Source organism: Protopterus annectens, chromosome 1.part0 (assembly GCF_019279795.1).
Source record: "Protopterus annectens isolate FY-2018-M chromosome 1.part0, PAN1.0, whole genome shotgun sequence".
NCBI lineage: Eukaryota > Metazoa > Chordata > Ceratodontiformes > Protopteridae > Protopterus > Protopterus annectens.
This window is the reverse complement of record NC_056725.1, coordinates 1572211290-1572283378: the sequence shown is the minus strand read 5'-3', so window position 1 is coordinate 1572283378 and position 72089 is coordinate 1572211290.

The window sequence follows — 72089 nt, the reverse complement described above, 5'->3', positions numbered from 1 at the left end:
ATTAACTTCTATGAATAATTATGTTTCTTTTAGCAGTAGTGTTTTTAAATACGAGTTTTAATTATATTTCAGTATTTAGTATAATGAGTTCCTATTAATTATGTTAATGAATGGGTCAGATGACTCATTAATACCTATTTATTGACTTCACTGCACTTAGGTTTTCATCTTGAGAAAGCTCGGTATCAACCGAGTGAAAGCGCTTGATTTTATTGTGGATTTATTGTGGATTTTGTTTCGTGGTGGTGAAATAAAGACTTGACAATTTACTATTCATCGTTTACCATTCATCATTACTGCTTTTTGGTTTCCATCGCTTGTGGACATTTTCAAGTTATTTTGGTCTTGTTGTTTTCTTGTGGTTCTGAGTTACACATGTCCATGGCGGAGGAAGCCGAGCAAGTCAATTTTGCGGACACCCCTCAACTTTTAAGAGACAGTGGTGCTGAGGGTCTGGTAACCTGTACTGAATTCAAGCAGGTTTTGGCTTTGCTAACCCAAATAACTAGTAACTTGAAAATGAGCAAGGGTAATTCTTGTCCAACGTTGCCAGGTAACCAGCAACAAGGCGTGGAGCAAAGGAGGAAGTATGTGTTTAATGTGACGCCAGGTTTGACTAACAGCATACAGAGTGAGCCTTTGGAAGAAATGCCATTGGGTAGTACTGCTAATCATGAGCAAACTGTTAGAACACAGTCGCGACAAACTAATAGGTTAGATGATCGACACAAGGATTTTAATTTTAATGCTTGGACAGGACAGCAATTTTGTTTCAAGCAAGGTACTGTGTTTTCTAATGAAAATGTTGACATTGAGCAGGATTTTAATGATTTAATTGACAAGCTTTATGCATATAAGAGTAATCAATTAGAAATTGATTACCTTAAAGAATGTGTATGTGTTAAACGGGTCCCGAAGGGTCTCCGTTGTTATAGGTTCCTGAACAGCGTGCAACCGGGAACCTCCTATTATAACAAGCTTTGTGACATTTTTGATAGAGCTGGTGTGGAGATTTTGGAAGTTCTGATAGAATATGAGGTGAAGGCCAATATTCTGCTAAAGGAATTGAATGTTTTAAATGAAACTTTGGTTAATGACAGCAACTTTGTGAGTGTAAAGAAAAACTATGATAATGTGTTTTATGAAGTTGATCAATATTGTGTGAAAATTCTTAATCATAAGATTAGTAAATTGGAAAGGGATCTCATTGAATATAGAGAGAATAGCTTATCTCTCCCCTGGTAGAGGTAGATGGAACAACAAGCAGGTCCTTGATAGAACCAACCAGGTGAACACTTCTAATAATTATTCCAGACCACCCGTAGAACCACATAGAAGGAGTGAGAGATTGGCCGAGAAGGGGAGAAAGAATTCCCATCAGGATTTTCACCACCCCCCCAGAAGACTGGGGGGGTGTGAGATTTCAGCAACAGGGATGGAACAATTGGCACACGTAGAGCAGGGCAATGAATTGGTTAACAATGTTTCCCTAGAAGCCTTTACACAAGTTTTTGACAACAAATATATGGTCAGCAAGAAGAACAATTTTGTTATTTACAACTTTACGGACATTGAGCTCAATCAAGACCTTTTTGACTTGTTTACAAGAGGTTCCCATTTTGTACCACTGCGCTCCTTCAATTTGGCCAATGCCCTGGTAGACTTGAAATTGTTTGTTAGACATCTTAATCTCGCACTTTATTTTAAGGGTCAGCCATATAACAGAGATGGACTTTTGTGAACCAGCATCTTTAATCCCCCCACACACCCCTCACTTAAAGTATTTGAGGAACTTGTAGAGAAGGATATTAGGATGTTAAATTCCAAGAAATTACCTTCACCTCCTTCCAATTTAAGAGCAGATGAGTTTCTGTTAATTGATTATCTTAAAAAGGAGGGTTGTAGGGTTATGAAACCTGATAAGGGGGTGGGGTGGTTCTAATGTATACCACTGACTATGACACCCACCTCTTTAATATGTTGCAAGACACTGAACAATATGATTTAGTTTCTAAGAATGAGATGAATCTTGCTTATTCCAAGATTCTTTTTTTATTGACTGATCACTTGCTACAAGGGGCCATCAATGAGCGGCTATTCAACTATTTACATGTGGACAAACCCAGGACCCCAGTTATTTTTAGGATCCCCAAAACACACAAACGTTTAGCTCCACTTAAGTTTAGGCCTATTGTTTCCAGTGCGGGGGGTATAACTGAACCCCTAGGCAAATTTTTTGATTATGTTGTGAAGAAATTTGTTTCTTCTTTGCATTATATATGTAAGGATTCATGGGACTTCCTTAAAGGTATTGAGCCCCGTTTTTTTCAACCTGATCTTTTGATGATTACCATTGACATAGAGGAGTTGTTTCCTAGTATTCCTCACTCCACAGGCCTAGAATGGTTTAATGAAGTATTAGTTACAGAGGCTGGTCTTGGTAATAGGGTCACTAATTTGTTAGTGGAGTTCATGGAAATTGTGTTGGAAAACAATTTCATTTATTTTAATGGAGAACTTTATAGACAGAAGAAAGGGGTGGCAATGGGTGCCTCCTGTGCCTCTCTTTATGCAAATGTTGTACTGCACAGATGGGAGCAGACCTTTATTTTTTCAACTAGTTGGGTTCAACACATAACACACTACAGTAGGTACCTTGATGACATTTGTCTGCTATGGAATGGAACAGTGGAGAATTTTTATGATTTTATTAATTATATTAATTCCACCACCCATTTTTTGTCTTTTACTTACAATGCTAGTCATGATTAATTGAATTACCTTGATGTTACCCTTTCTAAAGACTATACTAATCAGAAGTTTCTGTCTAAACTTTACAGGAAATCCACATTTTCCAATTTATATTTACACTTCGAAAGTGGGCATCCTTTCCATCAAAAGAAAGGTATTGTCAAAGGGCAATTTATTCGGGCATCTAGGATGTCCAGTACCCTTGATTATTTTTTGGAGGAAGTAAACTTGTTGAAGAAGTTGTTCTCTGAAAAGGGCTATCCTACTTCATTAGTGAACACCTTGGCCCAAGAAGTTATAGAGAACAGGGAATTTAAATATTCCCCTCTGTAAGGAAGTGGTGTTACTTTGGTCAAAGGAGATAGAAAGGATGACCAAGTTGAGATTCATAATAATTTTATTTACACTTATTCTAACAGTTCTTCTGAAATTGAAGATGTGGTTTTGAGGCATTGGTTAGTCCTCACTCTTCATGATGAACTGAAAAATTTAGTTCAAGGACATCCTAGATTTGTTAGAGGAGGGATGTTAATTTAAAGGAATTGTTTGAGAGGAAACAATTTTCTAAGACATCAACATCAAGAAATTCTAGATTGGGTACTTTTAAATGTGAGGCATGTAAGCAATGAACTGCCATTATTAATGAAAGCACACTTTATATTCCATCTAGAAAGTTTCTTTTTCATGCTGATTGTTATTCGAATTGCGGAATGAAAGGTGTAATCTATTTAGGTGTATGTACATATTGTTTTAGTTTTTATATAGGGAAAACAGAAAGGCCCCTGAGAAGGAGGATTTATGAGCACTTATATTATGTCTCTAAAAGTAAAGAGACCAGTGCTTTTTATAAACATTCTAACCTTTGTCCCAACATTGAACTTAAATTCATGGTTTTGGAGCAGGTGGTACCAGATGCTAGGGGTGGCGACTGGGAGACCAGGTTGGAGTACAAAGAGCTTCTTGGGCAGCTCAGATTAGATGCTGGTAAACCTCCAGGTCTTAATGAAAATATCAATATCAGTAGTGTTTTGAAGCTGAGGCTGGCCCGACTATGAGTAACCTTTAGGTATTTGTTTACAAAGCTTACACAGTTTACTCTTTGCCTTTTACTGCCATTACTGAATTTACAATTGTTTTGATAGGAGGTGGTAAACTACACATCTTTTACATAACTATTCATTTTTTCAATAACATTTTAATGTTTTTTATCATGGTACCTTGATTAGTAAGATTTGTCCAATTTGTATAGATATATTTTTATTTTTATTTTTATACACTTTAAAGTGTTTTAATAGATTTAAAATGTCTTGAGGGGTTTGAAATGTTGTTAGGTATTTCTAGCCCAGAAAATGGTTATTTATGTACTTGAGTTTATGTTTTATAAAAGGCTTTTATTAGTGTCATGCAATAAGGATTGTAAGCTGTGTTGATGTTCATAAATATACAACCATATTTTCTATGAATAATTATTATGTTTCTTTTAGCAGTAGTGTTTTTAAATACAAGTTTTAATTACATTTCAGTATTTAGTATAAAGAGTTCCTATTATGTTAATGAATTGGTCAGATGACTCATTAATACCTATTTATTGATGGCACCGCACTCAGGTTTTCATCTTGAGAAAGCTCGGTATCAACCAAGCGAAAGCGCTTGATTTTATTGTGGATGTATTGTGGATTTTGTTTCGTGGTGGTGAAATAAAGACTTGACAATTTACTATTCATCGTTTACTGTTCATCATTACTGCTTTTTGGTTTCCATCGCTTGTGGACATTTTCAAGTTATTTTGGTCTTGTTGTTGTTTTCTTGTGATTAATGATGCAATGCCATTGACATAAAGGGATTGCCTTGGTTAGTATTTGTTAAGGGATTCCCACTCTGTAGAGAAACAGTACTGGCAATAGCATTAGCATTAAGTTTGCATATTGGCACTGCTGCTGGAAATTTTGGAGTGTAGTCCATTATTACTAGTATGTACTGACATTTATTGCTAGAGTTTACTAGGGGCTCTGCAATGTCCTTAGCATGATATTTAAAAGTTACTACTATAAAAGGCATGGAATTAAGGGAGTCTTATATTCAGGATGGTGGGCGGATTTCTGTCATTCTGGAAAAGAAGCACAGAAGTTTCTTTTATTATATCTGGACAGTAGTGCCTGGTCAGCACTTTTCCCTTAGTTTTGTCCATTCCCATGTGATCTACTGAAGTGTGATTTATGGATTAGGTTCATTCCTTATGTTCTATAAGGTTTTGTCACTAGCAATGTATGCAACATGTATTTTCCTTCTTTACTTATGTTATATAAAAGATTATATTTTATGCAAAATACAATTAAGAAGTAATGGGAACATCTTGTTCACTATCTACCCCTCCAAATTTCTTTATGCTCTGTCTTGCTCTACTTAAAGTATTGCCTTCACATTCTGCTTTTCAAAATTTTGTGTAGCTTATCTGAAAGAGCACTAACTTGTGGTCACTTTATTCAGTAGATTTCCTCAATGTAGAAAGTGTAGCATCTTTATTCAAAACACTAGTACTGTCATTCTTCTTTGCCTTCCCTTGATAAGAATAGTTCTAGATAAAACTCACTGCCCACTTTATTGTCACTACTCTCTGTACAAACCTCTTAAATTGTCTCTTTTCCTTTTGGTTGCTCTCCTCCTATCCTAATATAAATGAATACCATCATCTTATTTTCTTTACCTTCTCCATGCTGCCCTTCATCTGCAAATGGTACCTCAGAACAAAAGATGACTTTTGCTTTGGGTCCATTTCACTTGATCTTTCAGCTTTATACTAGAAGAAGTGGGTTCTTTATTTACTGTTTATTTCCTTATCTTTGGCATTTTTATGTTTAGTACCATTTCCTTGCTCTGAAAGTCCTCACTCAAATAGCAGAGACTTATATATGTTTCAGTGCTTAGAGTCCTTATAAGTCTCTGAGCAGTCTCCTGTTTTAAGTTGTTTTTTTACTTCAGTGTCCTATCAGTTCACCTCCAGTTCCCATAATAAGAATTCTGTAAATATTATTACTTTACCAGAGTTTTTGGGATCACTTTGCATTGTCCTTATATTACTAGGCAGAACTGCATTAAACCTGTCTCTTATTAAATTTTCTAACATTATCCCTTGACTATTGGTGTCAGGTTCCATACATAATTATGAAATATGTTTGAAATGATTCATCTGGATTCTCACCAGTTTGTCAGTAGAAGAATATTTGTCTTCTGAAATAAATGTGAGATTGTGTTGAGATTAAACTACACAGTTCTTAAAAGTTCCATGCATCTTTATTGATGTGAGTTCATGTTTAGTCTGAACAGGGATGGAACATCATAATGTAATCTTTTAGGAATCATCTTGGCTTATTATGTGAAAAGTGGATGCCATTTATAAAGATATGATGAAGCAGAATGTGCGAATCTGAACACAAAACTGAAGATTGTCACGCAAAGATTTAATCACAGCAAAGCAAAGTACACAACTGTTTTGAATTGTTAATGTCCAACTTATATACAAACCTACAAATCAGACCAACTAGCAATGAAATGAAGGAACAGCTGTAGATAAAATTGTTCCCTGTCCCCCTATTTGTACCACACTCAGAAAAGCAGCTGTCAAGAAAAATCTTGTTGCTGCATGTTGCTTCCCCATAAATACTAAAGGAAGAGGTATTTGCAAAAACATATAATAAAGTGACACATTCCTCTTGCTATCCTTGGTTATAACTATTTAGTATTAAGGCAAGTAACACGATAACACTGTGCATTCTCATAGTGACCTTATGACTCAAACTCAGTATTCATAAAGGCTAAATAAGACTGAATAAGATTTGTTTTATTGAATTTGTATAAAGATGTTACAATTAACAGATTCATTGTTAAATATTAATGCAATTCTGGAAAGGTCAATTATCTACTTTAAGTGCTATCATGCGTGGAAAAATATTTAGTTGTTACCTATATTAAAGCTTCTAGCACAAGAAATTTTTATTAGAAAAAAATGCAGAAAGAGGTGGTATACAGTTCTTGCAACAGTTCAATTTTAAGAGGTGATGTTATGCTGATACCGATCAATAAATGACTACACCCTTCTAAACATACTGGAAAATATTAATATACAACCAAACACCCTAATACTGGGTGATTTCAACTACCCTGCCATTAACTGGGAAAACTACTCGTGTACCAATAACTTTTCCCAACGGTTCTTGGAATTCATAACTTCCAATGCCCTGGATCAACTAATCCATAGTTCCACCAGGGGCTCCAATATCCTAGACCTGGTCATTACCAACATGGGAAATCTATGCTCTACACCTATGGTCACCCCCTTGTTGGTCAGGTCAGACCATAATCTAATCACCCTTAACATCCACATCACCCCCCCCCCCCAGTAAGGAAACCTCCATAAAAATCTTCTCCAAAGCCAACTTCATGCTACTCAAGTCAGAAGTTACAAACTTCATGACACCCATGCAGACTGGAACTGAAAGTTCGACTGCTGAGTCGTACACTAAGGCACTGTACAAGCACATCCACTCATGCATGAATCATGCCATCCCAAATAGAACCAAGATGCTCTCCTCCAAAAAAAGGAAGCCAATCTGGTGGTCCCCTGCCAAAAACAAACTTTACAACAAAATGAAGAAACTGTTGCAGAAAAGAGGAAAATCCCAGGATGCAAAACCTCCCTTACCAGTCTCAGTAAGATGCTGAGATCCCTCATAAAATCCTCCAAAGCTAGTTACAAATATAAAATTGCCAAATATTCCAAAGACAACCACAAGGCATTCTATAACTATGTCAAGAATCTGCATGGCAATGCTCAGATCTGCTCTGAGCTACAACAGAATGGCATTAAATATACTGATCCCAAGGATATTGCCAGTATCCTGGCAGATCAAGTCAGTGCCAACATCACCCCCCTCTCACCACCTAAATAGCCCATCTCAATACCAGAAGATTGCCAAATTCCAGTAATAATGGCCACACAGGTAAAAAACAAACTCTCCAATGCTAGGAATACAGCATCCATGGGACCAGATGACATCCCAGGCTGTGTAATACATGAACTACAAAATTAACTGGCACCTCACCTAAGTGTCATGTTTAATCATACCCTTACCTCAGGCTTCATGCTCACTGAGTGGTGCACAGCTACAGTTATCCCACTCCACAAGGGGGGATCCACCTTGGATCCCGGGAACTACCGCCACATCAGTCTGATGAGCCTGATCTGCAAGGCCATGGAACGTATTATCATGGAACCTATAAACAAAGACATTGGCAACCTTAAAACACTGGACCCCACCCAGTTTGAGTTTGTGAATGGCCGATCTTGTCTCCTGAACCTGATTGACTTTTTCGAATCAGTCTCCAGAGCCATGGACACAGGTAAGGCAGTCCACACGGCCTATCTTGACCTCACCAAGGCCTTTGACACCATCTCCCACTCTGGAATCATAGATAAACTTACTAAGCTGGGCATTAATCCCTATGTCACTTGATGGGTTGCCAACTGGCTTACTGACAGAACCCACACTGTAAAAGTAGCTGACTCCAAATCCAGCTTCAGACAAGTGATAAGTGGAGTACCTCAGGGTTAAGTCCTGGGACCTGTCTTGTGTGGCATTTACTTCTCTGAGGTACAGGCCAACACTAAGGGACTCTGGCTAACAAAGTTCACAGATGACTGCAAACTGGGAGCCATTACTGAATCCCCAAATGATGTGGATACTCTACAAAAGGGCCTTACAGAAACAGATGCTTGGTGCCAGAGCCATGGGCTCAAGCTCAATGCCAAGAAATGTATAGTTATCCCCTTTGGGAAAAAAACATGTACCCGTGAATTACCACATAGGTGGCAGTACACTGAACACCAAAAGTGTGATAAGAGACTTAGGGACATAGGTGGACAGTGGTCTCACCTTCAATAACCACATCACCACAACATAATAAAAGATTCAAAAATTTTCTTCCTCGTGGTGGTTTCAAGCAATATTTAAGTCACATCACCACAACAGTCAGGAAATCCTTCTATGTGGCACACCTCATCACTAAGGGTTTTTCATTCAGAAAAAAGGAGGTCATTGTCCCACTGTACTCATCCCTCATTAGACCCATTATAGAATACAATGCCCCATTTGGTATGTACCTCTCAAGACATCTGCAATAACTGGAAAGGCTGCAGAAATACCTCACTAAAAGAATCACATGCCTAAAGCAGATGCCCTATGCTGACCGCCTTAAAAAACTCCAGCAATACTGTGTCGCATATCGTCTACTCCGAGGCGATTTCTGCGTAACATACAAGGCCATGTCAAACCCAGAGCTGTTGGACATGCTACACTTAAATAAATACCAATGCCTCAGAGCAACATGCTCCAGGGATCTAAACCTTGTTATCACAATAAACAAAACATGCTGGAGGGATAGGTTCTTGACCCAGAGACTCCCCAGACTCTGGAATAGACTGCCCATACATGTCAAGCAGAGCACCTCTTTGGCCCTCTTCAAAAGGAACCTTGATGTTTGGATGGGAGAAAGGAAATTCACCCTAGGGATCATGACAGTCACCCTGCTAGACAGGGGTCCAGGGAAGTAAATAGTGTGGGAAAAATATCCAGGAAATTGTTATGGCTAGGCTTGTATAGGCCCTAGGGCCGATAGCCTAGTACCAACCTATGAACCTATGAACACTTTTGTCCATGGATTCTTAATAATGGTTTTAGGATATATCCTGCTTTGTTTTATTTGGATGTCTTTGATGACTGTTTCTTTTAATAAAGACAAGAATTCTTTCAATGTAGGTGATGAAGGCTATTTCCATTTCTTTGTTACATTTTTTTGCCACGGCTAAAATTGTCCATAGTAGATAATGACTTTCATTGTTCATTTTGTAGTTTTCAGTTATAGTAAATAAAACTAGTACCTTTGTTAGAAAGAGAGAATCAAAACATAAGGCTTTCAAGAATTTTTCTATTTTGTTCCAAAAAGATTGTATAGAAGGACAATCATAAAATAAGTATGTCCAATCTGCATTACAAACTTGGGTACATCTCCAACATTTACCATTCTTGTTTTTGTTAAATTTTGCTATTCTGTTGGGAGGTAAAACAGATCTATATAAGAATTTCCATGTAAAAATATACCATTAATGACCGAAGATGTATTTCTTATAGATTTCAATAATTGAGTTTTAGGACTTTATTCATAGTTTGGGGCTTTGCAAAGGAGTTGTGGTTATCTACAAATAGTGGCTCTGCATGGATATGCAAATAAGGCCAGCGAAAAGCATTTGGGATGAATATGGAAAAGAGAAATATATTTTAAAACATGGCCAGTTTTTGCAAAAGAGTAAGTTGTATAGAATTTGGCATTATGAACAAGTAAATTACTTTGCAAATCATGAGTGTTCATGTTACTTTTTTTTTTCTCAGACTGCAGGTGAGTGTGGCTTAATGTGTCAGGCTTAAAACATTTTTGGAAAGCTACAAACTGCACAGCAGTTAAAAGGGATTTTTCTTAAAGGAAAAGGGGTTTATAGTTTTATTTATATAGGGGTATCTTTTTGTGGACAACCTAATGGTTTCATTAAAGAACAGAAAGGGGATGATAAGAAAGACTGAAAAAAAGGGGAGGCAAATCAAAGAAGGGAACAAACAAGGTAAACATCAGTAGGGTTTGTGCTGATGGAGGTGGGAGAGGATGAGTGCTATATTTTTGCCAGGGAATTACCCCCAAATTTTTCAGTTTTTTATGTGATGTTACTGTAGATGAGAAATAAAGAAGAGGGTAAAGGTGAAACTGTAAAGGAAGAAGGGCTGATGAAGTGCCAGCTGGAATCCCAGTCCACAGAGCCTCAAACATATCCACTGCCAGATGGTGTTGTAGTGGAGGACCCCTGTGGTGAAAAGGTAAGGGCCCGTGTTGGTGCAGTGGCCTGCTCCAACTGGGAAAGCTAAATTCTCCTGTCTGCTACCTCTACCAGTACATCTTCAGTCAAGCTCTGAAGCCCCCTTTTTTGTGAGACTTGCCAGACTGCCACCTGCCTGAGTGTCTGCAGGGCTGGTGCGTCTGCTTTACTTTGTGAGGACATCCCCAGATGAGCAGAGGGTGATCTGTTCTTAGCCTGGGAGGTACATGCCTGTTCTGTTCCTGAAGGATTTGAACCTGTAAATAAAGGAAATTAAGTGGGAGAGAAACAAAACAGAAATTAGAAAGAAATGCATAAGCAAAATAAGAAAAACAGTAAAAAAGGACTGGGGAGAGACAAAACAGGGAAAGCACAATAAATCCACACAATACTATTTGCATGCCATTACATGCACTATTAAAATACTGCATTAAAATCTTTATTGTAGTAAAACGTGTGCACATGAAGTGCTTATGCATACAACGGGGGGTAGTGATTTGGGAAGTGCATTTTTACTTGGGAAGAATGAAATGAATAGTGCTTATGCATACTTATAATATTCACACGGCAAAGGCTTTTGAATTTTTGAAGGGGTGTGTGTATCTGTCAAGTTATTTACTTGCAATACATTGAATATAGTACTAAAATAGTCTTTGTAATTACTCAAAGTAATCAGGTTAAAAAACATTAGCTTAACTATAAAGTCTTCAGTTGCATTTCTTTCACCTGCAAAGCTATAACAGTATTTTCTTACGCGTGATGCAGAAAACAGTTTTAAAAAGAGTACTCGCTTCTCCTTTAGTTTTACATTAGTATATTGGTTTCAATCCTTTGTTGTATGCTTCTTGTACATGCTATGACTAGTAAGACAAAATATCCTCTTGGACACATGTTATACTTATCAGAAGACTCCACCAGCCCTTCGATTCTTCACTGTTGCTGCTGGCAATTATAGATAATTTCATCCTCAATTATGATTGAAAAAGAAAAGACAGTTCTTGTTTACCTGTATTTACATTATTTGTGCACATATAAATATAAATATGTCTTAATTCCTGTCTAAGCAATAACTATTTTTTGTATTCGTTTTTTATTTTCTCTTACATATGCATAGCTGTATGAATTAGTACAATGCTATGTCAATATTCCCTTTCATTCAAGAGGAAAATAAATATGAAATGCGTGTGGAATGTTGTTTTCAAAATACATACAACACTATGCTGTGGTGTATAATTAATGTACAAATACAGAAATGTAGCAATTCATCAACGTTCGTATTTCCTTTTCTGCACAAATGTGTCTGATTTAATAAGCAATGTTAAAGTAAAACTGCATTTTCTTACTGAAGTTTTGGCTGGTCATTCACTTAACACAGCACCCCCCCCCGCCAATATGCACTTTAACTAGGGTGTGGTGTGTAAGATTTCAGACATATTGTATCTGCAGTTAGTAATACTTTTGAACAAAGAACTGTGTTATGCAACTGCTTTGTTACATTTCTATGGCCCACGCAAAACTGGCTTTATTTAAAGAAACTATTATAACACTTTTCTTGCAATGATAATGACTTTTAAATGTGTAATTGCAATTTTTATTTCATACATTTAGAAACAGTCAGCACTATTGGTACCTGTAACCTAAAACGTTATTTACAGAGTTACATATACAGATTAGATTTTTAATACAGTTATGTGACATTTGTACTTATTCTTATAATCTATCACATTACTGATATTCCTCTTTACTCAGAAGATGCATATATGATTACAAACATGCCCACGTTTTCCTATGTATTTCATAATAGCTAGACAAGTAATATTTTCAGGTAGACAGATCTGTCTTTGCAAATGCCTGTATTTATGCAAATTTTAAATTTTTTTTTTTCAATATGACTCAGGAAACCAAATGTCTTATATAAAATTCTGGCGTTCTTGTCACAACATAGTCTACCAGGGTATATATTAGTTCATTGAAAACTAGCTTCAGTGAACAGCTGTTCATCGAACATAAATCAGTGAATGGCCATTCATTGAATGTTTACATCAGTGAACTTTTTTCACATGGCAGTGAGTTACTTGGCCAACATACTGACTGTCACACACACCACAGTATATCAAACCCACCAAGGTGGGGGGCTATGCCCCTACTCTCTCCTATATATATATATATATATATATATATATATATATATATATATATATATATATATATATATACCAACTTTGAGATCATACCACAGTGGGGAAAAGGGAAAATGCTGGTCAAGTAACTCACTGCCTTATGAAAAACGTACACTGATGTGAATCTTCGATGAGTGGCCTTTCACTAATTTATGTTTAATGAACGGACATTTGCTGAAGTTAGTTTTTGACAGACTAAATTAGACCCCTCTACCCACTTGGCCATCTGTTCAGACCTATGCTTTTGCAAGTCTTCATATCTCTGATGGCAGTGCTGGCTGGAACTGGTTATACTTAGGGAAAAAAATTAATTGATCCAAAACATATACACACAACACAAGCACACCAAGCAAACAGAAATCCACACACATGCACCTAAAATCTGACACCTAACCCTACACTAAACTATGCACACACCACTAACAATCCATTTACCTTATCCCAAACCCTAACCCTAAAGTCCGTCACTATCGCACACTCACCTCACCCGCTCCCTAACCCTAACTCACCTAAACCCGCCCTAACCCTCACGTCCACAAAATCGCACACATACCTAACCCGAGCCCTAACCCCAACTCACCTAACCCACCCTAACACTCACATCCACACAATCGCACACTTACCTGAATCCGACCCGTAACTTTCCACCACAGCACTGAAAATACTGAAGCAACAGAAACGGACAACCAAATTCTTTCCCTAGGAAAAAAATCAAGTTTCTGTTGCTTCGATATTTTTAACTTTTGCTAAAATAAGGTCGATCAATCAGCATTCGCTTGTTTAAGCATTCACTGATCTAATATAGACCCCTATTCACGCATTCCTGTGGAAAGATTGGGATGGCCATGGAGTGCTATGGATTTTGGAACCATCTGCAGTGCATCCATGTAACTTGGAAATAAGTTCATGTAAGTAGGACACCACACACAAACTTCAGTAAAAAATATTTTTAAAATTGTTATTATTTAATAAGAAGCACTCAGTTTTGATTTAAGAATGCTATGATAACATGTGGTGCTGCGGTAGCGTTGTCGCCTCACAGTAAGACGTTGTCCTGTTCGATTCTCAGCTAAAGCGTCTTCTGTGTGGAGACATGCGTGAATGGGTGTACCTTCGTTGAAGGTTGTGCATCAGGCCTGGTAAGCCGGTATGTAAAAATCCACTGTGGCGACCCTTAACCGGGAAAAGCCAAAAGATACAACAACAACATGATAACATTGACTGACCGGTATATTTCTATCATTTTGAAGCTGCACAACTTGCGTTTCATGACAGCAGCAGTGGAATTGGTTACTGATGACAGAAAATGATCATTGCATACCTGTAATTTACTGATTGTGCATACATGGGTATAAATGCAGTGATTTACTACAGAGCTTTTACTGTACTATGGACATGAACAGGCATGTGTGGTGAATCTAATGTTTTGTTATGGACAGTGAGGGAAAAAATGGCAGAATTAGCAGTACATGACAATGGCAGAGGATGGCAAGAATGCTTTTTTGGTGACAAAAATGATTAAATGAACTGTAGTATCACACTTTGGCATGGATATAAATGTGATTACATCCAAAATTACTGCCTCACTTTTTGACTGTGGCCCCCTTTTTGTTTTTTAGGTGTAGTACTGATGGAGAATAAGGGGTCAAAGCACAGAAAGGATAACTTCAGCCTTGAGGGAAATTGTGTCCTATAGCAGCACTTAGAACATATGGGGAAACTTCTATTTGGCAAAAGGAGGAAAGAAAAGCCAAGAGGGACAAAGCCTGGAGTCAAGTAGTTGTTGAAATCAATGTAGTTGGAGGCAGAAACCAAGCAGTGGCACAGTGCAAGAAAAGGGAACATGATATAGTAGCACATACTAGAAGCAAGGCCAGGCAGAATGCAATTTCCCATGCCACTACAGGGAGAGGGCCTCTGAATCTTATTCAGTTAACGCCAGATGATGAACTTCTGTCCATCCATGGGGATGACTATGACACAGAACATGGTGCAAAAGGAATAATTAGAGGTGGTGTGGATACTGCTGTGCAGCAACAACACTCATGTGATCATGAAGGTTGGTTTGAAATCAGTAACACATGAGAGAATTGAATGCTTACAAGGAATTATGTAATTAAACAAGCCACAATTCATTATTATTAGATGAGCCTTGGACATGAGCCAATAATGGGAATAAAGGCAGTGTGCATGGTAAGCATCCCACTCACCCCCTTGTAAGCATACTTTACTGTATGCTGTTGTATTATTATTATTATTATTAATAATAATGTTTCCTAATATTTTTACAGAGTCTGCATCAGAAACAAACAGTTCAACTATACCCAGAAATTTGGATGATGTCAGGAGCAGAATGGGTATTGCTGCTGCTGATGTGGTTGCCACTGCTGAAAACATAGTTATATTTATGAGGTAGCCTGAAGGAAGTGTCAGGTGTCCCCAAGTTTAATGGCAGGTCTTCTCACCACATAACATGTTAGTAACTTTGCAGAAAGTGACATTGCAACTCAAAGTTAAGCGCAATTTGACATAGCATTCACTGCTATGCAGGAGGAAGACCTCTACATCTCTACACCAGTATCTTCAAACCCAGAGGAACACTTTAAGGATGATGGCAGACATTCAGAGGCCATAATGTCCATAGTGACACCTTTACAAAGGGGAGCCAGGTGCAAAAATGCCTTACAGCTACACCGAGAAATGCATAAAGCATTGGCTGTTCAGCAGGAAATGTACAGTGACATTGTTAGGGCTCAGAGCACTGCCACAGAGAGTATGGTGGAATTGTCAGAGTACTCCAGGGTATGCATGATGATTTCCAGCACTACTTTGAAATATAGTCCAAAATCAAGTTGGAGTGCAGGTAAACGGACCCTCCAACAATGCAGACAAAATATAAAGTAAAAAGAGAAGGAGGCTCCAGAACATGACAAGTAAAATCATATATTTTTAATACACAAAAGTAAAATGTGAGTGCTTTTGCAGCAACCAGATGCTTCATCAAACAACAACACTAAACAGTCACCCACTATTTAAATTCAAGTCAACCAATGAAAAATCACTATAATTAGACATGTAAAGGATTTCTTAAAGTGCTATGACAGCCTAATAATACATTGTAATCTATTAAAAAACACATATAAGAAATGTATATAAATATTACATATAAAAATATATATTAAATAAAAACATAGCAGCACATATTATCTGGGGAAGGGTCTGTTTTGCAGAACAGGTTTAATGGACACTTTGTCATTGAGCCCCTTGCCCATACTGGCATGCATTCTGATAATCTAGTCCAGCTCTTTCATTTCAATTCTATTCTTATTATCTCCCCCTCTGTACTCCATGGCAATAGTCTCTATAAGTTTAAATTCATGTAAACTACCATTTTTTTAAAATAAGACTTCCCAGGACATTTGTTTCTGCCTGTCTAGATAGGTCATATATGCGTTCTCTGATACGATCGCTTAGCCTACGTGTGGTCACGCCCACATAAAAAAGAGTAGCATGTCACACAGTAGGCTAAATATACCAGATTGGTAGTATTACAGACAGCTGCTAATCTGAAAAACAAATGCCTTTTTGGTATCAGGATGTATAAATCTACCACTAGTGTCCAAACATCTACAGAAATTACATCTATTGCATGGGAAGGTACCATTATCATGATTAGATGAGTTGACAACATCCTCATGATCCTGCTGAGGGCTACATAAGAGTCTCTTCAATTATATTTTATTCTTATAGGCATATTGGGGACAGTAGCATTTGTTTTTCAGATTGATGCATAGTAGGTGGCACACCAAGCATCATTGGACTGCTCCATTTGTACTTTACTTAAGACATACCAGAGTCAAGCTGGAATCAGTCTTGCAAGCAACAGAGGATGGGTTACTGTCTGGACACGTGGGTAGAGATCACATAATACTACTGTTGCTGCTTAAGACAGTGATGTCAGTATTAAAAATGAACAATCTCAACATATTTCACACAGGCTATGTCAACGGTCATTGACACTTAGCAGAACCTCACATTCAAGGTCATGATCATGGTCACTCATTACTGTCAGGTCAGTGACAACAGGATCACTGTGTCAAGTAGGTCATGCAATCGGACTAACTCACCTTACAATTCTCATGGTAGCCCCTCCTCCAAACCAGTTGCACCATCACCTAGGTCTATGTTTGGCTACTGAAAGCAATAAAATGTGAACAGATAAATTGTGAGTGGAAAAGAGCGAAACCAAAAAGCAGAGAATAAGGACATCATTGAAAAGAAATGCATCAAAAGGCCATAATCAGCTAACATCGCAAACAAATCCAACCAAGGTGGGGGCTACACCTCCCACACCCCACTAACTATATATACCAACTCTGAGATTACAATACAGTGGAGAATACAGCAAATTTTAAAGGTTTCCCTTCATTTACTGTATGCATTGTGTTACTTCCTGGTTGTTGGCCAACTATGGCCATTCTATGAATTTATTGTGATTGATGTCCTTGTTTGCTGCTTTTTTTTGTTTCTCTGTTTTCAGTTCGAGATTTAGCTGTTTGTGTTTTATTCTTTTTGGTAGCCGAACATGGACTCCCATCACTTAGCTTATGAAGAGGAAGTGTGTATGACTCATTTGATCTTGAACTACTGCGAATTAGCTTCATTGACACATCTTTCTGTTTAGTTGAAATGGGGTTTGGGGGGAGGAGGTTGCATATATATGTATTTCATCCTTGTAAAACTAGCATGTGCACCATCAATGAAAATTTGACACAAACAAAGCTACACAGATTACCATTCATACAGGTGCCAGGTACCTAAAACATCAAAGTATAGTTAAGTGATCATTAAAGCTGACATTAGCCATTAAAAGGAAACAAAAATGTGAATTACTTTCTATATGATGCCTTTTAACACCACTGAACATGAGTCAATGAGCACTCAGGCATATGAACAAAATGAATATTATCAGATAATAAAAAATATTTTAGATGACAGAGAATATCAGCTCAACAGTGATAACAGACCATGCACCATACAACATAGCACCCATATTACTGTGTGATTTTTACATGAAAGGAAACACTAACCTGAGTGCCCTGGTCCATAGTCCTATACTAGATGCCACCTCTTTACTTGCACAGCTACATGCTGTGCACATACATACTGCATGGAGTCCTTTACTTTTGCTGCTGGCTGGTCATCATTAGTCATAGTGGGACTAGATCTGGGAACTACTGTGACAAAATGGGTCACCTCATCAGCAGACTGGCTCATTATCATGGTATGCAGAATGTAATATGTAGTAAACATCCTGCATGTAGTGGCTGGGTCATACTGAAGGACACCCCAGACTCATCCAGATACCTGAAATGGCACGTCAGGAGGCCAAAGACCCTCTCAATGATAATATGAGTCTGGGACAGGGATGCATTATATGTCTCTTCTGCAGCTCCACTTGGATTTCTCACTTGAGCCATGAGTCATGACTCCAGTAGATATCTAGCATCATCTGAAAAAAAGGGAGAAGTTGGGACAAAACAGAAAAAAAACATTACTATTCAACAATAATCTTTAACATGAATAACCACTTCAATACAATATATTAAAAAAACAATTTTTGTACTTACCAGCAAGATGACCACTGGGCATCTACCATGCAGGGAGAGGTGACAGAGTGAGCTAGTGTGCCACATGTGAGAATCATGTGCACTGCCACAATGCTGGGCAAAGACATTGGTGATGCACACCCATGCATCACACACTACCAGGCATTTGATGGATTAGTAGCCCTTCCTATTGTGCCAACCCATAAAATACTCTCATAGTCTTGGCTTGGTTATTAGGTGACACTGGGGAATAGATGTTCTGATCCACAAGTGCCAAAAGTACTTCCAAGAAATGCTGCAGTATCCTCAAGGCAGACACCTGTGAGTTCCCAAAAGTGGCACCAGTCTATATCTGGAAGGTCCCCATAGCAAGTATACTGAGGGCTATACATACATTGGTGTTTACAGGAATAGAAAGCCCATGCATTCCTCAAATGCCATTATAGGGGTCAAACATGTCCACAAAGACCCTTATAATTTTCCTGTCAACTCTGAACCAATCAAGGATATTCTGATTATCAAAGTTATAACGAGTAATCCTTTGCTTATATTTTTGCCATCTTCACCAGTGAGCACCATTGGGTGCAGGCAGTTTTGGCCCAGCAAAGTTCACAACAGTTGATAGTATTTTTAATGATTGCAACTCTGATACATTTGGCAAAGCTTCCCTTTATATAGTGCATCTGCAAACAGCGAGGAAAAGTGGGGAAATCTGATTATGAATTGCGAATAGTGAAAAACATATTTCGTTAGCATATAAAGATTTACATCACTCCTCATGTCCATCTCATTATTTGCACATTTCCATACTCACATTTGAGGATGTTGCACAATAGCATAAATGACCTCTATGGATTGAAGCACAGCTCTGCTCATTCACACATGTCTCAGGAAGCCTAAGTGCATTTACATAAATGCCTTATTCTCTGTGGTTGGAGATGGGCTGAGGTGTAATGTAATGTGATTCCAAAATGTATCATTTAAATTACTATTATATGTATCTGGAATTTAATAAAGTTTAGAGATTATATTCTCTCCTTTGTGATTGTTATATATAATTTCATGGAAAAGATTAATTGATTTTTGGCATTCTTTATATTGAGAATGTGCAAGAATTAAGAAATTTATCCGGTGCATATGTTCTTACATTTTTGCAAATATATCCAGTTTTGGGGCTCTATATTATATTAATTTATGAGATGTTGTTTCTCTTTAACTTTCATAGCATTAAAGCAGTGAAGCCAGAAAATTTAGTTTTCAGTTTCCCAATAATTAATTTTAACTATATAAGCTTTACCAAAATTGTTTTGTTATTCTAAAAGGAATGATTATCTAAAACCAGAGTTTCCAGCCTATATTACCCAAGACTTTATTTCTTCATGTTTTAGAACAAGATTAATATAGGTAGTTTGTGTGGGAGTAAAGATATTAAACTGAATATAGTTACATAAATAATACAAAAAGGAATTATTTGTGCAGATATTATTAATATTGTCAGTTTTCATTTGTTTTTATTTACTGAAGAGTGAGAAGTGCAACTTTTTCTAACGTGAACTTTAATTAGGATCTACCAATTTACTACAGTTTTGAAACTTACTGCTTTAACATAAGTGTCCGAGAAGCTTATTCCTCCTGAATCTCATGGTTTGATGTAGTATTCAAAAGATACAGAAAGTTTTATTTAGAAAACAAATGAATTTTAGTAGCTGTTTATTAATTTCCATCATTTGTCTTTTATCTGTAGACAGGGCAAGGGCTTGAATTAAATATAATGTTTTGTAAGTAGAACCATTTTTATTAATTGTATTAATAGGTATGTAGGTAAGGGCAAAGCTAGCTGTCCTTGAGGGCTATGTTACACCTAGACAATTTCCATTTTTGTGCTCAAAAATAACTCATCCCATTTTGTTATAGATTAGCTTTACACATCCCATGGTCGATAATTATATATGACCTCTAATAAAAATAACTGGGATCATGCTGAAGATAATTTGAGGGGACCCAGGCATGTGATGAAGCATATAGGAACTGCCTCTGTCCATTAATAGTACAAGGGACAGTTCCGGGGTAAGTTTTCTGTTTCCCATCCATAGATTTAAGTTGCACTTGATCTGTCTGTGAAAGATATTATCATTTTATTTAAGTGAAAGATTTGTAATGATATCCAAACTTTTCTTTTAGTGTATGATTCTTCTTTTCATTATAGCGATACCTAGATATTCAGGGATGAAGTTTGTTTGTCAATGACATTATTGTTATCCATTTGTAATTTTCTTTTTTATTTATAAATAGATTTTCTGACTTTGCATTATTAAAATGAAGATGTAAGTAGAACTGAAACTCATTGATAGTGAAATCTAGTTCTTTTAATGTTATTTGTGAATTTGAAAGGGTTAATAATATGTCATCAGCAAAAAATATGATTTTAGAGTTATAATTATTAGACATGTTTATACCCTTTATATTAAAATTAACTGTACCTGAAATCACTTCAGTTTCAACAGCTATAGCAAACAAGTCAGGAGTTAGAGGGTGACCCTCTTTTCTAGCTCTAGTCAGGGGAATAAACTCAGAAGTGAATGGTCCTAGTTGAATTTATGTTTTATAATTTTTATATATATTATTACAAGAGTAATGAATTGTGAAGGACAGTTAAATAGCTCTAAAGTTTTAAATAGGTAGTCTCAAATTAAGGAATCAAAGGCTTTCTCAATATCTAAAAAGTTTCTTCTTTTTGTTGTTTATAATGCCTATAATGTTTAATATTCTTTTTATATTATCATGTGTTTGTCTTTGGTTTATAAAGCCAGTCTAGTTCATGTTAATTATCGGGGATAAATGTTCCTTTAATCTATCTATAAAAATGAACATGAAGATTTGATATTCACTATCTAGGAGTGAAATTGTGCTGTAGGAAGAACACAATGCAGGATTCTTTTTTTCTTTTAATATATGATCAGTTAGGGAGCATTTGCAAGATGGGGAAATTGTTTCATTGTTTTAAATTTCTGTAAGAGTATTATTAAAGAAAGTGAATGAGTTATTTTTGAGCACTAATTTATATATTTCAGATATTATTCCATCAATAATAGAAGCTTTGTAAGATTTAGGTTATTTGATTTTATTCAAGTCCTCTTTGTAAGTGATTTAACTAGATTATCTTTTATTTCAGGCTGGATCTTTTTAGGAGAGATTCATTAAAATTTAATAACATTTGATAAATAATAACTTTATGCTAGAGTCCATATATTTTGCTTCTTAATTTAAAGATATATAATAGAGTCTGAATAATTCTAGGATATCTCCAATACTTGTATGTATTTTGATGTTTGTTATATTCTTTATTTCTGAAATGTTATTACTTTTTGATTGTATTTTGAGTATTTTGGATAAGTTGTGTATATGTTTCATTGACATGGTGATTGAGCCTGTTTTTAGCTTTTCCAACAATAAAGCTGCCTTTTGCAATAGAAGATCAAAGTATTTTTTTATTTAAGTTTTCTATTGCATTTATTAAGGATTTACCATTACTTCTTTATTTGGCTTTAGCTTTTCAAATTTCTGATTGAATATTTACTAGCTCTGATTCCCATACTTTAAATTTGTTTGTAGTAGAAAAATAATTTACCAAAAATATAAGCCTTTAGTGAATCCCAGACCATAATTATGCTAGCTTTATCTGTATTATTTATTTTTATATAAAAATATCAACTTCAAAAAGTGTCCAGGGTTTGAATTCTTTTAATTTGTTTATGTAAGCAGGAATTTTAATTATTAATGTTTGTTTTTTGAAGACAGTTTCAAAATTTTGAAATGATATCATTATGAACAGAATAGGACAGGGGACAATGTTAAATCCTAATATTTTTGAAATTATATCTTGCAAGATTAATACCACATCAATTCTAGTTTGAGTGCAAAAGTTTATTTTTTTATTTATTTGTCCTTCATTGACCACATTAGTCCAACTAGGCTAGTAGCCTCTTTTCAGGAGAGACCCAAGATGGTAATTATAGTGTTGTGGAATTTTTCCTGGGTCTCGGAGAAAGTACAGTTCTGTACACTTGCCATAAATGTAGATGTTTGAGTATATTCACTGTTGCAGTCATCACATTTGGTTTATCCCTGTCAGGGTAGCCCTCAGTCAGCCTAAATACCAGAGGCTTAGTATTTCTGTGTTAGTTGCCTTCACTCCGGGACTGATGTCAGGTTGTCAGTGGTATAAAATAAGGGAGCCAATACCATTACATCAGGTTTTCTTGCCCTAACTGTCAGGTGTCCCACGAGGGAGCTAGGTTATGGTGGAAGAACACCACCAGTATAAAGTAAATACCAAAAATTCCTTATAAGGAGAGAGAGAGAAAGAGAGAGAGAGAGAGAGAGATAGAGAGGGAGAGAGAGACAAGGAGGATGGAGGGAGGGAAACCAGGACTGCAACAGTGAATACTCGAACATCTACATTTATGGTAAGTGTACACAACTGTACTATGTTCTTCGTGTTTCACTGTTGCAGTCATCACATTTGGGTTGATTCCCAAAGCTGAAGAAAAGGGTGGAGGCAGTCAAGAAGACTGGGGGCCGGCTAAGATGCCCTGCAAGACTGCAGTAGCAAAGCCTGCCCTGGATTTGGAGAAGATAGGCAGGTGGTAATGCTTGATGAAGGTATGAACAGATGTCCATGTTGCAGCCTCCAGGGTGTCCCTGGTGTGGAACCCTCTGAGGAAAGTGCAGAAGGGGAGGTTGCTCTGGTAGAATGTGCCCTGACCCCTTGGGGGGAGGTTTCCCATGTTGCTTGTAGCAGAAATGGATGCAGTGTGTTATCCATTTGGAAATGGTTTGTTTGGATATGACCTTGCCCTCTGCTCCTGCAGCAAAGCTGACTAACAATTGATCAATCTTTCTAAATGATTTAGTCCTGTCTAGGTAGAATCTGAGCTGTCTGTGCACATCTAGAGTGTGCAGAATCATTTCCCCCTTGTTTTGTGGGTTAGGGAAAAAGGTGGGTAAATGAATAGATTGGTTGAAAGCCACACTGGACATCACTTTTGGCAAGAAGGATGGGTTAGTCCTGAGGGAGATCCTGTCAGCATGGAAAATGATGAAGGGCTCTACAGCCATTGCTAGTTGTAGCCATTCTTGCTGAAGTCTGATGGTGCCGGAGGTGCTCTTCTGGGTGGCCTCAAGTTGTTAGCCCCTCTTAGGAACTGTTTGATGAGAGGATGAGAGAAAAGAGCTGGCTCTTTGCTGAAATGAGCAGAGATGGCAGAGGCATGAAGTTTAATAGAGAAAAGGAATAATCCCTGTGTGTAGGGTCAACAAGGTAATCCAGGATGGAGGAGAGGTAGGGGGGTACCATCCCCCCAGCTCCCTTATCCAGGTGCAAAAAAAAAAACTTTCACTTGTTAGCATAAGACTTTCTAGTGCTAGGGCATCCTGACACATATAACATTAGAACTTGCTGAGATTGGCATTGCAGTTTGTGCAGTGGTCAGGAATAAGCAGGCTGCCCCAGTGAGGGCTGCAACTGAGAGATACATTCAATCCCTCTGGGATGGGTCAGGAGGTTGGGATCCTTGTTGATATACCACATCACAGTGGTGTTGTCTGTTTTGGTCAGTAGAGCCCCTAGGGAGAGTAGGGGTCTGAAAGCTTTCACTGCATGCTGGACAGATAACATCTCTTTTTTTTTGTTTGATGTATGATGTGTGGGCTGTGGGGCTCATTGGCCATGCACCTGCCTGCCAGGCAGGTGTGCACCCCAGGCATAGTGTGGTGAGGGGTGAGGTGAGGGGGGGTTGTGAGGAGAGGTGTTGTATGTTGTGGTTGCATGCTGCTGCCCACTGCTGAAAATCTTTCAAAAAACAAGGTATAAGAGGTATCAAGTTTAATCTGGGATGCTGTGTCCAGGCTTGCTCCCAGGGATATAATATTTTTGGGTGGGTAGTTAGTTTGGATTTTTTTTTGCTGATGTATACCCCAGGGAAGTGGTATGTCCTTTTACAACGGTCATGTGCTTTAGCAGCTTTTTTGACTGTCTGCCCTGCCTGAATCAGTCGCCTAAGTAAAAATAAATTGAATATTTTGCCTGCAAAAGCAAAAGCAATGAGCCCAGCAGGCATTTTGTGAAAACTCTGGGAGCAGTTGGCCAAAAGTTGCTGGAGGGTAAGCATTTAAATTTTTTGTATCACCAGAAAGGTATTTAGAATGGATATTGAGGATTATTTGTTTACAAGTGGTGTGCTAATCCATTCAGCTGAAAGCTTATTGTGTACAATCAACTGTGTTATTATAGTAAAACACTTTGAGGTCACATTTATTTTTCTTTTTCTTTTCCAGCCCCTTCGAAAAGCCTTTCAATATGTTTAAACATTATGCATATTAAGTAGTCTCAAATAATATTTTAGATATATATATATATATATATATATATATATATATATATATATATATATATATATATATATATATATATATATATATATATATATATATATATAGAATCACAGAAAAAAAAAAAAAAAAAAAACCTGAGAGAAAAGTCCTGAAAAAAAAAAAAAATAGAAAAAAAAAAAAAAAAAAAAACACCCAGGATACAACACTTAGTATATTTCCAGCACACAGACACACATAAAAAACAAAACACAAACCATTTTACTTTTTCTCCAGGGCAAGCAGGGCAAGCAGCTGCTGGGGGCTGTGCCTGTGGGGCTGTGTGCGCACCTTTCTCCTTAAATATATTATATCAACTCTGACTGCTGCTGTGGCTGCTAGAAGTGAAATATAGTTGAAGATAAGTATTTAAGTGTTGGGGTTAAGCCCCCATGCATATAGTTATAGGATAATATATATGTTGCTGATATATATATATATATATATATATATATATATATATAGATATAGGTCCCAAAGTATACCAGTGCAGTCACCACAGCTGTTGTCATAAAATGATTTTATTGAAGAATATAAAAGAAGAATGAGCACTTTTGGGAGGCTTCCACCCTTCTTCAGATTCAAAAATATCTTAACAAGCAAGAAATATTTATATAAATCCTGTCCAATCACATTTGTCTGTTGTAATTATCAATCAATAAAAACATATTAAAATTCTAACCAATAAAAGCGCTAGAATGAAGTACTTAACCAATTGAAAGTAGTCATTTAACCTGTAGTATTATGCATACAGATAAACTGCTCCAACTAAGAGCTTATCAATGTTGCTTAGAAAAACGTGTGTCCAAAACATATGTAGAATGAATAAATAATTGTATGTTTCCTATAATAACCTCTAAGTCACAAAATAATGGATAAAAATAATCTCTAAGAGTAACACATCTGAAGAACTTTCACGGACCAATCATCAGGCTAATACCAGTCAAAAGCCAATAAGATAACAGCATTGTAACAAACAATGAACAATGGTAAAAACTCGGTCTAGTCTGAAAAAGTATAGCATGGAATGGAAACAACCAATCAAGCTGTTTAAATCTAAGAACAGACCAATGGGGTAGACAGCCAATGTCATAACTCAAATTGAGATGTCGACCAATAAAGGACTAGGAGGCACAGAGCCAATCAAATTGTTTTAAAATGTGATTGAACCAATGGAACAGCCAGCCAATGTCATAACTCAAATCAGAATCTCAGCCAGTGAAGGACTGGAGAACAAACAGCCAATCAAATTGTTTAAATGTAAATATAGACCAATAGGATAAATAACAAATGAAAAACAACAAAGTACCAAGCTTTGTAAAAGTTAATCACAGCTAAACAGCCAATGCTCCTGGTATTCCCAGGCGGTCTCCCATATACATACACACACATACATATACATACACAGGTCTATATTAAAAGCACAAAACTGCTTTTGAGTGAACACGTAAAGAGTGACACATATTCATTGAACCACATTTAAGCGATTTGATGAATATGTCACAGGCCAAAGAGGTAGTTGGCCAATTACACACAGTTGCCATTTCCTTCGCAATAGTGCGATCTCGGAGTTGGTATATTTAGTTGGGGGGTGGGGGGCAAAGTCACCCACCTGATAATGGTTTTTAGTTTTTAGTTTTTTCCGAATGGCCACGTAAATTTTTTCACTAAGAAAAATTTGATTATGTGGCCATTTGCTATTTACAGGTTTTGCATATTATGTATCAGCTTTAATGTAGTCGCACATATCCGCTTTCATTGTTTTGATATACACCTACACACACACACACACACACACACACACACACACACACACACACATATATATATATATATATATATATATATATATATATATATATATATATAAATATGTATATATATAAACTTCACATTACCAGAATGTCGAATTGTACATCACTGAGAACAGGAAAATTAAAAGATCACAACACTGAAACTTTACATGATCGAGTATTACTTTATCAAATACTGAAGTAAATGGTAACTCTTTAAATAGGGTTCTATCCCTTTAAATATTCCTACAATTTAGGTAACCAACATGGAGCATGTTTCCTTCAACATTACAGGAGCTGTAGTAAATTAGAATGGGATTATGTTATATGTTCCCTAAAAACCTAAGTAAATGCTCCATGTCAAAACTTTTATCTGTAACAAAAAGAAACATAAAATTAAAGAAAGACTGCTACAGTAATGACACATCTAGTGGTGGCATGAATTTGAATTGCAATTCAGCAAATTAGCTGAAACATTTTTTTTTATTTTACATTTTTTTACAGTCCATGTGGGGGGCTGCTCCCTCACACCCCCTGCAAATTAAATATGCCAACTCTGAGATCACACTACATTAAGGAAATGGGCATATTTACCATTCCGCCCTGCTTAATTTTCAATGTTATGAGATTTGGTAATGTATAAGTCGATCGTGTAAAGTTTCACTGTTGTAATCTTTCAATTTTCTGGTCTTGATGATGTGCAAGTCAACGTTCTGGTAATGCAACATTTTGCAGTTGATCCGTTTATTTTATCTTTTCTAATTAAATGTGACTTTTAGTTATTGCTGTTACACAACAGTGAGATAAAGTGATTATATTCAGTTTATCTTGATTGGGAATTGAGAATTCTTCACATGTTTTGAAGTGATATTTGTTAGTTCAATTTTTATATTTATTTTTCTTCATACCAGTCTTGGATGTCTTTTCTGAGGATCTCTTCAGGGTGGTTGATGTCCACTCAATGTCTTCCATTAGTAGATGTTACATTGTTTTTTTTTTATAAAGGAGGTTGTTTCTTCACTGTTTTTGAATGCTTTAATACCATTGTGTAGATGAATTTTTATTATTGCTGGGAAGATTATCTGAGTTTTGAGTCAATTTTGCTTAAGTATTTTTTAATAATGGCCAGCATTTTTCCTCATTTCAATAGTTTTAGGTGAATAGTTATTGTCATATCTTTCACTATGCAGTCCAAAAGGTGCCTTTTACCATTCTGGTTTAAGAACCATTTCTTTGTTTATAAATGAAAGAAACTTTATTACTATGGACCTTGAAAGGGATGTCAAAGTATTAGGTATTGATTTGCCTATAGCTCTATGAGCTCTTTTGATAGCATGAGAAAACTCTTTTTGTAAATTTAGGAACTTTGGAATCCAGGTAGATAAAAAGGATACCATATCTTCTCCCTATGTTTTTCTCAGGTAAGTCAAAGATTCTTACATTACATTTTATATTGCATCTCCTTTCACAGTTTTCTAGATCATAATTTTATTTACTAGCCTAGTGCTTTGTTTTAATTAAAAATTCTGATTTTGTCTCTTCTTTCTTTAATCTTACCTCTACATCAGTTATGGCAACTTCTATGTCTGTAATTTTGATTTGATGTTGCTGGATCATTTTTTGAAAATGTCTGTTCATTTTAGGCTGCGCTTTTTCAAATTGTCTTGGTACTCATGGAATCCATCCATTTCAAAGTTATTTCCTGAAGTGTATAGACTATCTATTGTAAGTTTTTTTGTTTTAATGAAGAGTCTGCGTAGACATTTTTGAATTACTCATCTCTTCAGGCAGCTGGTAAGTCTCCAGAACATTTTGACAGGAAAATGTTGCACACATTTCACAACTTTTAAGAGTAAGTATGACTGACTATATATGAAGTAGTCTGTGAAGTTGTTTTTCTTAATTTTTTTTCCCTTAACAAATGAAAGAAAACTGCAGCTCTCTTAAAAGATGTTGCTTTCATTTAGCCATGTAGGCTCCCCCTCCCAGAATAAGATTTATAAAGGTAAATTATTTAAAAGTTTGGAAATGCAAAAAGTAAGAGTAAAGTATATTGGCAACACATACTGCAAAGTGAGCGTCCTTAACACCCTGCATAAAACTAACAAGCTAATGTTAAAGGAAAAATGGGAGACCGAGATTCAGAGAGAGTGAAACAGAACATGAGAGAGAGAAAATAATTCAGGCTGAAAAAAACTAGCATTGTGAATGCTGGTTTAGGATCAGAACCTTGTCAAATTGATGTTATCAACAGGCCTTTAAATATACATCTTAAAAGATGATTCCTTCAAAAGATAAAATAAATTCTACAACTTTGAGTGAATCATTGATACAGTTGATAATGCCAATCTAGTGGCAAGGAAAACAGCATGATTGTATATATTCACTGTGTAAGCAAGTTTGCTGTTGAGTACCATTAGATTATAACTGGATGTAGACTTAAACATTAGCTATAACTCTTCGATAGCTGAGGTGAAAAATCCATTGTATGCCATTTAGAAATGGATACTGGAATGGGATACAAGTCTGTTAGTAATGACTATGCAACAGGAATCAGTTTTACTTTTAGAATGTTAATACTGAAGAGGAAGAAGATATGATTTACTACAGTACCTGTGCTTTTTGGTATCCCCAAAATGTGTGATACACATCTGCTAGTTTACATAAGCAATCCACAGTTTCTGCTTATTCCTTGCAGCCCACTCAGATGCAGTAAACCAATAACATTCAGAAATGAGGACAAGCTGGTTTCCTTCATCTTTTGCTAGCTTATTGAGAACCTGCTGGGTTTCTATGCTGTGTGATGCTGCTGTAAGATGTTAGCTCTCTGAGTACATCTATTGAGCATGCTATGTTCAATAGGAAAGTTATTATCAATCAGTACAATAGCAAAGATTTTAATTGTATACTAGGCTTGCTTCAATTTAGGAAAAGCATGTGATCAGAATATCTGTGGCAGGGATAGCCACCTGGCAGTGTAAACCTTGATCTAGATGATTGTCACTGTTGAGGTGACACCCCAACCTCATGTGCAAAAATGAAAAAAGCAGTTGTGGATGGATAGATGGATGTGACCAGAATATATGCCACTAATCATGCCCACAAAATCAGTGTTTCTGCAGTAGATCTGAACAAATTGTGAAGTATAAACACATGTTAAAAGGTATTAGTCAGGAAAATGTAGTCCATCATCTGGAGTATGGGAGGCCATGGCCCGCATATCTGTTTTCACCCTTTTGCCTTCCCAGGTAAACTTTAACGAAAGTTAGTCAATTTTTTTTTTCAACTTCATTGGTTATAAGTTAAAGGACTAGGCATACCTGCAAAAACTGCAGACACTGAAAATAGAAGCAAAGGCTCTAGAAAAGAAGAGGCAGCCAGCCAAAAATCTAGGTATCTAATCAGCATAAAATTTGAATACTGTGAAGCACATAACTGTTCCTGCTTCCAGTACAAATGTGGGATATGACTCAGAAACACGTTTGAAAATAGAGAATAACAAAATTCATGGAAAATTATAAGCATATTATCAAGGAGACAGTAAAGAATTGGTAGACTTTAATGAACTATAATGAAAAACTCTACTACACAAGGTCATTTACTTTTACTTCTGAAAAAAAGAGATGCAAGATGTGGGCCTTTTTTTTCTTTAAATTATCAGTGCCACTAGTATGTTGGTCATGTAGTGTGTTTTTTTGCATACTAGACAGATTAAAAAATCACATGTGATGAATGGGATTCAAAACTTGTGTGAGGGAGCATATCAAGTCTAAAACTAGGGACATATCTTCAAAAATAGGAAGATTATGTATAGGAGTAGATCCAGCCTTACAATAGGAGACATTTGAGTGGTGTGGGACTAGTTCAGGCCACATAGTGTAAAGTGGAGATGCAAAACACAATGATTGCACTAATACTTCCCAAGAGGAAAAAGTATCACTTGTTCCATTTTGTACCTGAATAAACAGTGTTTCCCTAAAAACAAATACAGACTTGCAAAATAAAAACTTTTTCCGCTGCTCATTTCTCCCGGCACTTCACAGAACACTAACTTAACTTCCATGAAAGCAACAAATCCATCACTTAACAAGACCAATATTTACCTGTTACCTTATAAGCTTTCAATACACAACATTAAACAAACTACAAAGCTGCAAAACGTACAATTCACCATGTTAGTTCACAGCAAACTACAACATCTTGCAGTAATACCACAACATTAACAAAGTAAACTATATACATTTGCATGTTCGACGATACAAAACTCGATGTTATACTTTTTCAATATTATATTTTTATTTTTTTTATTTATTTATTTAACATTTGTTGACCGGGAATGTCCGACTAGGTTCCACAGAGCCTTTTTTTTCAGGTATATACTTATGATGTTGTAATTTTTCAGTGTTCTGAGTTTTGATGTTATGGTCTCAGTGTTTTGTGGTTCAATGTTATGGTAATTCAATGTTTTAAAGTAGAACCGAGTTTGGGCAGTCATGGGGAGGGAGCAAGAAGGGTATTTTAGATTTTGGGAGCTAGAGGAGGATTTTATGGTTAGAGAGTAATTTAGGAGTGGGATTTTAGGGTTAGGGTGTAGAAGGGGAATTTTTGGGGTAAGGTGTAGGAAGGGAATTTTAGTGCTAGAGAGAGCAGCAAGGGAGTTTTAGGTTTAGGGAGCAATTGGAAACTTTAAGATTTGGGACAGCGAGTGCAGTTTTAAGGTAAGAAAGTGTGGATTTGTGTTGGGAAATGGGTGGGAGTTTAGGTTTCAGTAGAGGTATACTGGTTTATAGTATTAGGTGTCTGGGGAGACAAGATACAAATGGGAGATGGAGCTAGAGGGAGTCTGAGCACTTGCTTTTTTGACCAAGTGGCAGTGAGGAGGTGTCCTTTATATAGACCATGGCGGCATATACCAACATAAAAACCTGAATAACTTTGAACATAACTTACTGCCCTTGCAAATCGTGTTTGGAGAGGATTATTTCTGTTAATGGCCCAGTCACAGAATGGAACAGGAAGGGCATCAGTGACTACATTTGTCTACTGCTTTTAACTGAAGGAAATATATCTGAGATATCAGGGTTAATCATAACGCTGGCAGTCCAATCATTATACAGAGCTTGGATAGCCTTTTGAGTGGAAACAGGAAAAGCCAAAGCTTTTTGTAACTTTCCTGCTCACCTTCTCTCACTATACACAATACATACAATGCAGCTACAAGCCATGTACACTAAGACAGTCATAGCACTGCACATATGTATAATATGGGGGATTATGAGTCACCATACTATGCAAGAATCCCTGAACAAGAGTGCACATGCAGGAATAACAGCCTAATTTAAACATACCGCACACCTATACTTCACATATTACTGCATTTGTATGTGTCACCTTAATAATTCATAGCCTATCAGTACAGCTCTGTGCTGCTAGACACCCCAGTATATATGAATAGTGAAGCCCTTGACTTGCAAATCCACTTGAATGGCTTTGTGTACTGTGAAAATTATATATGAATGCCATCCATGATATTCTCAAAATATTGATCACAGCTTTGAAAAAAATGGTTCAGATGAGATACAGCCTGCATATCACTCTGTGTTAAAATTCACTACATGGATGGACCATTGCTTGACCCCTCAACAAAGCCTTTGTGATCTTAGTTTATGATCTCCCAGTCACACATTTGAGATCCATGTAACTAAGGAACTTACATCTGGTTCAAAAGCTACCTTGCAGACAGAAAACAAAGGTTAAACATGGTGAACCCCCATTATAAGGCAATTGACACTAAGGATAGCTTCCCAGAGTTCTTTGGTTTGTGTCCTACTCTGTTTACCATTTTGTAAACCAGATGCTGGGACACTATACCAGTACAGTGCATTTCAGGTAAATATAATCAGTATTACTAGCAAAACCAGTGTGGTTTGTGCAGATACATTTTGTGGTGTCTTCCCCATCTAATACCATGCACTATCCGAAAAAAAAGTTACTGCTGAAATTCTGTGAAGCCAAGGCATCTGACAATATGATATCACAACACTACAAGAAGAAAACACCAATTTTAAAGCTGATTTCCAACAAAGGTGAAAACCCCCCAAAAAATCTGGGCTCCAGCCTTGACTAGCAGTTTTTTATTTTTTTATTTTTCATTGCCATTCTCAAACTTATTATTGACAATGTAAAAGCTTAGAACTTCTCTTCCACATCTAAAGATTCATCGTGTCTGAAACAAAACCTGAACACAGCCACACATCTTTTGATTTTTCTCTCGATAGTAGAAAAACATCATACCTATTGCTACAAATGCTCATCCATCCATTCATTCATTCATTCATTCATTCATTCATTCATTCATTCATTCATTAATGCATTAATTTGTTTTAATTTCCAGCTTTATCATGAACAGAACTGATGCTGATCAGGAACCTGTCCTGGAACACAGAGAGTTAATCCATTTCAGCAAAACACCCTCCCCCCACACATCCCTATGAGAAATCTGGAGGACCAACAGTTCAGCTATGGCATGCATATCCTTGGTATGAAAAAGAAAGTGGAACACCCCAAACAAACTCTCAGGGACAGAGACAGGCCACACAAACTGCACAGAAGACGTTTCAACCAGTAACCATAGCAGAAAACCCAGTCATGTGAGGCAGCAACACTAAGCACTGCATCTTTGGGTTGCTGTCTTTGACCATGCTGAATACCCTCAATTAGAGATGATATACCATATAACAGCCTGGACAGCTGTAGGTCTTTCAAACATTACCTATCTTTTGATACCCGTAATTCACACTGTTCAGTTGTAGCAGCTCTTCACATATTATAGTATGTTGCTGCTTCTGGCAAAAAAAGGTGTGTATCCACTACAAACTTCATATTCTCTTAAATTACGATGCTGTAAACCTGCAATCAGATAGCACCTTTGGTATTTTATGTTCCTGTGACATAGTACTGAGTTCCTGCTGATAACTTGAATAGCGAACCTCTTTTGTTACTGCTGCCTTACTACAACCTTCCTGCAAGTTCCATTTGTATGTTAAGTGAGATTAGTCCATTGTAATCCCTCTCACCCTCTGGCCTCTCTTCATCTCAATTGTTATATGCATCTCTCCATCTTACTTAGTCATTAACCCTTAGCATCTGTCCGGGCCTCTACTGAAAAATGGAAATATATCCAGCTAGACTAGCCCGGTCAACAAATGTAAAATAAAAAAAATAAATAAATAAATAGCATCTGTCATCTTCATTACCCTAACAGTGAATGCTTCTTATCTGCCTACCTCAATCAGTCCCATCTATTATTCACATATGAATCGTAATAATTCTCTCCATGCACAGCTCTCTACGTATCGTGCTGAAAGACACCCAATGGAACTAGTCAGAACTGTAGAATATATCCTTCCTTTTTATACCCTAAGTATTTCCATTCATAGTGTAGTCCTAGCTCTAGTGCCTCCTGTTCTGCTAAATGAGTTGGGGCTCTGATATGTGCTTTAACCATTTTAACATGAATCAGCCATTTATACTTGGACGATAGGGCTACTGCATCCTTTAATCATTGTAAAGTCAGTTAGCTATCTATACATAACTAGTAAATTCAGTTAACTATCTGTACTTAACTAAAATCAAAGTCTACATGATTTCTGTCATAACATCGACCATTTATAGTAATGAATTAATTCATATCTCACTCTCTGACTCTGTCTCTCTCTGTCTCTTAACTTTGTTGTTGTTTGTCTTTCAGCTTTTTCCCGGTAAGGGGTCGCCACAGTGGAACTCCAGTCCGCTAATGATTGGCAGTAGACTTTTCCAAAACGCCGAGGTGCCAGCTCGATGCCCAACCTTCAATGAAGGCACACCCATTTACGCACGCATGTCTTTCGAATGCTACCCAACCATGGGGAGGACATGCAGACTCCACACAGAAGGCACTCCCAAGCCACGCCGAGAATCGAATGGGAGAACCTCTTGCTTAAATTAAATTTGATTGCCCATCTCCAGCACAGATTTTACCAAAGCCTAGACATAATATATGTGTACACATCTTATATTGTATTTACTAGCAATCATTTTTATGTGACTGTATTTTGCATATTATGTAACATGAGTTCTGCTGTAATTTCCCAAGCATAGATGCTGTGCATACAACTGAATAAGCATTGAGTGTATACTTTAGTCCATATTGTGAAGGAATTTTTTCCAAATGAAATATGGTATAAAGCATGATAATATTTAGTGAAATTTAAATTTTAGGTGGCATTTATGTTGACTATTTTGTATGGCTGCTTTGGAATTTATTTGTTGGCTTTCCACCGAAAAATTTGTCAGAAAAGTGAAATCCACTCGGTTATCAACATGCAATAAATGTATTGGTGAGGCAGAAACAGATCCTAATTATCAATACGAAATACAAGGGATTTTAACAATAGAAATTGCAGTAGCATAAGTTACCACATCAGTTAAATTGCATTGACAGCAAGCACTTCAGAACAAAGAACAATAATGGAATGGTTTTATGGATAAATGCAAATTAGTACTGAAGGAGCTTACTTGTGACTTATAGACTCACACAGACCCTGGGATTCATGAAGCAAGGCCGGCGTTAGGCTTGCGCTGACCATGTGGCGTGAAGATGGCGCAGTAGCGCCGAATGCATATTAATGAATGCACGCTGCTGCCACAGCCACTTGCATAGGAAATGAGCGTGAGTGCATAGGGCATGTTGAAGTGTCGCACCGAGGCGTGGAAATGTCAGCTGTCGACGTGCAACATAAAATGCTTGCATATAACAATTTGCATGCAATAGTAATCACATCTGTCAGTGTCCGTGGATACTGAAATGTATGCAAAGCATGCAAAACAGTTCCTGCGAACACAAAATGAAGAAGCAAACACAAATGCACGGCAGGGAATAATGGGTCCCCATCCCTCAAACAAATAACATTGAAAACCATGTGCCCGTAGTCCAACGCAGTGTAGATAGTTAAACCAAGTGGAAGTGAAACGTATCATGTTAGCGCACCGCCAATAGCTACGTCCAGCCCAATGCTCAGGGTCACCAGCTGTCCCACATTGTGAGGGAGAGTACACAGCTGGCCAGATGTGTCCATAAGAAAACCACGATAAATGTACATATCTAGCGACCATATGACAGAAATATATCCCACAACGCATGTAATAGTCACATACAAGTAGAGTTACCACCTGTCCCACTTTGCGAGGGACAGTCCCTCTGTGGGCGGTTGTGTCCTGACCAAATATATTAAATGTGGCAAATGTCCTGAAATGTAGGACATAACTATGTCCCATAGGTAATGTAATAGTTGCATACAATAATTCATTCTGTATCTAAAATACCTACATGTTACAAGGAACAGGATAAGCAACTAAACTGCTACAAGAATAAGTGTATATTTAGGCAAGAAAGGAAAGTTTTATCCCTCGTACTGACCGTGGGTATGTGTCGGCCTGTAAAATTCGATGTGTGTCCCGAAAATGTCCCACTATGGCCATATGAAAAGGTGACAACCCTACATACAATAGGTATGTCCGTATGTAACATACCATATGTGACAAGAAATAGAATAAGCAAGAAAACGAAACAGGAGCATATAAACTGCTACAACAATAAGGCAACATGTAGGCTTAAAGGAAAAGTATTATCCATAGCATTGAGTGTGGGTATTTGTTGTCCAGTACAATCGGATATGTGTCCATAATATATCCCATCCTGGACATAGGAAAAGGTGGAACCCTACCAATGATCAGAGCAGTCGGCCAAAACCCGCACATATGTGGTCCAAGCCGTACTTGTCAGGATGTGTCACAGTTGAACGGATATCACCCGGGTGTACCAACCATGTAATGAAAGTGAAGTATGGGCATGTACCCATTTGCGTGATGTATAGCATGTGGAAGGTGAACCATGCCAGAGTAGGCCACACAACCATACAGGTACCTGACATATGTAGTGTATGTAATGTGTTACCTTGACCGTGTCATGGGCCATCAACCAAAGCAGTGATGGGTGGAGTGTCAGGAATATGTGTGTGTGGGGGATGGGTAATGGTATAATCCTCAAAGGCGAGACTGTGTTGTTTGCAGAATAGGTGAACTGGAGGTGTATGAGGGAGCAGCGGGTGAATTAGAAAGAATCACAAAGAACATGTATACACATCTGCAATACAACCTGAGAGGCCATACTGTAGAACACAATCCCACAAACATATGAATATTAAAATGTGCGATACAAATGTACAGAAATGTCACCGGCACATACCCACAGAATGGTCCTGATGGAACCGGCCCATTCAAATGCAACACACATGGATGCAAAATTGAATACCCATCATCCCCTCCACAGCACACAACCCGCCCCCATACCTGAACGTCCACCAAATCCAGCCATACTTAGCCTACTAGTTTGGTGCAGCCACATCTACACATAGAGACCACTACTCATATGTAGTAGGCAGTGTCACCCTAGGCAGTTTCAGGATTGCAAACTATATATCCCTTGCATGTAAAACCCCCAACACATTTTCGTAAAGCCAAAAGAATGGTCGGTATTGGTCTTGTTAAATTTTTGGATATCCCTCATAGGATAAGTAACTTGTGTAAGCAACAGAATGGGTATCAAGACACGATGTCCAGTCCTGTAGATATCTGGAAACAAGTCCGAATGTGCAGTAGTGGTGCATGAGACTGTCCAGCCCTAGATGGTCATGCAGAACCTACTACCCAGGATCAAACACCTGCCCGTGACGCACATGTCCCCACATGAATAACCGAGAGACTATATTGTACACATTCGCATAGGGCCACTTGGAAATAGGTTGATGCAGGCACTGAAGTAAACAGGGTACCCCCTGATCCACAGTGTGAGGGACAGTCACTGTGTGGGTAGGTGTGTCCTCACCAACAATGATACAATGCCAAATGTCCTGTGATAGTAGGAAATAACTATGTACCATACTGCATATAACAGTTGCCTAAAGCAGTCATGTCAGGATAGAAAATATGTAATTCGTACAAGAAACAGACTAACAACTAAACTGCTAAAGGTATAGGCTCTCAGCTAGGAAAATAATTAATGTTCTAAACCTGCACTGACCATGGGTATGTGTTGTCCTAAACAATCTGGTGTCCCCAGAATATATCCCAACCTGTACATATGACAATGTGTCAACCCTACCAATGGTCAGAGCATTCGCACAATAACTGGCCAGCCTCTTAATCACACACAAAGCCAGTGACCTTTGGTGGGAAGGTGTTGAATGAGAATGACTAATTACAACAATTAAGAGTAAGAGACGCCTTTAACTGCAGAAAATAAGTAGTAATACGAATCTGTCGACACATTTCAAGTTAATAGTACTAATATGGTAGAAGTGTCCGTGATTATCTCTGATTTGTCATAACCTTGTCCCTGTTACTGTAGAAACTATTCCCCGAGTATCACAGAGGTCCGTACACATATGTACACCAACCAACTGTGACATTTGTTGACAGGACTATTGCATACTTGTAGTGAATTTACAACTGATGTCCAGAATAATATTCATCGTATATATAAATGAAATAGTCAAATGTGAAGGGAAACACGTGGAAACCCCCCCCACACCCTGTATTATGTAGTGGAACCACTCCCTGCCCTATAGTATGTAGTGCCAACCGAATAATCTGGTCAGAGGTGCCTAAACACCTGCGTCTGTAAACACAGGTAGAATGTTAAAATCTGGACTAACTCTGTCCATGTGCTACGTCTGATATTTTAACAGGTACAGGGCAGTTCTAGTCACCATTCGGACAAGCCTAAACCTGAACCAGCACATGAACACCCTAAAAATAAAACACGCATATGTGCGGGGACTATAAGTGTAGGTATTCTGAATATCCTTGGAGTGAGTAGACATGCAGCATGGGACCAGAGCAGTATGAAATAGGGAATGTCGGAAGTGTAGTACTGTGTTTTTCCCAGTAGGAGAATGAATGTCTGCTGTGTAAGTGATGCAGTGAGGCATATGTCAGAGTAGCTATGAACCATGGGTATATATATATATATATATATATATATATATATATATATATATATATATATATATATATATATATAAATGAGGCAGAACAACAATAGTGTAGTGGTTACAGCATCCGCCTAACATAAGGGCATTCCTGGCTCAAGTACGACTATAGCACATATTAATTTATTGTGTAATGAATGCCTCTGTGCTGTAAAGCCAACATTTAAACATGTAAAGGTGAATGCGTGTCTCGCATGGGGCCGTTAACCAGACTCCACCAATCAAAGTGGTACTTTCATAAGGAATAAGGCACATCTAATCACAAAGAAGTGGCAGTAAGCATATTTAACGCACAATAACGACATGCGAGTGCACCTGCGTGGGTGTAATCAGCTTGTAGCATAGCAAATGTATGTCGTCTTGTACAGCTGTAACTTTTATATATATAGAAATATATATAGATAGATAGATAGATAGATAGATAGATGTGTGCATAGATAAATAGCCACAGACATAGATTATTTACATTTACATTAAACATTAGGATATAGGGTTTTATGGTCTTATCAATTTTTATTAATATTTATAATTAATATCAATGTTTATATTTATACTATTACTATGATTTTTCGATATTTCAATAAGCTAGCGATATATATATATATATATATATATATATATATATGTCAATTTGTTGTAAAGGTACATTTATCCCGATAGAGAATTACTAGTTCCCCTACGCATACATTCAATACTATGGATAGCTTTTTTAGCAATTTTTGCATATATTAAATTTTTGTATTTATTTATTTCTTATCATGCTGGTATACATCAATTTTATTATTAACTTTGAAGTAGTCTTTGAATGACAGTTTGATGTAAGAGAGTTAATAATGAATTAGCTGCTATATTATTAGTATATAAACAAGTAGTATTATGTTTTTTATCTTTACTATCAAGAATGGTATTTATGTGTGAGTTTGCGTATGTTTCTTTAAATTTTCATTGTGTTTAAACCTTTTTTGGCGCCACAAAACTGATAAATTAAGTTCAGTGACTTGTGTAGATGATTCTGATGAAATCCACGTTTTAGGTGGAAGAAAGCGCTAAATCTGTTACTACTGTTATTTGTATTTGCCCATCTTGTTGGAATAAATCACAGGCTGTATCATAGCTGTGTGTGGCTGCATTCTTTCGACGTTTTTAGTGTTGATTTTATTTCTTGGTTGTGTGGAGACATGCATGAATGGGCGTATTGGCGTCGGACATTGTGCGTCAGGGCTGGCAGCCCGGCACGTAAAACCTATCTGCCAACCATGAGAGTAACAGAGTTCTGCTGTGACAACCCCAAACCGGGAAAAGCAGAAAGACACAACTACATGCAGACATCAATATGTTGACGTACAATCTCAGTAACACAAACACTCATTCTATTAACATTAATAATATGAATGTGCACAGAAACAAACACAGTAGCAGGAATAATAGGCTGCGCATACAAGTAATAGGTCGAATGACACTGTATCACATCACACTTATCAGCGGCACCCCAGATATGCAAAACGTGCGACATCTGTCCACTGTATAACGTGCATTATACTGATCACAAGGTTACCGGAGTGAAGTGTTGGTGTCATAATGACTAAGGCAATACTATGCTGTTGAAGCAGAGATAAAACCCAATACGCATGTGTAAGTGTCCATGTCCGGGAAATGTATAGGTTAACGGACACACAGATGTATATATAGATAAAACGTATATATATATATATATATATATATATATATATATATATATTTATATATATATATATATATATATATATATATATATATATATATATATATATATACATACACACACACACAAAGATTTAATACATATATATATATAGATAGATATATATATACACATACAATCAGGTATTGATATATACACATACACACAAAACAAATATATATGTCACTGTAGATATACACATGTACATAACTAGGTAACTTAACAGCAATTAGGGGTAACATATGTACAGACCGGGCATATGTGACTGGGAAGTCCAATAAATAAACGTTGTACCCCCCACACCACCCAGCTAGGCTGGTTAGACATACAGACAGGCAATAAAGATGAATACAGGCAATAAAGATGAATACACTGCTGCTGTCCAAAACACTGGCAGAAATGTACCAGTGGGAGAGATCTGCAAGGTCTACACTTTAAACATGGATAACGGTGTCCCTTGCGGGACCCCAAAAATTCAGTGTATGTGTGAACCCGTGGTCATTGATGCAAGCAGGATGTAGGTGTACATGGAACAGTAGGTTGTGCAAGTGTGATAATACATGGGTTGACAAAACGTACGACATGTGTCCCGAGACGGGGACAGTGGGCAATGTGTAGGGGTGTGCTCATACTCCAGCTGCTCTCACAGTAAGTATTTGTCATGAGTGCTGTAGAGGGGTGCCAGGTAGGTGGACCATGGGTATGCAATAATGGGCTTAAGTGTTCAGGTGCTGGTTGGCAGAGATGTAGTAGGCCCACCCAGTGAAGTCATTAATATTCCTGTGTGGGCATAGCAGACGCCTACACCTCCCAAACCTGAAGAGCACATCTACCGGATAGTCTGTAAACCATCAGGGGAATACATAGAGACCAAATCAGTGCCGTGTACCTGATTAGCATGGGCGTCCATAGTTATGTATCAGAATGTAACAAAGTCCAACTAAACACTTCCAGAACTAGTGATATTAGGTGAACAGGTGGCGCAATACAGGTAATGACAGATGTCAACATGTATGAGTCATAAACAGCATGTACCTCGACAAACGTGAATGAATACATATGCTCTGTGACTGTCAATGTGTATGGTTAATAGAACCAGTCATCTAAATGTGTCCCACAGGGTGTTATGCAGTGTTCCTGATGCAGTGTTCAGTCACCCCCATTGGTATGTGAGGTCTGCTAGTGAGGGAAAGTGCATAATTTGCTGACCACCTTAGGTAGTTGATAGCATCATAGATCAGGTTTACCACCCATATGCCTTTGAGGGACACACCTGTCTGGGCAGCTGTGTCCTGAAAAATGAATGTTATGGCACATGGCCTGTGAGTTCGGGAAAGGAGGCCATATATTGTGTGTAGTGGTGTCAGAAATTAATTTGTTGTATCAGAAACAGCGACATGTAATAGGAAACAGTCTTAGCTACAGGAATAACCTTAATGTATGCAAACCGTTGAAGTAGTCACTCTACTACTGGTTGTGGGCATGTGTTGCCTTGACACATATGATAGCTCTACATATAGGATGTATAGGGCCGCCACCATTCCGAATGGCCAAAGTGGGACCTGCTCTGTAGAAATGTCAGATGTACCAGGGCAGAACATACCTACAGCCATGCATAGTACAGAAATATACGTATCATCACAAATCAAAGCGTAGTCTAGCAGCAGTAGAGTTGCTGATGCTACTACATATAACATATCGACATGTCAGGTATACAAGACCTGTAACAATCAACCACTACATACACGTAGAATATGAGAATGTCCCCTAATAAGGACAGTTGCAATGGCCAGAGTATTGTCACATGACATATGCCTAATGACGGACTGTCCCATGCAAAGTGGGAAAGGTGTTACTACGACAGTCTCCCGACGTGCAATCTTAAAGGTGGAAAATGTACAGTAGGTATGCGGTAGCATGACTCGGCGGACAGCTGCGTTAACAAAATAACAGTCACATGTCAGCATTGCAGAGTATCGGTTCCCAAGTATCAGGCAGATGGGAGCAGATCGTATGATGAACACGCATATAATATGATTACGTCACTGGACAGGCCGCCGAGTCCGTACAGTCGAACGCCTGCCATTGCCAAATGGTTAGACATACCTGATACAGTAGTCATGTAGTCCGATGTAATACGCATTACAAGGGATCGCACACACCCAGTGTGAATGACAAATGTAAGCACAAATGTCAGTGAGCGAGCGGGTGTAAGCGTGTTTGTCTACCAGTATGCCAGTAGTGCACTGTCAAAGAAATGTGGAGTCTAAATGGGTATAAGGTGCTGTAACCAGAGGTCAGCAGTGTTTAACACTGTGCAAACCCACGCACAACTGCACCCACCTGCTGGAATGCACCTCACCCAGTCCATATCCAAAGATGTCGGTCAGTCCGCAAACAAAGAACCGTCCTATTCACGTGTTGGTAGCAGTACCCTGCGCACATAGCTCATGTGAATAAACAATAGACCATGGCATATGTACAGACAATAGACCACACACACACACACCATACAGCACAGTCATCCAACAGTATAGCAATGTACTGGCAGATATGTCCAGACCACTGGTGTATGCATGCTTGTCCGTCCTGTGCTTCAGTGTGGGAGCATGCCCAGTATGAATGTTACGCATGTCGTCGACCGACATTGCCGTCATAACATCATGTGTGTAAGCATGCCAAGTATGGTCAACTGTATTGCATGTGTCACATGTCCAGATAGTCAGTACTGTGTTGCTGACCCCTCCATTCTACACAGACAGGTGTCATGCTGGGTCTGCAGGGTAGCTAATGGTCATGTGGCATTGACAGATGCTATGTATCTGCATAGCATGGTGGGACATCTAACCGCATCCACAGTCCTACACAGCACTGGGGGTGGCGCACAAGACTCTCACATGTGTAGGTTGGATGGGGGGGCACATCTGACAGTTGTACACATCTGCCACTACTGTACTGGTATGCCAGGTACTCCATGTCAGTGTGTGGACCTACATAAATTGCTGGTTGGAGGGATACCAGTGTACGTCAGATCCCAGCTGTAAATGCCAGCATAGTGTTTTTGTACGTCCGAGCTTTCACAACCTACATCAAACTGCCTGGCCTGCTGTAGTCTGTGTGTGTCTCTGGGGGTTGGGGCCATTAATTGGGCATATCCATAGGCCATTGTATATCATTAGTCTGTATTGGTCCACACCTGTCCAGCTGCATGGAACGTGTGTGGGCTGTATGGACACACATGATGGTCAGCCCATAATCTGCAGTGGGTTAGGACACCCTGGGTACTACTGGCTACCATTGTGACCCCCGTATGTGCTACAGACATCATGGTGCCACTATGATATGTACTGTCTGCTGCCATGAAAGTCTCTTGTATGCTCACATACATACCATAGCAACGGGTAAATACACATTGTAATACAACTGCCAATTGTTAGGCCGATAGACGTACCCTGGGTGTGTTCCGGACTTCAGGACGGTGCTGGAGGGCGGCCTATGTTGGATGCACACAGTGCACCTCCTATACATGTCCGAGCACAGGTAGTGTCATGTTTGACATCCATTGTACTGTGTGCGGGTCAGAGAGGGTGAAATCCCTGGGTACCTACCATGTCAGTGCATATGCCTTGTGTTGCCTCACTGCCAAGGGCAGGTCATACTGTGCATGGCCCGTTCACAGACTGGGCTCCGCTGAGGTAGTGCCTTCGCCAAGTCACACTGTGCCTGTACAGGCCTTGGCAGTGGTGTTGGGCCGTGTGGCCCTGCTCCATGCTGTTCCTGCTGCAACTGTTACTGTAGGATCAGATTGTGTAGCATAGCAAATACCATAACAATGTTTGTGCATGTAGCTAGTGAATACTGCAGGGCTCCACTGGATGTGTCCAGATACCAGAACCGTGACCTGAGCATCCCAAAGACATGCGTAATTACATGTCTTGCCTGTGCAACTGCCTCATTATGGTGTGAGTGTTCAGGTGTGTGTGCATTGCTGATGGGTGTCATCAGCCACAATACCAGTGGTTACCCAGCATCCCCCACTAGGAGACTGTAGGGGATGTCCATATTGGCAAAGGTGTGGTACAGCTGTGTCCGAATACATATATCAGAATACCATAGCTTCCAGGGCAGATAGCACACACATTCAATCTAATGCCCTGGCCATCGCATATGGCCTAGCTGTTGGAGGGTATGCCCCTGCAGTGAATGTAGGCCCTACCCCACTCACCAGGTGGTGCTTTGATGTGTATGTGTGTGCAGGCTATAGCACCCAGTACCCCAGGGTAGACAGCCATGTGGTTGAAGAGATGCACATTGCTGGTCTACTCATCACGTGTGATCAGGACATGTATGTGCTGACTAGCATGTGTTGACATGGCGTCTGTGAACCGGTGCAATACCCTGGATACAGATGCCTGTGAGATCCCCATGATATCCCCAGTTGTGCTGTGTGGGGTACCTGTGGCTAGTATACCTAGGCCAACACATACCGTGGTATCCACTGTAATGGGTTTCCCTTGGCCTGTTTGATGTGTCAGGTCTGGCATGCACAGGTCAACAAGCCATTGTAGGAGGTCTCTGTCCACCCCATAGTGCTCCACCATCCCCAGCTCATGTAGACCCTGGTATGTCACCCTGGGTCTATAAAGTCATATGTCACCCCAGTAAGGGTTGTTCAGCAGCATACACATCCTCACTGCCCTCAGCCTCCTGCACATGTTGGTCTATGTTGCCTGCTGCAGCCCTTCACATTTGGTTGGACTGTGATGTGAAATGTCCCCGCAGGTATACACCGGTGGTGTACAGTGTGGAAGAAACCTGTGTGTATGCCGCTTGCTCACATTACTGCATTTTTCAGGTGCAGGCTGGCCATGTAATCTGCTGATTGTGGTGTTCATCACCTGTTTGTGCAGCCTGTACACTGTGACTACCCCACTACTGCTTTTGTCCCTCCCAATGTCACCAGGCAGTTATAGACACACCCCTAGTGTAGGCGTGCTATGGCATGAGCACTCCCGAGGCACAGTTCTGCAATGTATGTACAGTATGCCTGATCCCCTCCCATGCTGTCAACTAAATTCGCACCCTACACCCGGCTAACTACCCACATACAGTCCAGGGATCTGCATCATACCCTGGGGATACATGGGATACACTAATGTCAACCTCATCTGCATAGTATAGTCTTCTAATGAATAGAAATATGACCCATACCGAACCTCCAAATTAATAACCACAGCTCAGTGTCGCTCTGATCCATACACAACTGGTAACAAGTGCCTTACTATCACCGTATTCGATGTCCCATGGTCTTCCCAGCAACAAAATAACCGGTGTCTACACGACTACAACCTGGGACCCTGCACACAACAGACGGTGTGCATTACCACTACGCCATGGCAGTTATACATACACCCGAGGTGATCACGTACAGATCATCCTGCACCAACATTCAATAGTGCTGATGTTCCCAGACATATATGTCTATATCCATGTCTATCTCTCTATAACTACATATATCATATATATCATATGTAGACATATATATATATATATATATATATATATATATATATATATATATATATATATATATATATATATATATATATATATATATCTACATACACACATAGACATCTACACACATATGTAGATATTGCATTCATATAACAACAGCGGACCACATGACAGCAAAGCATTACACAGGAATGATAAGGACACTACATGTGCCACCTGCATCCTGTAGTGTTGTTACTATCAAGGCATGTCTGTTTTGTTGCATCACATGGGTCAGACTGTATTAGGGGTAGGTGTAGGACTACTGACATTTACTCACCAGACCTATTGGCGAATGTATGTGTTGACAAACCAGTGTCTTGGCAGATTATGCGGGCTGTGGACACTATATAGGACAGCAACAAAACACACTGAACACATCCTGCAGCTATCCACCCACAGATAAACACATAGGGTATAATTGCCAAACACACACACCTGCCATGCCTTGGAATCGAGCACCTATCTGTCTATTCTACCACAATACAACATTATGCAGTAACAGAACATGCTACCGAGATTTAAGCATTGCAGAACTCCCAGAGGCATACTTCTAGGTGGGTGACATCATCGGTAAAGGCAAAGATGCTGATAGGGAGTGTACGGAGACTGAGCTGTCTAAAAACATTAGTCTGTACCCAGGCAGCTGGAAACACACACAGCAGGGCTGGGATTCGAACATAGAACTGACTATCTGATTGCCATATCACACAACAGCATTACACATTTACAGAACACGCTACCAAGATTACTGGATTGCAACACTCCCAGAGGCAGACTTCTGGGTGGGTGACTTCATCAGTAAAGGCAAATACGCCAATAAGGAGTGTATGGAGAGTGAGCTGTCTAAAAGCTTTATTCTGTCCCAAGGAAGCTGGAAATACACACGCACAGCAGGGCTGGGATTCGAACATAGAGCTGACTACGTTATCACACTACAGCATTATGCATTTACAGAATGCACTACCGAGATTATTGGAGCACAGTGCTCCCAGAGGCAGACTTCTGGGTGGGTGACATCATCAGTAAAGACAAAGACGTCGATAGGGAGTGTACAGAGAGCGAGCTGTCTAAAAACATTATTCTGTCCCCAGGCAGCTGGAAACACACACACACACAGCAGAGCTGGGATTTGAACATAGAATTGACTACCTGGTCACAGTGCAGCATTACGCATTTACAGAACACGCTCCAGAGATTACTGGATCGCAATACTCCCAGAGGCAGACTTCTGGGTGGGTGACATCATCAGTAAAGGCAAAGACATCAATAGGGAGTGTATGGAGTGCGAGCTGTCTAAAAGCATTATTCTGACCCCAGGCAGCTGGAAACACATGCACACGGCAGGGCTGGGATTCGAACATAGAACTGTCTACCTTATCACACTACAGCATTATGCATTTACAGAATGCGCTACCGAGATTACCTGATCACTGCACTCCCAAAGGCAGACTTCTGGGTGGGTGACATCATCAGTAAAGGCAAAGATGCTGAGAGGGAGTGTACGGAGAGCGAGCTGTGTAAAAACATTATTCTGCCCCCAGGCAGCTGGAAACACGCACACACCAGGGCTGGGATTCGAACATAGAACTGATTACCTTATCACACTACAGCATTACACATTTACAGAACGTGCTACCGAGATTACTGTATCACAGCACTCCCAGAGGCAGACTTCTGGATGGGTGACATCATCAGTAAAGGCAAAGACGCTGATAGGGAGTGTACGGAGAGTGAGCTGTCTAAAAACATTACTCTGTTCCCAGGCAGCTGGAAACACACACACGGCAGGACTGGGATTCGAACATCGAACTGCCTACCTTACCACACTACAGCATTATGCATTTACAGAATGCGCTACTGAAATTACTGGACCAAAGAACTCTCAGAGGCATACATCCAGGTGGGTGACATCATCAGCAGAGGCAAAGACACCGATAGGGATTGTATGGAGTGTGATCAGTCTAAAAGCATAATAGTGTCCCAAGGCAGATGGAAATGAATGCATGGCAGTGGTGTGAGCAGGACAACTGTCTATCTATGGAGCAGTAGTACAGCACTACATAGATACGAGATGCGCCACAGACAGTACACCTTTCAAGACAGTCAATATGACTTTCTAGGAATGCAGACATCGACATGTATGCTGGCAGTTACGGTGTACACACCTGTGGACCACTGTGTTAAAGTTAGGAATCCATCCTGATGTGGGGTATGGCCATCTGATGCTTGGATGACCACTATCGCTATACAGGATAACAATGGCCATGGCCATACACAGGGGCACACAACTGACACAAGGTGTCACTGGGCATGCTCACACACTTAGTGCATTCCCGACAGATGTGTGCTACTATGTGTCCATCTACAAAACGGTGTACTGGGCATGCTGACACACTTAGTAGCGACGGGCTGTCTGGTATGCACACAGATTCTAAACAGGGAAGGGCACGGTGTGTCGATAGTCATCATTGTTAGCATGAACACTGTATGACATATGTCTGATACAGGTTGTATACACAATGTCTGCCGCTGTCCATCACCTTAGCTGTACCAATCCAAACGTGGCACAGTAATATCACCCGTGGTGTTGTCCTGGCAGGAGTGGGCACTTCGCACATGTAGTATCATACATAGACGGAGAACCTGAGACCAGGTAAACACCCTGACACCTACAGGATGACTCCATTGTATGTGTATGCCAAATAGTGCTGGATGTGTGGCGTTCATAATCATAGCTGCCAATCCAGAGCCAACAATGGGGAATACAGACATCTGTGCAGTGAGGAACACCTGGCATAAGGTGCAGATGTGCACAATAGCACTACCACTGTATACCTCAGATATTGACATGTGTGCCATAAGACCGTTAAGGACCGCTCCAGGTGTTAGTGTCCCCACGTATATGAAGGCCACTCACATGTACTGACGAGTACACTCTCAAAAGCCATCACAGATGTATCGTGTGCAGATCACTGTGTTGAATGCCGCACAGTAGTTAGTAGCCCTCACACATCACCGTGTCCTCGGACCAGCGACACACATCCATACATTAGTACAACACCATGTTACTCATGACCAGTGTACTGTACCTAGCTGTACAGCAACTGTGCAGACTACCCATGTACTGACAGGGTTCCATCATGTGTTATGCAATGCAGTGATACCAGTAATCCTAACTGGGTTGGCTGTACACATAATGGGGGCCCTGGGTGTTATACAGCTGTAACAGATAACTGTTGCTGTACAACAGGCAACACACCCATGTTTGGATGTGACATACATGTAACCACCATGGATATGTACATGCCCCACACACACACACAAACACACACACACACCCACACACACACAATACATATGTACATAGCATAGCTAATGCTGTTCTTCATGCAGACACGTAGCTACAGTGATTACATCCGTGCACATGGAAGGTAGGTCCATGACTGTTCAATGCCAACAGTACATAAGGTAGAGATGTTAACTGAGTTAACATTCCATCTGTACTGGTTACCCATGACAACTATCATATCATACAACAGTCCATGTGTCATGTATGTCACATGCTCACCAATTGCAATGCATACATACACAGCTACATGGCAGGAATGTAGGACCTATACACATGTACATGTAGTGGTGTGCATTCATCTACAATGCATGAGCAGTAGCTGATGTTTGCAGTTTATCTGTGTCCAACTACAACGTGCAGTTGCAATGCAGTCCCATCATTGACACCTATATATGATGATATACTGACATAACGGTAAGATGTACATCAGGTATGGATGGGTGTGTGTACATAAAGTGGCGGGCCACCTCTGCAGGTGGATGTTTGCTGGAGACAGCTCACAGGTGTGTCGTATGCTGTCCTACCAAAGCATGTGCAAACAGTAGGCTATGTTTCCGGTAATTGAAGGCGTACATATACAACCTACAAAGCGGTCAGGGTGTCAATGACTGAAAAGCAGTTGACACCTCTAACACGTAAGTCCCCCCATGTTCATATAGCAGCACAGTTGCCGACGGTAGCATTGGTACACATTGTTATGCGGCCAATCCTGCTGCATCTCTGTCAGACGTATCAGTAGATAGCAGGTGTTTGTTTCACAGTACTGCAATGTGTGTTTGCCTGTGTGGCCATATATGCCACAGATATTGGGGAATACATCCCAATTGTTATCCACACCTGTACACTGTTGTAGAGATCTGTACATACTGCAGTGTAGATAGCATGGCATAGGGAGGGGTGGTGTGTGTATTACACACATCAGCTGTCTGTATGTGCATGACATGTGGACTCCAGTGTGTGCATGTGTATGTATGGCTGTCTGGTGCATGGAGTAGGGAGGTATGCTACCATTGTGAACTGATAGGGCCCCAACCCCTCAAGGTGATGTGACCTACTACCCTGTTTATGCTGTCAGTCTTATGCATTACTGAGTACCTGTACATGTCCATACTCTGTGTCGCGTCATGTGGATATGTGGATGTACTGTACTGTACTGGTGATTAGCACAGAGGCACGGCTCCTCACCACAACACTATCCAGTGTGTATTACAGTGTTGTTGACCCCGTGAGTGTGAGTGTGTTATTGTGTGTGTCTGTGTATGTGTGTGTTTACATACTGTGATGTGACAGTGTTTTACTGCTACACAGTGAGTGCCCATGCTATCAACTGGCCCCCACCCTTGACATCAGCTAGACCACTGTGTAAAGCCCCCGCACCATGTAGCTTTACCTGTGAAGCCACCTGGTATGGCTGTCCCGTCTCTAGCCACCATAGCCTAGTACACAGCCCACATGTTCCTGGATCCTTGGGTGTGTAGAGTTCTATGGAATGTCAGCCTTACTAACAGTGAGGTAGAGGCTATGTATAGCATGCTGGTATTGCCATCCATGCCTGTGAGTACTCCACATATACACATCTGTAACTGGACACACTGGTGCTTAATGGCACATGCAGTTAGACCTTAAGGAGGGAAGCAGGGCATCCTTACCAACATGCTGTTACTGTTGTTACCAAGACACATACTGTGAACATGAAACAATGCATTCCAACCGCAAACACTGTCATGCACTGGCACATGCAATGAGACATTAAGGAGGGAAGCAGGGCATCATCACCAACATGCTGCGACTGTTAGCAAGACACATACTGTGAACATATAACTATAACAATGCAGTCTAATCCTGTACTACATGGTATGTCTGCTGTGTGCCAACAGTACACAACAACCGTAATATACAACTATCTCACTAATCTGTTCACCCTGTGCATCAGACCATATGAGCATGTCCCTGCACCGATGGTGTGGGTGACAGGGATGCGGCACAGGCATCATCATATGCACAGGGTGATAATGTTTGCCAGGGGCCTAGGCTGCACCATGGATGACATCATGTGTGTGGGTTATGGCCTGTGATCTACTTGGGCATGTGTGGTTATTATGCATGAGGGTGTCGGTGACCTACAGATGTCTCTGGTGTGTGCGTGTATGTGTGCACACAGTTCTGCCATGTATTGGGCCTACACAGGGGTATTGCTGACAGCTCCAGATTGTACAGGACAGGTTGTAAAGCTCACTGTGTCCGTCCATGGCCACGCAACCTGTGCCTGCCAGGGGTTGCACGGGTACTACCAGACAGAGGTACAGAATGGGTACTGTCCGATGACACATGTCCACTGGAACCATGTCCCTGCTGGGACCATCCAGGGCCAAGTCCACGTGGCCTGCTGTGGCCTGGTGTGGACAGCGCAGCACCAGCTGCACTGCTGCTGCTACCGGCACTATGGGAGCAGGCATGTGAGGTGGCTCGTTCGTGTAGACCTGCACCAGGTGGTGTAGCTGGCCTACGTCCACGTGGCCTACACCTCACTCCTACCAGATGTTCCAGCACAAATAGCTCATGTTCATGGATTGCCATGCCACGGTCAAGGATTCCAACCATGTCACCCAATCGCCTGTCCAAAACATCGGCAATCTGCTGTTGAGCATTTGCCAATGCCTGAATGTTTTCATTCAGAGAACGGATAGCAGGCCTCGGAAGCCTCTGCCCTTCCCTGTTCAGCCGTTCTGCACGTGCCTGTGCCACCATTACAGTCTGAAACATGTGTCTGGTGTACCAGCTGCTATGCTCTGTTGTGCAGGTGCATGTCGGCCAGGGGTCCTCCTACGAGCAGCATTGGCCATATGCTGGTGTGGCGCATCTGTAGTCAGTTCACTGACACCATGGTGTGACAAAACACCTTCCGTGGCCACCACACATTCCTGTTCCGGGCTGACACATGGCAACTGTCCTTCCTCTATGGCCACTGGTGATGGGGTATGTGTTGGCATGAGAACTGTGTGCGGGGATGAGGGGGATATAGGTGGAATGGCAACCACAGGCAAAGATTCAGCCCCTGATAATCCTGCCTGTACCTCATGCATATGTTCATCACTGCTAGAGTCTGTGGGGACACTAACATCAGATGGACTGCAGGAGGGCAACACACCTACATCACCTGTGAAGGCAAACAAAGACTCTACATTACAATGGATACACACAGACACACACACACATGCACAGACACACACACACGCACAGACACATACACACACACACACACACACACACACACATGCACAGACACACGCACACACACAGACAGACACACACGCACAGACACACACGCACACGTGATATGACAGAAGGCATGCAGCATGCATGTGATACAGTAGACAGCATGCATCTCAGACATTAACAGTGTTAGTTGGATTACATCCCTGGGTTGCACACAACAGCAAGCATGTGTCATAGCAGCAGCCATGCATTTCACACAATCATGGTAGTAAGCATGCATCCCTGTGATACACCATGTGGACCAGCACAGGTTAACAGTACACATGGCTGATGTGAGGCATATGTCCTTGACATTAACATGTAGTATGACGCAATGGTGTCCTGACACATGTACAGCAGTGTAATGGTGTCACATTGCAGTGTTGACTGTATGCCATACAGATCGAATGCACTTCTAGCAGATGTGTATGACCATTGAGGGTGGTATGAGGTGTCCATATTGCTATACAGTGTGAAGTACAGACACTGTGCCATTGTATGGAAACCTGAGGCATCTCCATTGATATTTAGTGTGGAATATACATACAGTGCATAGCAATGACTGCGTGCATACACAATACATACATACTGTGGATTGTGACCCACGTCACTGAGGTGTATACCCACTAAACCATGCTGTGTCATGTGTGAAAGGTCACTGGACAACATACCAACGACAGCCCTGCACAATGGCTAATATGTCTCAGCTGCCTGTCAACCGTGTCCACACATGGCAGACTGCTCAATACATGTTCCACATGACATGTGTGTACCACACACACACACACGGTGCATGGCTGACAGTGATGCCCAACAGCAGCAAGGGAACTGTACGGCATCTCTGGCCTGATGTGGTGTCTGTGTATGTGTGTGTAAGCTGTACAGGTGACAACCTTCATGCTGTGACACAGTCATGATGTACAACACATGGTATGTGGTCAGATTGAGTGACACCTCCACAAGCTGTGCACAGGCTATTAGGATGTCCAGTGTTCCACATCTACTATATCACCATTACACAAAGGCTATAGATGAACCATGTGTACACAATGTGCTACTGGGTGTACACACATACACATTACATCTACTGTCTGTTACTACATGTCTCTGGCCATCCTCCATGGCCATGTGTGAACATGTGTTGGCTGTCTATGTCACCTGTCTGTTGTCTCATATGACATACACCCATAGATGTCAGATACTCCAGTGTCCACAGGGTTATACAGACAGAGAGTTGTATGTTTGGTATGTGGGGAATGTTTTATTGCATAGTGTGACAATGTTGCAGCCGGACCACTACATGTCTGGAACATGTCAGCTGGCACATCACAATGTCTGCACTCATTGAGGGGGCACATTCCACAATGGTGGATCATGTGGGCTGCCCATATCCCAGCTCACTGTGTAGTACAGTTTGCGTACCCCACATGTGTTGTTATGATGTATACTACATATTCATACATTGAACAACGCCTCCACCATTGTATGGACAGCTGTCCACACATCTATTAATGAGAGTTATGGTGAGGTCATGTTGTTGTTTCCTTTTGTTTTTAGATATTGCACATGGGTAGCCAGTGTGATTGATGAATGCTGTGACCTGTATATGGTTTAAATAAATTCCATTGTGTGTTAGGACATGTATGTGCTACTAGCATGTGTTGACAGGGGTCTGTGAACGGGGCAATACCCTGGATGCAGATGCCTGTGAGATCCCCATGATATCCCCAGTTGTGCTGGGGGTACCTGGGGTATACCTAGGCCAAAAATACCGTGGTATCCACTGTGAGGGGTTTTCCCCGGCCTGTTTGATGTGTCAGGTGTGGGGCACAGGTCAACAACCCTTGTAGGAGGTCTCTGTCCACCCCATAGTGCTCCACCATCCCCAGCTCATGTAGCCCCGGGTGTCACCCTGGGTCTATAAAGTCTTATGTCACCCCAGTAAGGGTTGTTCAGCCAAAAATCCTCACTGCCCTCAGCCTCCTGCACATGTTGGTCTATGTTGCCTGCTGCACCCCTTTCCCATTTGGTTGGACTGTGATGTGAAATGTCCCGCAGGTATACCCCGGTGGTGTAAGTGTGGAAACCTGTGTTCCCCTTGCTCACATTAAATTGTTCTTTTGGGCTGGCCATGTAATCTGCTGATTGTGGTGTTCATCACCTGTTTGTGCAGCCTGTACCCCTTGACTACCCCACTACTGTTTTGTCCCTCCCAATGTCACCGGGGTATAGACACATAGTGAAAGGCAAGGCATGGCACAGTTCGCAATGAACAGTATGCCTGACCCTCCCATGCTGTAAACTAAACCCCTCCCCCGGCTAACTACACACATACAGTCCAGGGATCTGCATCAACCCGGGGGAAAGGGGATACACAAATTGTCAACCTCATCTGCATAGTATAGTCTTCTAATGAATAGATGACCCATCCCAAAACCTCCAAATTAATAACCACTGCTCAGTGTCGCCTGACCCAAACACAACTGGTAAAAAGTGCCTTACTATCAGTATTCATGTCCCATGGTCTTCCCAGCAACAAAATAACCGGTGTCTACACGACACAACCTGGGACCCTGCACAAACAGACGGTGTGAACCACGCCATGGCATTTAAACATACCCCCGGTATCACGACAGATCATCCCAAAAACATTCAATAGTGCTGATGCCCCCAGACATATTTTTATACCCTGTCTATCTTTTATAACTACATATATCATATATATCATATGTAGACATATATATATATATATATATATATATATATATATATATATATATATATATTTTAAAAAAACATACACACAAACATCTTACACACATATGTAGATATTGCATTCATATAACAACAGGGGACCACATGACAGCAAAGCACACAGGAATGAAAAGGACACTACATGTGCCACCTGCATCTGTAGTGTTGACTATCAAGGCATGTCTGTTTTGTTGCATCACAGGGGTCAGACTTTTTATATCCACATTTACTCACCAGACCTATTCTGTATGTTTGACAAACCAGTGTTTTGGAAATTATCTGGGACACTATAAAACAGCAAAAAAACACACTGAACACATCCTGCAGCTATACCCACAGATAAACACTTTAAATTCCCAAACACACACCTCCCATCCCTTTAATCAGCACCTACCTGTCTATTCTACCACACAAACATTATGCAGTAACAGAACATACCGGTTTTAACACCAGAACTCCCAGAGGCATACTTCTAGGGGGGTGACATCTTTAAAGGCAAAGTTTGGGGGTATATGGAGAGAGCTGTCAAAAAACATTAGTCTGTCCCAAATGGAAACACACACAGCAGGGCTGGGATTAAAACAAAAACACTATCTCCCATTTTACACAACAGCATTAAAATTTACAGAACACGCTACAAGATTACTAAAACACTCCCAGAGGCAGACTCCTGGGTGGGTGACTTCATCAGTAAAGGCAAAGACGCCAATAAGGAGTGTATGGAGAGCGAGCTGCCTAAAAACTTTATTCTGTCCCAAGGAAGCTGGAAATACACAAAAGCAGGGCTGGGATTGAAATAGAGCTGACTACTTATCACACTACAGCATTATGATTTACAGAATGCACTACCGAGATTATTAAACACAGCACTCCCAGAGGCATACTTCTGGGGGGGGACATCATCAGTAAAGGCAAAGAGGGATAGGGAGTGAAAGGAGGGGAGCTGTCTAAAAACATTATTCCGTCCCTAGGCAGTTGAAAACACACACACACAAAAAGCAGGCGGGGATTTGAACATAAAATTTGACTACCTTACACACAGCAACGCATTTACAAAACCCGGCTACCGAGATTACTGGATAAACCCCCAGAGGCATACTTCGGGGTGGGTGACATCATCAGTAAAGGCAAAGACAATGGGGAAATGTATGGAGAGTGAGCTGTCTAAAAGCATTATTCTGCCCCAGGCAGCTGGAAACACACACAGGCCCTGGGATTCAACATAAATTTCTACCCTTATCACACTACAGCATTACAGTTACAGAATGCCCCACCGAGATTACTGATCACAGCACTCCCAGAGGCATACTTCTAGGTGGGTGACATCATCAGAAAAAGGCAAAGATCCCGATAGGGAATGTATGGAGAGTGAGCTGTCTAAAAGCATTATTCTGTCCCCAGGCAGCTGGAAACACACACACAAAAAGGGCTGGGATTCAACAAGAACTAATTACCTTATCACACTACAGCATTACCATTACAGAAGCTACCGAGATTACGGGAAACACAGCACTCCCAGAGGCATACTTCTATGGGTGACATCATCAGCAAAGGCAAAGAGCTGATAGGGTGTATGGAGAGTGAGCTGTCTAAAAGCATTACTCTGCCCCCAGGCAGCTGGAAACACACACACGGCAGGGCTGGGATTCAACATAACCCTCCTACCTTACCACACTACAGCATTATGCATTTACAGAATGCGCTCCCGAGATTACTGGAACACAGCACTAGAGGCATATTTCCCAGGTGGGTGACATCATCAGCAAAGGCAAAGACACCGATGGGGAAATTGTATGGAGGGGAGCAGTCTAAAAGCAAAATTACTGTCCCAAGGCAGATGGAAAAAAAGGGCAGTGGTGTGAGAACAACTGCTATCTTGGAGCAGTATACAACACTACATAGATAGAGATGCCCACAGACAGTACAAAGACAGTCAATATGCCCAGGAATGCAGACCGACAGTATCCCATTTAAATGTAAAAGTACCACTGTGTTAAAGGGAATCCATCCTGATGTGGGGTATGGCCATCTGTGTTTGGATGACCACTATCGCTATACAGGATCAATGGCCAGGGCCATCAAACACAAACTGACACAAGGTGTCACTGGGCATGCTCACACACATGTAAGATTTTCACTATGTGTCCATCTAAAAAAGGTGTACTGGGCATGCTACACACTTAGTAGGGGCTGTCGGGTTGCACACAGATTCTAAACAGGAAGGGCACGGTGTGAAGTCATCAGTTAGCATGAACACTGTATGACTTTGTCATACATTGTAACAATGTCGGGCCTGTCCATCACCAGCTGTACCAACCCAAAACCCGGGAAAAATCATGGTTTGCCCGGAGGGTATTTAATGTGTACATACATAGACAGAACCTGAGACCAGGAAAACACCCTGACACCTAAAATGACTCCATTGTATGTGTATGCCAGTGCGGGATGTGTAGCTAATCATAGCTGCCAATCCAGACCAACAATGGGGAATCCCTCTGTGCAGTGAGGAACACCTGGCATAAGGCAGGGGCACAATAGCACTACCACTGTATACCTCAGATACAGACATGGGGCCATAAGACCTTTAAAGGACCGCCCAGGTTTAGTGCCCCCACTATGAAGGCCACTCACATGTACTGACCAGTACACCCCAAGAGCCATCACAGATGTCTCAGGTGCAGATCACTGGAAAATCCCGCAGTACTATGTAGCCCTCAACATCACCATGTCCTTGGACCAGAACACACATCCATACATTAGTACAACACCATGTTACTCATGACCAGTGGACTGTCCCTAGCTGTACAGCAACTGTGCAGACTCCCCATGTACTGACAGGGTTCCATCATGTGTTATGCAATGAAATGATACCACTGTTCATAACCGGGTTTGGCTTAAAATAACAGGGGCCCTGGGTTTATACAGCTGTAACAGATAACTGTTGCTGTAAACAGAACACCCCATGTTTGGTTTGACATACATGTAACCCCATGGATATGTACATGCCCCACACACACACACACACACACACAACACACACACAAAAACATATGTACATAGCATAGCTTTTGCTGTCCTTCATGCAGAAAAGTACAGTGATTACACCATGCACATGGAAGGTAGGTCCATGGCTGTTGAATGCTAACAGTACATAAGGTAGCAATGTTGACTGGGGTTAACATTCCTCTGTACTAGTTACCCATGACAACTATCATATCATACAACAGTCCATGTGTCATGTATGTCACATGCCCACCAATTGCAATGCATACAAACATGGCTACATGACAGGAATGTAGGACCATACACATGTACATGTAGTGGTGTGCATTCAGCTACCATGCATGGCAGTAGCTGATGTTTGCATTTTATCTGTGCCCAACTACAACATGCAGTTGCAATGCAGCCCCATCATTGACACCTGTATATGGTGAAATACTGACAGTACGGAAAGATGTACATCAGGTATGGATGGATGTGTGTACAAAAATCCACCTTTGCGGGTGGATGTTTGCTAAAGACAGCTCACAGGTGTGTAAAAGCTGTCCTACCAATGTGCAAACAGTGGCTATTTTTCCGTTAATTGAAGACAAAACAACCTACACAGGGTCAGGGTGTTACTGAAAAATCATTGACACCTGTAACACTAACCCCCTGTTCATATAGCAGCAAAAGGGGTAGCGTTGGTACACTTTTAATGGGGGCCAATACTGCTGCATGTCTGTCAGACTATCAAAATAGCAGGTGTTTGATTCACAGTACTGCCATGTGTGTTTGTTTGTGTGACCATATATCCCAAATTTGGGGGGGAATACATCCCAATTGTTACACACCCTGTACACTGTTGTAGAGATCTGTACATACTGCAGTGTAGAAAGCAGGCATAGGGGGGGGGTGTTTTATCACACATCAGCTTCTGTATGTGTGACTTTTGTGGACTCCAGTGTGTGTTGTTTTATGTATGGCTGTCTGGTGCATGGAGGGGGGTTATGCTACCAAAAGAACAAAAGGGGCCCCTAACCCCTAAAGGTGATGCAGTCTACTACCCTGTTGATGCTGTCAGTTTTACCCTTACTGGCTACCTGTACATGTTCACTCTGTGTACCATGTGGGTGCACAGTACTGGGTGATTACCACATAGGCGGGGTCCTCACCTCAACACTATCCAGTGTGTTTAAAGTGTTGTTGCCCCCTGAGTGTGGGTGTTATTGTGTGTGTCTGTGTATGTGTGCCCATCCTGTAATGTGACAGTTTTTTTACTGCTACACAGTGAGGCCTCATGCTATCAACGGGCCCCCCACCCTTGACATCACCCAGACCACTGTGAAAACCCCCCGCACCATGTACTTACCTGTAAAGGACCTGGTATGGATGTCACCTCTAGCCACTGTAGCCTATTAAACACCCCAAATGTTTCCCTGGATCTTTGTGTAATCTTGGAACACCCTTTTTAACAGTGAGGTTGAGGCTATGATAGCATGCTGGTATTGCCATCCATGCCTGTGAGTACTCCACTTTACACTTAACGGGCACACTGGTGCTTAATGGCACATGCAGTTAGACCTTAAGGAGGGAAGCAGGGCATCATTACCAACATGCTGTTACTGTTGTTACCAAGACACATACTGTGAACAAAAAACAATGCATTCCAACGAAAACACTGTAGCATGGCACATGAAATTTAGACCTTAAGGGGGGAAGCAGGGCATAAACCAACATGTTCTTTTTTCCCAAGACACATACTGTGAACATATCAAAACAATGCTTTAAACCTGTACTACATGGTATGTCTGCGGGCCAACAGTACACAAAAATGTAATATACACTATCTCACTATTCTGTTCACCCTGTGCATCAGACCATATGAGCATGTCCCTGCACCGATGGTGTGGATGACAGGGATCCCACAGGCATCATATGCACAGGGTGATAATGTTTGCCGGGGGCCCTAGGCTGCACCAGTGGATGACATCATGTGTGTGGGTTGGGGTGATCTGATTGGACATGTGTTTATTATGCATGAGGGTGGTGCCCTACAGATGTTTCGGGTGTGTGCGTGTATGTGTGCACACAGTTCTGCCATGGGGCCTACACGGGGGTATTATTGACAGCTCCAGATTGTACAGACCATTTTTACAGCTCACTGTGCCCGGGCCAGGCCAGAACCGGGCCTGCCGGGGGTTGCAGGGGGCACTACCGGGCAGAGGTACAGATTGGCTACTGTCCGATGACACATGTCCACTGGAACCGTGTCCCTGCTGGGCCCATCCGGGGCCCAAAGTCCACGTGGCCTGCTGTGTCCTGGTGGGACAGCGCAGCACCAGCTGCACTGCTGCTCCCGGCATTTGGGAGCGGGCATGTGAGGTGGCTCTTTGGACCTGCACCAGGTGGTGTAGCTGGCCTACGTCCACGTGGCCTCACCTCACTCCTACCAGATGTTCCAGCACAGACAGCTCATGTTCATGGATTGCCATGCCACGGTCAAGGATTCCAACCATGTCACCCAATCCCTGTCCAAAACATCAGCAATCTGCTGTTGAGCATTTGCCAATGCCTGGATTTTTCATTCAGAGAACGGATAGCAGCCCTCTGAAGCCTCTGCCCTTCTCTGTTCTGCCGTTCAGCACTGCCTGTGCCACCATTACAGTCTGAAACAGGGTTCTGGTGACCAGCTGCTGCTCTGTTGCAGGTGCATGTCTGCCAGAGGTCCTCCACAGCAGCACCAAACATGCCTGTGTGGAAATCTGCAGTCATTACACTGACACCATGGGGGACACACCTTCTGGCCACCACACATTCCTGTTCCAAGCCACAGGGCAACTGTCCTTCCTCTATGGCCACTGGTGATGGGGTATGTGTTGGCATGAGAACGGGGAAGGGGGGGTATAGGGGGATGGCAACCACAGGCACAGATTCACCCCCTGAAAACCCCTGCCTGTACCTCATGCATATGTTCATCACTGCTAGATCTGTGGGGACACTAACATCAGATGGACTGCAGGAGGGAACACCCTACATCACCTGTGAAGGCAAACAAAGATTTACATTACAATGGATACACACAGACACACACACGCACAGACACACACACACAAAACTAGCACAATGAATACACACACACACACACAAAAATGCACAGACACACACACATGCACAGACAAAACACACACAGACAGACACACAGACAGACACACAAAAATGTGATATGACAGAAGGCATGCAGCATGGGGATACAGGACAGCATCATCTCAGACATTAACAGTTTTATTTGGGATTACACCCCTGGGTTGCACACAACAGCAAGCATGTGTCATAGCAGAAGCCATGCTTTTCACACAATCATGGTAGTAAGCATGCATCCCTGTGATACACCATGTGGACCAGGACAGGTTAACAGTAAAATGGCTGATGTAGGATATGCCCTTTGACATTAACATGTATTGAAAATTGGTTTTCCTGAACAAAAAATTTTACAGCAGTGTAATGGTGTCAAAATTGCAGTGTTGATGTTACAGATAATGCATTTTTAGCAGATGTTTTGACCATTGAGGGTGGTATGAGGTGTCCATTTTTATACAGTGTGAAGTACAGACACTGTGCCATTGATGGCCTGAGGCATTCCATTGATATTTAGTGGGAATATAAAAGTGCATACCCAATGACTCCCAAAACACAAAAAACATACTGTGGATTGTGACCCACGCCACTGAGGTGTATACACTAAACCATGCTGTGTCATGTGACAGGTCACTGGACCCCAAACACCCTGCAAAAGGGCAAATTGTCTCAGCTGCCTTAAGGTCCAAAATGGCAGATTTGTCAATACATGTCCACATGACATGTTTTAACCACACACACAGGGGGGCTGACAGTGATGCCCAACAGCAGAAAGGGAAAATGAGGCATCTGGGCCTGATGTGGTGTCTGTGTATGGGGGGAAGCTGTACAGGTGAAAACCCTTCATGCTGTGACACATTTGGTTTTCAACACAGGGTATGTGGTCAGATTAGTGACACCTCCACAAGCGGGCACAGGCTATTAGGATGTCCAGTGTTCCACACCCTTATATCACCATTCACAAAGGCTATAGTTGGACCATGTGTACAATGTGGGGTGACACAACACTTTACATCTACTGTTGTTATTACATGTCTCTGGCCATCCTCCATGGCCATGTGTGAACATGTTTTGGGCCCGTTTTGTCACCTGTCTGTTGTCCCATATGACATACACCCATAGATGTCAGATACCCAGTGTCCACGGGGTTTAAACAGACAGGGTTGTATGTTTGGTATGGGGGGAATGTTTTGATAGTGTGACAATGTTGCAGGGGACCATTTTACATGCCCTGGCAAAATCACAATGTTGCACTCATTGGGGGCACATTCCACAAGGGGGATCATGGGGGTCCCCTTCCCAGCTCACTGTGTAGTACAGTTTATGCCCCACATGTTTTGTTATGTTATACTACATATTCAATTGAAAAACCTCCACCATTGTATGGACAGCTGTCCACACATCTATTAATGAGATATGGGGTTTTCATGTTTTTGTTTTTTGATATTGCACATGGGTAGCCAGTGTGATTGATGAATGCTGGACCTGTATTTTCACTGGACCATACATTATGTGTACAAGTGTTAATACATGGCAGTTAGATCTGTCCTTTTGCCTGATACTGATAACTGTCTCACCCAAAAAATGTTGTTTCCCGGCCCAGAGGTACCTGTAGGGGTGAAAAGCAGTTAGATCATTATCCATGACTGTATGACATCTACAGGGTGCACTTTGCATGTTAACACATTGCCAGTACAATAATATAGATATGCACAGGGGCATACACGGGGAAACATACTATAGAGCATGTTTTAAACATACCTTGCATATGATGTTACATTACAAAACAGTGACACATGAAACAATGGGATATAATATTCCTATGTGCAGTGGGACTTACCAGGCAACTCCAGGCTCTGTGGTTGGGAGAAACCCACCCCACGATGGCAGTTTTGGATGCTGTTCTGATGGGGTCCCCAGGCTGGCCAGTAGCTCCTTTTTGTGAGTGGGTGCTGGGTTTTTGGCCCACCACCTTTTTACCTTTTTCCCTGGTGATTGCATTGGCACCCGTTTTGCATGTCAAACAGGTCTGTGCAATTTTCTGTGCACCTGCTGGTAGGTGCGGTTATGGCCACCCCCATCATTACCCTCCGAAATTCCTGCCACAGGTCATCATGCTGCTGGGCATGCTGTGGCCCTGGCTGAACAGTTCCCCCATAATTGGGGAGGTATGGGATGAGGCATCATCCTCCATGCGGGTATATGCTGGCAGTGGTTTGAGGCATTATCTGTAAGACATAATGATGGAGACAGGTCACAGCATCTAGAGATGCACAAAACACAGATGCACATTCTGTGTATTACAAGGGACTTATGAACAGTTGTCTTTGCATTGCCCTGACACTCACATGACTGACATGTTTGTTTCACACACATGTAACACCTGGGTATTGGATATTATCACCATATATGTGTCACCTCATTACATTGCTCATACCCATGTGAATGCTGCAAAGTGGGCATGTCTGTTTGCCTGTACTGGTGTTCTACCTATCAGCACATGCCTGGATTTTGCACAGGTGTTGTTGAATTGATTGTTCAATATCAAACATCCTTAAGGGGCATGGGCAGTGACAATGCAGAAAACGCATGGAAACCTTTACAGCATGTGTTTTTTCCCCATACATCTACAGGGCCCTGTAACAGTTCAACATCCTGCCACATATCACTTTTTGCACATGTGATGCACATGGGACAATGGCTAACCAGATGGTTTTACAGGGGTGGTTATCAACTATAGATGTTTGGGTCAAGTATCCTGTATGTAGGCCCTGTATCCATGGGTGCCACCATTTTATCCAACAGCCCCAGGACAGGTGACTCAGTGCCACATTACTGATCCAGACAGTTCAAAAACATCTACCATGCGGTCATTTCACCATGTATGACAGAGATGACATGCAGCTTTGTGGACAGGGGTTTCATGGTATGGCAGGGGATGTCACATATGGCAAGGGGGTCTGTCCAGCATGTGCAACCCCCGTATGGGGGTTTGGGTGTCCATGCCATATGTTTTTCAGATCAGGATATGTAATTTTAGCATGTCCAACATTACAGTGTTTCACATGTCTTATGCATAGGGAGCATGCTGCATAGTGGGGTGAGGGTTGTGAAGGCTGGTGAGCCCATCCCAGCATGGCCAATACCCCCTTTAAAAGGGGAAAGTGATCCGATATTGGGCTTTAGTGCTGAGTATGGCTGTCCAATGATTCCATGCCTGGATGGCAGTCATGACAGGTTTCCTCTTATGACTACCTAATAGCCTGGTGATGTCACTAGCTCAGGGAGGTAAAATGCACAGCACTATCCCCCACACAGTGTCCATAATGTTGACCACTGCTAGGTGGTAGTTAATGGGTACAGTTATTACCTAGTGGTGAAATGCAATAATTCAGATTGTGCACATATGTCACACCTCACCCACAAAGCCCATTCTGTATGTTATCCCAAAACTGAGTCAGCTATTGCTCCTAGGTCATGGCCATTCAACTCACAAAGCAGATGCCACCCCCTTTGTCTGTGGGTATGGGCTACAATGACAAGGGGGTACAAACATTAACCCGTTTACTGTAGCTGCCACTGGTTTTATGCACATGTCACTCAGACACCTTTTTTAGTGTTGTTTTTGTGAACAGGCCACTGAGAACACTCCTGTGACAACAAGGTAAGCATATACTGAGTGTAGGGGGAACCCGATGTGTGATGATGTCCACTGACCTGTCACAGGTATGCCAGTGTGATACATCAGTACTGAAACTACAGCTGTACCAAAACATCTATGTTGATTAAGGTTCATCCAGGGCCCTACTCAGCAGGGTGGTGTGCCCCCCCATTATGACTGTCATTCCACTTTGTGGGTTGTGATGACATGTGGGCCCTTCCCTATTTCCACAGACTGCCAAAACCCCGTTTTACATGGCATGTATGTGTACAGCCCAAATGTTTTTTCCAAAGTGTATTGTACAGGGATTTGGACAGATCACATGCACCAGATACCGTACCATGATAGTTATGCAGGGTCTGTCATGTTCATATATGTGATTGTGTACCACAGGAGTTGAAATTACCCACCCTATCTGTATTGCTTATGCATGCTCAGCACTTGTTCAGAACATGCACACTTCATGAGCTACTAATGACTTTATCACTCAAACCTACTCATTTCCCCCTGAAACACTGTTTGTCCACATTTCCAGCATGCTTGCAGACACCCAGGCAGAGGGTGTCCATATTTCAGGGGTGTACACACCTCCATGGGTGGTGGCTTAGCACAATGCCTCGAGGCAATCCAAATGCAACTAACTTGGGCCCGAACTGTTACAAATTGTAACTTGCTATGGATTTCCCAACATAATGGTTTTAAAACCCCATTTCTTGGTGTACGGGGTAGGGTTCAACAGGACTACTGATGTGAACTGACACTACCCCACAACTGGGTACCTACTCATGTACCGACACATTAGGCCAACACCCGGGGTTTTAACCCCAAATTTGGGTGGGTCAACATTTTCACCCCCACCCAAAGGCCCAAAAATATCGAGACCTGGACATTACCAACATTTTGACTGGTGTTCCCCACCTGGGGTTTTCCCCTTTGGGCAGTTCAACATGCTAATCACCCTTGTTATCCACATCCGGGACCAACCCTTTCACAGTACAATATTTCTACAGAGCCCATTTTACGCTTTTTTGACAGAGTGGGAATCAAAGACACCCATGCAGATGGACAATATAGTTACAAACAGAAACATTCCCAACTGCACTTCATTAGCACTTACACAACTGCATGGATCATGCTATCCCACAGAGCCATGAAGGGACCCACCCCAAAAACGGACGCCTCTGGGGGGCCATTCCATGGACATAATGCCAAAAGGAGGAGACTGTTGCAAAGTAGAGTACATCCCAGGGGTGTTGTACTGGGCAGCCTCAGTTGGACTGGGATCCCTTCACATCCACCAGCACTAGCTACGAACATTACTTTTACATTCCCAAAGGAAACCCCAAAACATTATGGAGGTATTTACTCCCCATGCAATACCCACATCTGCTCTGACATACAACGGTTAGGCAGAAAATTACAGAACCAACTGATATTGGCAACAACCTGGCAGGAACTACACCCCCCTCACACCCTCAGGGCCCACATCTATACAGGGAACAATGCAGAGTCCCCAGTCACAACTCCCCCATTCAACCTGCTCTCTAAAGGGCCCGGGGAAAACACCCCTTGACATCCCAAAATCCCAGGCTGCATTTTTCAAAACCTCAGAATGCCCTGGGTCCCCACTTGGGCACCAGATTCACAGTAGCCTTTTTAGGCATTGTGGACCCTGAATGGCACACAGCAACAGTTATCACACTCCACAGAGGGGCCCCCAAAGGACCAGAGGAAATATTGCCCTTTCACCTGACTAGACTGTTTGCAAAGGGTTTTAGAACATCATCATGGAAGTCCTTCACAGAGACATTGTTGGCCCCCCCCACCTTTGATACCCACCCAGGTTGGATTTTTAGATCCACAACATGGCTCCTAAACCTGGTGGAGTCCTGCAAGACAGTTACCAAAGGGGAGATGATGGTAAGGGGGCCACACAGCCTACCTTGTCCTCTCATTGGCTTTCAAACCCTTCCCATTCTGGTATTGTCAAAATACACATCCACCTGCACAGACCCAAAATCCTGGGATGTTATGCCCGTGGCTCACGGACAGGACACACACAATGAGGGGAGCATACCATAGTTCCTACTGTACATCAGTTACAAATACCCCAGTCCTCAGTCATAGGGATTTATGTTTTTATGGCTTCCCCGAGGTACATTCCACAAGGGCTTTTTCCTGAATAGGGTTTTTTGACGACTGCACACTAAGGGCCATGATTGCTTCACCAGCTAATAACACCTCCATATGGATATCCCCTTTTACAGGGTACCTGCCTGGGAACATGGCCTCCCGCATGGCAGATGGTGCATAGACATCCCTTTGGGTTACAAAAATCACCCTTTATATCAATAGGTGGTGGGCCCCACATACATGGGACATTATAAGGGGTCTATAAAAAATTTAGCACCCCCCTTTGATAACCATTGCCAAGGTGCATGGATATCCTTCTACATGGCCACCTTTAAACCCGTACTGGTTTGTAGCGGGAAAAAAGGCCATTGTACCCATACTCCTGACTTATGAAACACATTCATGGGTACAACATTTGGGGGGTACCTGACAGCAATAGCTTTTACCACAACATTACCACACCAAAGTATTACCACCTCCAAAGGATGACATGCAACACAACTACTGGAACCCCCAAATGTAATCATTTGAACATACAAGCACATGTACACACAATATTGATGGGTATGCCCCCATAACAACATAAGCAAAGGGCCCCTAAGAGCACATGCTCTGGGATATTCCAAATGCAGATGAGTAGCATTTCTGGGGAAAATTCCAGGACACACACCATGCTTTGGAACATGATTCCTATGTACATCAACAGGGACACTCACTAGCACTCTTCATGATACCCCGATGGGTGGATGGGGGCAGACAAAGCCAGGGATTACTGCAGTGGCTGTACTGTACACAGGTGCAAAACACATGGTTGTTTTTCAAACACAGGTAACCAGGGGGGTTGCCAGTGACAACACTGTGTTAGGGCAAATACTTGGCCAGACAGCATATACCTAACTGTGAACATGATGCTATTACAACCTTTGTGCATGGATTGCAGCTCTTCCATTTCAGTTAGCTATCATGACACTTTTTGTAACTACAAGACATATGTATCCTGTTAATTTTATTGTAAAACCAATACACATACCTTATGTTTGCATAATATAACCCGTCATGCTATGTAAAATATTTGACTTATCTACCCACAAAAACAATATTTGAAAACCCTATCCCATGATGCAAAGCAAATTGCACAGGGGGCCATTTTTGGCATGTTATTCTCATTATACCCCTACATATGCCTACTGTTACTGTATATCAACAACCCATCCCCCGTTATGGCACATACTTGTTGGACATACCCTACCACCAACAGCGGCTGGGCAATTGTTATGTTTAAAGCCTTTTGTAGCATCCCTTGTGGTGTCTGTTTTTTGGCCCACAGCAGAAAAACAATTTCTACCAAAAACAACAAGACATCACTACATAATACCCCCTGTCTGCATTGCATAAATTTCATTTTACAGCCCGGCAAAATACACTAAATACTGAGTGTTCTACATCCTTAGTGGCCATATAAAAACTATCTGTGTTACACCTTTCCCCTTTTAAAATTCAATGGTTTAGCATACAAATGTATGGCAACCCCCATTTTATAATACCTGTAACATTGGGATCCTGCCCCAATTGCTTAGTAAATTATTACATGCACATCAGCTGTGCAGCTACTCCATGGCCAATTACAAGGCAACAGTGGTGTGTAATTGAATACCCACTTGGGGGTTGTCCTTTTACCTTAGGAGCGGTCTATGTATTTATATTGTGTTGCAAAGCTATATGGAGAGGGAAAACCAAATCACCCCCGGATATTCACGAATGCCCAAAAAAGTTTCTAAACTTTAAAACCAAGGGGGAAACCCTCAAAGCCCTTTTGGGAAAAAACCCCAGAATCCTTTATAAACACATTCTTAAAACCTTTGGTGCATGGTATGCAATCCCAAAACCCAAAACAATTTCCCAAACAGACCCTGTCTGGTGGGGGAAAAAAACTATACTGGGAGGAAGTTTCTGTGGGAAAACCCAAAAACATTTGATCATGTTACCCCCTATTGTGGACTTAAAAGTTGCACAACACCTTTTAATTTCCAACTTTTTTTGAAACCCCCTTGGAAAAACCAAAAATTTAGAAATTGTTTTAAAAAAACTAAAAGACTTAAAAACATCCCACTGCAGGTTTTCATTTACCAAAAAGGGTATTAAAAAAAAAGCAGAACTGTTTAAAAAGGTGTAAGGTCCCCCGAAAAAAAGCATAAGGGACAGCTTGGGCCCAAGGGTGGGTTCATGGAACCCCGAAGGGCTAAACCCCAAAAATTCTACCTGTTTTGTTCCCCGGGTATGTAAAAAAGGTGCGAAAAGCAACCCGGTTCAAAAGGTGGTGTGGACCTGGAAAAGCCCCAAATTACTACTTGGGCAAATTAAAGGGTCACCCGGCTTATAAATGTATTGGGGTAAACTGGCCCCCAAGGGGGGGGAACCCAAAAATGGTTGAATTTTTTAAAAACCCCGGAAATTTCCCGGGACAAGTTTTGGGAAAAGGCCCCCAATTGGGATTTGTTTTAATAACCCCTTAAATAAAACCCCAAGGACTGTGGGTTGCAAATGGCTAAAGGGCAAACCCCCATATTTGAAACCGACCAATGTCCCGACCCCGGCCCAAATTTAAATGGGATTAAAGGTCATTTTGGGACCCTTTTTTCAAATTTCCAAGGTGGCCAAAGGGGAAAAAGGAATTTGGGGACCTTAAAACCCACATACAACCCCCTTAAAAGGGTTAGAAAACATTTTAAAGCCCAACCCAAACCCCAAAAAGGATTTTATCTTTTGGAAAAAAAAGGACAAAAAACCCCTTTTTAATCCCTTCCTAAAAGGCCCTAATTGATACAATTTTCCCCTTTTAGAAAATTTTTTAAAACCCCCCTTCAGAAAGGGGTTCCTCAAAAGGACAGGGTTAAAAAATCCCTATCGGGCCCTTTAAAGAAATCCCCTTTAGTCCTTTCCGCCCCGCCAACGGGCCCCGTCCTGAGGAAAAAAAAACCAAAGTCCCAAAAAACCCCCTTACCAGTTGGGACCCGAAAATCCCACAGCAAAACCCCGCCAAGGGGAATTTGGGAACCCAGCCCAACTGGGGAAATTAAAATTAAATGGCTGGAGGGACAGATTCATAACCCAGACTCCCCTTTACTCTGGTAAAATCCCAGTCCAGGTTGGCACAGTCCCCCATTGCCCCCCCAAGAGGAATCTTGAATATGATCATTTCCCGGTATCATTCTGGTTTACTGTTAGACAGAGGCACAGTATATAACCTGGGGTACTTAATTTAAAATGGGGGGCAACCAATTAATTTAAAATTCAAAATATGAACCTATGAACCATATTGTGTTATCTACAAAAAATTTCTACATGTAATGTATTTATTAAATTTTTTTATAGAATTTTAAAAACCTGTTACATTGGTTGTTCCCGGAAAAACAATGCTTTCACATTGCCCAAAAAGGGGTTTAAAAGGGATGTTAACACTTTGCAGATGTCATTTGGGGGATGTTTTTTAGATTGTCTGTGTTGCAAATTTTTTCCTTTCAGATGTGGTGGGGAAATAGCAGAAACCTTTTTGGGGGTGATTTATAAATATTCCAAAGTGGGGCCCCTTCCCCATTGAAGACCTGTCATTTATTAGAAATACTATGGATATTGCAGGCTTTAGCATTAAACCCGGTTTAATTTGGTTTACATAGCATGCATGATGTTGATCCTTCAATCCTCACAAATACATCAATATAAGAACTTTTCTACATGGAAGCTGTCTTTGATTTCTGTCAAAGATTTGCCCCCTGTTGTGTTGCTGACTCCTACTCTTTGTCCTAGGTTGCTGCCTTTTTAATTGGCCTATTGGGACATTACTTGGGACACATCAGGGCTGAGGACTAAAAAACACTGTCAAAATGGGTGAACATTTCCCAAATTCCTTTTTTTCTTGTAGCACTTTAGCTGATTTTTTCAAATTTAATATTTTGGTGGAATAACATTACATAACTATTATTTAAAATGGACATCACTATGTCCTACAATCAGGGGCATTTTTATGTTTAATATTTTTTTCAGGACACAAATGCCCCCTGAGGGACTGTCCCCCTCAAAGTGGAACAGGTGGTAACATGCTTGGGAATATGACCCAATCTTTCCTAGTTTGACAAACAGACCCCGATGCAAACACACACACACACACAAACAACCCACTTTTTAAAAACACTTTTTTCAAACATGTTACACAATACAGCAATGAACCCCACTTATACACAGTACCACCTGGGCACAGCACTGCAAAAACCAAAGTCCCCTTACATCGTGATAATATTACTTTCGGTTTACTGTTGGTACTGTGATATTTCTGTCTTTCATCCTGATTAGGGTGGGATGTGCATTTGGTTTTTGGGGAAACCTATTCATTTTACCTCCATGGTTGTGTACATGTGTTCCTGTCTTTTTTCGATATATGTATTTTCCGTTTGGGGTACATTCTCTATCACCCCTTTCCCATTTTTATTTTATATATTATGTCCCTGCTGCAGCTGTTTCCCAGGATCATATTATGTAGCATGGCACATACTATAAAAATGTGGGCACACTGCCTGGAGAGTACTGCAAGGCTCCACCAGATATGTCCAAGCAAGGAACCATGATTTCAGCATCCCAAACACACGCTTATGATGATTCTGGTTTGTGGTGTGCCTCATTATGGCGTTTTTTGCATGGGGTGTGTGCATTTCTGATGGGAGTCATCATCCACGGCTCCAGTGCATAGCCAGCATCCCCACAAGGTGGCCATTGGGATG